The sequence below is a fragment of the Argiope bruennichi genome, chromosome 10, assembly GCF_947563725.1.
Source record: "Argiope bruennichi chromosome 10, qqArgBrue1.1, whole genome shotgun sequence".
NCBI classification, from domain to species: domain Eukaryota; kingdom Metazoa; phylum Arthropoda; class Arachnida; order Araneae; family Araneidae; genus Argiope; species Argiope bruennichi.
The window spans coordinates 108757432-108829520 of NC_079160.1; the positions used below are offsets into that span (position 1 = coordinate 108757432).

At 30.2% G+C, this 72089-nt stretch overlaps 3 protein-coding genes and 1 long non-coding RNA gene across 6 annotated transcripts in view; all 4 read right to left on the bottom strand.

Annotated features, from left to right (window-relative positions):
* Window positions 1-228, bottom strand: part of LOC129988383 (zinc finger protein OZF-like) — a 6198-nt gene extending 5970 nt beyond the window's left edge. For 2 of the 3 annotated variants that reach the window (XM_056096604.1, XM_056096603.1), the window contains exon 1: window positions 1-160. This exon is cut by the window's left edge. The gene's annotated coding sequence lies outside the window, so the exon portion shown is untranslated. The other variant, XM_056096605.1, reaches the window with a different exon arrangement.
* Window positions 229-31425: 31197 nt separating this feature from the next.
* On the bottom strand, window positions 31426-38322 carry LOC129989321 (oocyte zinc finger protein XlCOF15-like). Its single transcript, XM_056097776.1, has 2 exons — window positions 37974-38322; window positions 31426-35355 (listed from the first exon to the last, which is right to left on the bottom strand). Exon 2 carries the CDS (start codon window positions 35052-35054, stop codon window positions 34332-34334), a length of 723 nt encoding a protein of 240 aa, XP_055953751.1. The 5' UTR covers window positions 35055-35355; window positions 37974-38322; the 3' UTR covers window positions 31426-34331.
* A 6018-nt stretch (window positions 38323-44340) lies between these two features.
* On the bottom strand, window positions 44341-47626 carry LOC129987433 (gastrula zinc finger protein XlCGF7.1-like). Its single transcript, XM_056095417.1, has one exon. The coding sequence runs from the start codon at window positions 47398-47400 to the stop codon at window positions 46639-46641; it is 762 nt and encodes a 253-aa protein (XP_055951392.1). The 5' UTR covers window positions 47401-47626; the 3' UTR covers window positions 44341-46638.
* A 113-nt stretch (window positions 47627-47739) lies between these two features.
* Window positions 47740-51943, bottom strand: LOC129987421 (uncharacterized). The gene is made up of 2 exons (XR_008785581.1): window positions 51804-51943; window positions 47740-48035 (listed from the first exon to the last, which is right to left on the bottom strand). It is a non-coding gene; the product is annotated as an uncharacterized LOC129987421 (long non-coding RNA).
* Between the last annotated feature and the right edge of the window lie 20146 nt (window positions 51944-72089).

Sequence of the window (72089 nt, forward strand, 5' to 3'; positions counted from 1 at the left end):
GAATCCAGTTGTACGTAAAATAATACACTTCCAATTAAGCATAAATCATACAAACAATCCAAATCAGGTGGCTGATAAATCAAAATAAGCAGAATAAATAATCACTATTGATGAATAAAAACCGCATGCAAGATAAAAACAAAAACATCAACACACGTAACCCTACCACTTGCTAGCAGGCAATTCCTTCATGCGGTTAAGTGTAGCAAGATACCAAAAAGAAGCGTTGCCCCATTGGCTACTACAATATACTGATAATTTTCTAAAATTGGCTCACTTTCAGAAAGCGAACGGATTTCAATACGAATACCGCACTTGAAAGTAAGGAATTCAACTTCATAATTAATGAATATATATATTATATATTCTTCTAAAATTTAGGATTTAATACTTTTAAGAAATCTGTTTCATTTCAAATCAATAATTTTATTTAACATTTTATTCTTTAATTAATTTTTGTAGTATTTTTTTACTCAAATAATTTTTGCTCAATTTAAAATAATATCATTCATTTTTCAAATAGTTTTTATAATTTAAAATAATAATCTTAATATGAAAAAAACTGAATCTTGTTCGCTTAACATTGATGTTAATAAAAAAAAATTGTTTCTTACCAATAGTACATGAACAAATTTCGAATGCTTGCTAGACCATTGGGCGAAATTATTATAGAAAAAGGAAAATTAACAACGTTTCTGCTGAACAATAAAAGCAGTTAGTCTACAATTCCAAATAGTACATTATATTGTAAAATTACCAAAAACAATAATATATACTAAAAAGATGAATGTGTGTGTGCGTAGTGTTTGATCCTCTATAGCCCAGATCGTTTGACGTATAGTGAACGAATTTAGCACATATACGTTGGAGGGCGGGAATGTACACCTAGAAAGACTTTTTTAAAAAAAAAATTTAATTAGAACTGTAAATAATTAAAAATTAAGCTGCAATTAGAAATTTTCACTCTATAATTTCGGAAAATAATATAGCATAAAAATAAATTTTCCACCGATTTGATCAAACATCTTTATATATGTGTGTGTGTGTGTGTGTGTGTGTGTGTGTGTGGTTTTCTAATGATACAAATTTAATAATATTAGTAATTTTTTTAAAAATATTTATTCGACCGATTTCCAAAGGTAGATCACATTGTTCCCTGAAGTTGAAATCGTTTTCATTGTTTCATCAGCTATCTGATAGCACAATTTTTTCCATTGTTGAAAACTGAAGAACAAGGATTCTGTTTAGTATTTGTACAGTTTATGAGCTGTACAAGAAAAATGAAGTTACTATATCGTGAACGAGAATGTAGATGAACCAAATACTTCAGATTTTAATAGCGCAGTGATGTCATGGGACTGATGTTCATTAGAAAGGCTCATGAACATAATAAATACAGCAATACACACAATAATAAAAATAATGCGGCTATAAAAACTGATAATTTAGCGGAAACAGATATATGAAGTTATCTGTACACGCTTTAAAGAAAATTAAACATAATAAATTTTCCCAGCGAACCGGATGCCAAAACCGAATAGTTTCAAAGTGAAAGATCCACTAAACTGATCGAATTATGAAATTTTCAATATCATTTTCTTATATAAACGTGATATTTTAGACCATTACATCGACCGACTCAAAAAAAATACAGCAATCAGCACCCAGAATTTTTCCAAAACAGATTGCCTAAAATTATAAAAATGTTGATTGTTTTAAAATTGTAATTTTGAAAACTTTATAATTTCATTAAATTTGATGGCAAAAGATAGAAACTTTTTTTATTTATTTAAATACGGTAGTATCAAGAATATTTTGCAGAATATTATTCCTTAAGAACAAAGGATTGTATAAAATATTTACTTTTTTTAAATATATTTTTTGATCGAAACAAAATAAGATATTATTATTTACGTCACTTAAATCTATTTAAAAGCTAAACTAAAAACTAAATTTTATGATGAAATATTTGTAGAATAATTCTTTTAAATATTGCATAAATTCTGAAAATTGTTCTGTAGCGCACTTCAATGCCAAACAATTATGTTTCCTGTACTCATGTTTCCAAAAAATATGCTTGGTTTGAGTAAAATTGTTTTTATATTAAGTGAAGTTTAATCACTTCCGCTTTTCATATTTTACGGGAGCTTTTGGTAAATCAAAGAGATACATGGTGCAACGAATAGAGGGGTGTAAGGCTACTATAATAGTATGAGTTATATGACTACCAAAACTTGAAGCTTAAAATTATTTAATTGAAGAGGATATTAAGAGATGGAGATGCAAAATCCACAATTTTTTGAATAACAAATAATTTTGCTATTGTTATTTTTAAATATTTGTTCCAAATATCTGTTATTTCAATTATATTATTAATTAAAAACTATTGCTTAATATTAAATTTAAAATTTATAAATTGTAATTAATACTTAATTTACTAATTTAAGTAACGTGTGATTGAATTAATTTATCGATTTCAGCTTACTTCTTAAATTTGATTTTTTTTCAAAACTATTTATTTAATTTCTTTGTTGGACTAAACCATTTCCTGAAAAGTTTGAATTAAATATATATATCATTTCTTTAAATTGTTTTCTTTAATTCTATATTCAACCAATAGATGGCGCCAGCAGTAAACGAAATATATCCAAAGTCAAGTCACAAGCAATTAAAAAGAATTTGTATGGAATAGTGCATAATCAAATGAGAATATATCGGAAAGTCAAGCTTACTCTCATGAAGTGGAGCGGCGACTTCACACTTTACAGTGAAAACACCGCTCCGATAAATTTCAGTGATATGCAATTCAATGATTCGATAATTCCGAGAATAACCGGTCCGTTCACTTTTCAATCCATTCACAGATTTCTCCTTTTCTGTTTTGTTCGAGAGCTTCCGTTGGACAGATCGTATCGATTGTTACTTTCCAGGGAAATCACCGCTCCGGCGAATTTCAGTGATATCGTATCGATTGTTACTTTCCAGTGAAATCACCGCTCTGGCGAATTTCAGTGATATCGTATCGATTGTTACATTCTATCGTGATCCAAAACCTGTAATCGAAATATCACCAGTAAGATCGTATCAAGGATTTGAATCACACCCCTCTTTGAAAAGTAGTGATCACTGGTATTTGTGATTTTTTTGATATTGGTTACGTAATAACCGCTCGTAAATATTCATCATCCCTATTAAGAGATCAAGTAACATAAAATATTTCATTGAACATTTTAGTTAGAATTAATCTTGATAAACCAGTTGGTCACCAAAGATAGCTAGTGTATAATAATGTTGTAAAATATTGAATTAATGTTAAACTATATGACTTTTGTTTTATCAGTATTAAATTCCAATATTGTACAATATGGGAAAATGCAAATTCATTGAAAAAAAATGCAGGAAATACAAAATTATATTATGTAAATTATTAAAATCATATGCACATAAATTTGGAACTAAAATTAAAAGCGGTATTAGTAGGGGGACAATTGTACTCATGTTGGTAAATGCACCTCTCCCCTCACTGTCGGCGAGAGATTGAGAGTTTCGTCGTCAAATGTCTTCATTACTTCGAAACGGTTATGGACAGACAGACATTAACGAATATAATAATTTAAAAATCATTTTGACGTTAATATATTGTAAGGCATCGAAATATACAAATAACTTTTTAAGTCGGCAGAAAGACTACATTTGACGAAATAACGATAGATTGACAAATCAATGGCATATCACATTTTACAGATAATTTTCGATCAGTAGATTTAGCCATTGATGTCGACATCGTGAAGTCAACAAAATTTCAAATATCTGATTCAAATGTCGTTTATTCAGTTGATAAATTACACCACTTTTAACAATATAATAGACAAGATGACAGGCTAATAATATGTCCCATTTTGCTGATAATTTTGATCGGTCGACTAAGAACGCAGCACACGATGGATGTTGACGATGCTTGCATATTTTCAGACTCTTGATTGAAATGTCGTTCATTCAGCTTATATTTGGAACTATATTTGGAAGAAAAATCAAGAAGATGACAAATGAATAAAAAATCACATTTTTGCCGACTGCTCTTTGTCTTTCTGCTAAGATATCATTGTGATTTACGAAGAGCTAAGTTTTTATTTTCATCCCCTATTTCGATGAACAGTTGATAAAATTATTAGGAAAATTGAGGCATTTACATTATGCATAAATTTGGTGGTAAAATTGTTTTCCCTGATTTAAAATTCTCTGAATAGTTGGGAAAAAAATATCATTTTATTCACGGCAATGAATTTATAAGCTTTTATATTCCATTATGCTTACTTTATACTGATAATTTTTTGCTTAAAATCTGATAATGGTTAAAGAAGATTTAATAAAACATAGGTAACTATTGTTTGCAGTCGTATTGCAATATGCATATTAAGAAGAGTTGATTTGCTGCAACTAAATTATGTGAATGCACTATAAATCACTCGAGTGAATAAATTTTATAATTGTAAATTAGATTTATTTAACTATAATATAACTGTTTTTTGGAATCTAATTTATTAAACTCTAATTATTTCACTATTGAAATATTAGTGACTGCAATTGACGATTAAGGATGTATATACATATACGATAGGGTAGCTTTTAAGCGATACTAAAACATCTTCTGCAAGCGTGCACTAACTTGTAAATTAAATTAGTATCTAATTTTTTTTTTACATTCTACATTCAGTAATATAACTATTCAACCGGGAAAAATAGTGTTTGCTTCTTACTCATTTTTTCATTCTTCTTCTTCTTGACAAGAGTTATACAATACCAAGTTCATTTAAAATTTTGATAGACTTTGGATAAAAGTGTCTTCATAAAACGATGATTAAAATAGTTGTTCTTAGAATTTCCAGATATAATACTTTAAGAAAAAACCAATTCAGAAGAAAAAAATACCTATTTTTTTTGGGGGGGGGGCGGAGTTTAGGCATTCGCTTGCAATAGCTCAGAGGGGGAAAAGTACTTAATGATAAGAACACGTATCTAAAATGAAAAAGGGGGAGTCGAAATTCAAGATCCAATTATTTTTGAATAAAATACATTGGTTTTTGTTTATATATACATGTCATTATTCAAGATAAAATTATTTTTAAATAAAATGCATTGGTTTTTGTTTATATATACATATAATTAAGTACATGAGAAATCTAAGGTTTGAAAATTCATTTTTCATATTTTACTAAATATTGTCTGAAAGAATAAATTTGTACACATTTTACAAAAAAAATTTCTTCTGCTTCCTTAAAAAACAGTAACAACATTGTATCTTTTATGCATTCTATATTGTTCGTGTCCGAATAATTGTAAATTTTTGTTCGTTCCCTGGAGCTTATTCGTCTAAGACATCTGAATTCTTTCCTACTCATTGCTACAATCCTTTTTTGAAATTCTGTTATGTAGGTAACTACGCTAAAAAGATCGACTTTTGGAAAAATATAATATTTTTTATTAATTATTCTAATTTCCTGCAAAGTGTCTTTGATCAAACAATTTAAAGTAACTTTTTACGTTCATTTTAAATAGCCTATAAGAACACACACTCTTTTATTTAGTGTGTCATGTCATACAGGCATGATCGATATACAAAGTTGAATGCGTTTTATGTCAAGAATACTTTGACATTGATTATGCTAAAAGACCAAGAAGCATTCAGAATTAATATTTAAAAAAATCAAGGCAGCTGCTATCTTAGAAATGGGTTTCAAGAAATGGAAGAATCTATGTGAAATTATTTCATCATAAGTTCTTAGTTTGACGAGGATGGATTTTTTTATGTCCTTCAGGATTAATATGGCGTAAGGGTTTCCACGCTGTTCAATACACACTGTTACAGTCAAATATTATCTAAAATATTTTACAATATTGTAGCGCTACTGAGGTTAAATTGTATTGTATCGAACGCGCGTTGACAAAATTAAGGTACCAGAGCTGATTTGAAACAAAGTTTTCAGATAAAACGTTCAGATTATTCTTATTACTTCTTGTTCAAATTGAAGTGTGGCTGCATATACATGGTTAGCATTCAAGCACTCATACTTTAAGTAAGATTTAGCACTACTAAATTCTACTTTTGGAATCAAAAAAATCAACTCTATTAGTATAAGATATTGTCCGTATAAGATTGATCTCCACGATGTTATTCGACATTCTAAATGCCAGTCAATATCGTGAAGATATCGTAACAATGTTATTCGGAATTTTGTGCTAATATGGAATCCTATTATATATGAAATCCACCTCTCTTAGATACACTTCGTATGATGCTTTTTAACACCATGGTTAGTGACAATGATGGATTTAAGTTTTACATTTAGATATTTACAAATAACATCTTTTTCTCCGCCAATAGCTTCCTGTTCGTATACTCTACAACGCATACACACCGTGCCTTTTTTGGAATAATATTTTATACAGTTTAGTTCACCCCAGACGCTACAGCAGTAACTCATTTGCGGTTATAATAAATAATGAGAGAAAAAGATAGTTCAAAATAGATTTAAAAACTTGTGATTTAACAAGATAAAGAAAATACAAAAAAAATACAATATTTACCTTGAATGTTCTTGAATAAAATATAAAAACTAAAATTTGTATATAAAGTCTAATATAATTAGAAATAATGAATTAAAGCTTATCTAATTCCTATGAAGCTCATTTACTCAGTAAATGAAAGAAAAAAATACCATTAATTATGGTAATTCTAGATAAGATTTTTTGAAATTTTTATCAGATTAAAGGTGAAATCTCCTCTATAAGAAGATATGCAGTTTTTAGCCATAGAATAATTTTTGGACACTTTCAGGCCAGGATTTCTGCACAACAAAACTCATTGCCAGTTACATTAAAGTCAAAATACTGTTTATAAGCCTAAGAAATTACTTTTCAGCATTTTAAATAGAAAAAAAAGGAAACAAAATTATTTTGGCTATACAAAATACAGATTAATACAGACGCAAGCCTTTATTATAATATAGAGCAATTTTAAAATTTCAGTCATTTTCTTTATATAGAGAAAAAACATCTAAACTAAAACTGAATTCTTAAATGTGCAAGTAAAATAAAAAATTAAGTTAAAAACAGAGGACATGTTTTTGCTTAGATACGTGGCAAATAGCGATTTGGAAATATTGAAGCCCTTTAGTCGCTTTGCATTTTTCTTATAAATTAAGTAAATTGGCAAAAATTGTTTTTAAGTCACGGCTTTATTCCTTGCCATCATTTTCAGACAAATTTTTCTTCCTGAAATTCGAAAGACGAAATTTAGAAGATTCAATTATAACTTAGGATTTTTAAAGTTTTTTTTTTTTTTTGTTTGTTTGTTAAAAACTGCCTTTGCCTAAAAATAAGACTGACGTGTTCTCCACAACAAGGAGAGTATGATAGTCATTTGGAGTGTAAATATAAACAAATTGGATACCGAAATATGTTTGAGCAAGCATTTTATTAGGGAATTGATTTTTAGTTAATACTACAGCTTGTTATACAATTTAAATTACAAAAAATGAGGCCCTGAGAAAGGTGGGGAAGGTTAAAATTCCAGCAGCTCAATAAAGTACGAGCAGTTTTTCAGTTAATATTTCCATATCCAATTAATTAAAGAAAATTCGCTTGGAGCAAAGAGAAAACAGCATTTTGGTGGACAAGGAAGCACGTCTCCTAGATAAATTAACATTGTATGCAGATTTTATGGAGTTTAATAGCTTACATACTGGTCGCATGCCACAAATCTAATGAATAAAAATGAATTTTTTGTTCGTTTGTATTTTATGCGCAGCCATACTGTTTTTCCGATGGTGACAAAACTTTGCCAACTTATTGCTTGAAGCTAGAAAAATCCATGTTTTTCACAAGGCCAGTTGTATGTTGGAGGCTCACGAGTTGGACAGCCACGAAATTTATTTGAGTTTGCTGAAGACGAAAAAACAAAATTATTGTCTACTTTATAGTATATTTGAATAATAATGTAAAAAAAATAAAAATATATATAATAAATATTATTTCTGCTTCTCTTTTATACATCATTCAATTTCCTTGAATATATTCATTGTCGACAAGAAAATAAGTATCATTCATTCTATCATTCCTAATTAAACACGACAGCTATTTCAAATTTTGAACGATATTCCCAAAAATATTTCTTTTGTAGCAGCAGCGCCCGAATACCAACTAGTATTTAATAAAAGACAACTATATATTATCCAATTTCAATAAACAGTCATTAATGTCTTACGGTCACGGTAATTGTAGTAGAAGTCAGTTTGATTTATCTTTACGACTGGTCATTGCCAGGGTCAGCCATCTGGAGGGTGCAGCGGGTGCTATGCACCCGGGACCCGCGACTGAGGGGGGCCCGCCGTGATTAAGAATTAATATAGTGTTCTGAACAATAATAGCATTTACGCGTACTGAAAGTATACAAATTTGTTTTAACGTGGCTGGCTGAGCTTCGACTGACGCCGTTATTAGGCAATGATCACAGTGATTCCTATAAAAGGCGGGGGGTGAAAATGAAATTGATTTATAAATAAAGAAATCCCCTTCAGACATGTTAAGACAGAACGACGCGACTTCTGGCCGCCGCTAGCGCCCAGAAGTCGAGGCTGAGGCTAGATTCAAATGGACTTGTAAATCATCAGCTATATACTTTTTTCTACATCTAATGTAATATGTTTCATGCGTGCTTCTATTATGTATGTTTATATTAAGTTGCTCAAATAAAAAGTAAAACGAAGATAAATTAAACGTTCAACTCCTAGCAATGCACATTGCATTACTGCTTCACCAGCCACAACCGGAATGAAAATAATTAAGGAAGAAGTTTAAATGTAGCAGTCGGCGGATTTGGATATATACTAAGTTCATAGTATATATTGTAGTCTTGTGTAAGTGTGCAAAATATTGTTAATATAAGGCAAATAGATTTACAATCACTTCTGACCACCCCACTTCTGACATATGTGTGCGTTTATTTTAAGACCGGGATAGCCTGGTTGGTAGAGCGTCGGATTCGCGTCCCTTAGGTTGCGAGTTCGAATCCCGCCGGCCGAAGATTACCCGCGTGCTTGGTGGCTGACGCGCGTTAAATCTGTCGTGGTCACAAAGTCCTCCAAGTCGAGAGTATTACCACTAGGGGTACTGGATCAGGGATGATCGTTCTCTGATTCAGGTCTAAATTACGATCTGTGAATTAATGAATGAAAAAAAAACGGTTGTGACGTGTGTGTAGCTAAGTCGTCCTCTTGTCCCTAGATGGCGCTAGTATAGAAACAAGAGGCGCTCCCCTGAGGCTTAAATCGGCTGTCTTCGAACAGCGGGCATGTCCATGGCAAGTGCCATAAGAAGCAACAACAACAATCACTTACCTCGCCTACTAGGTAATAGCTTATAGTATAGCATATAATAATTTGATAGCTCATTCTATAAACTGCTTAATTCTGTTCGATATCATGTCCACACCAACCTCTGGTTATCAAGAAAGAAATTTATCAGAAAAGAAAAAAGAAGAAAAGCTAAACTTCAAGAAGTCATAAGTAGATTACTTTTCTTGGCTTCGAAGTAATTCTGGCAAATAAATTGCTTCAATTTCAAAAATTGCAATTTAAACTTCAACTGCGGAAGAAAGTTCCGCGCAAAGTACATAGTCTAGCAATAAAAATGTTGAAACGGTGAAATTTTTTGAAAAACCGTGTGTTTATACAAATATGACCGAATCAGAAAATAATGACGATAACAAAATGACAATAACAAATACGACCAAGGGAGTATAAATGATCCTGGTTTATGGCCAAGTTATTATAACTGATAAATTTAGAATGTTTTGTATTAAAGCAGACCTGGATAACACAAGGGATTTTTTGCTAAAAATGCTGAAGGTAGATAATTTTCCACTACGTACTACTTTAAAAAAATGCCAAATGGTGAAACCCAACTTCGCAATGGTTTTATTTAAAAGTGCAAGACTCCGTGTTTTGTTTTTGTTATATACTTTGTTTGTTATATATTTCCAAAAGAAGAAGAGATGACCAAACTACACGATTTATAGGTGGCTATAATAACTGGAGAAAGCTGTCAACTGTTATGGAAGATCATGAGCGTTCTAGTTGTCACATTAATTAGTTTATTGCGTGGGAAGAATTACTAAAATTGCTAAATTTACGTTCAACTATTGGTAAAACAAATCAAGTTAAATGGTTCTATTTTTCTAATCTTCCACTTCGAGGAAATCGCGAAATAAAAGGATAGCCTAATAATGGAAATTTTTTATGTTTGATCGAATTATTAAGTAAATACGACCCTGTGCTAACGGATCGTATAAACGAAATAATAAATTCGATAAAGAGAATTGTACATAATTTAGTACATAGTTCAGAAGAAAAAATTATCTCTGCATTAGGAAAAGAAGTCCTTAACAAAATTAAACATGATATAAAAGCATTCATGTAACATAATATTCAAAAGGATTGTATTCCTGATATTCCCGATAAGGAACAAACTTCAATAATTATTAGGTATGTAAAATTTGAAGAGAAAAGGTTAACTATAAACGAGTCATTTATAGGGTTTATTTAAGTAACTGATATGACTGGAGAAGGAATAGCAAAAGCTCCATTGAAAAGATTTACTGACCTTGATTTTGATATTATGAATTGTAGAGGAAAAGCATATGACAACCGTAGTTGTATGAAAGAGAAATATAAAGGAGTGCAATCTAGAATAATTCCTCTAAATCTGCATGCAAATTATGTTTCTTGCCTATCACATACCTTTAATTTATTAATTTGTGATGCATCTTCCAGCAGTATATGTAGTAAAAATACTTTTTGGAATATTGCAACGTTTATATTGCTTGTTTTCTGCGATGGGAAAACTATGGAAAATTCTGCAAAGCATTTAAGCATTACTCTTAAACCATTATGTGACACTCGTTGGGAAGACAAAATAGAATAGGTGAAAAGAGTGTATACGCAATTTGAACAAACATGTAATTCCCTAGAATAATTTATTGATATTTAAATGATGTAAGTAACAATAATACAGCGGTATCCGAAGTTAAAAGTTTATTAGGTGCAAGAAATGTGATTTATTTTATGTTTAATTGTATTGTTTGCAATATTTTCCAAAGTTAACACTATAAATAAACTATTTCAAGCAGAAACAATTGTTCTTGACTCGGCTTTCAATTTAGTCACTAAAATTGAAACTGAAATCCAAAATTTAAAAACAAACTTTAACACATTTTTCGACGAAGCAAAGGTGCCAGCTCATTGTAGTGATTGGATTTTGAAGCGTTTGGAAATAAACGTTCATAGATGGCGCTAGGCAACTAGCGCGGGTGTAATTAAAAGAGTGATGCCATTCGAGTGTTTGCTCTTGGTGGAGAAGAAGTTACTGAGCAGAGTAACTCGAACGAATCTGCAATAAATTTGTTAAGTTTCCTATTTGCCTATTTTTTCAAAGCACTCACGAACCAGCCACTACATTTGGCGCAGTCGACCAGATTGAGAATCGAGTGCTATTTTTGACGAACTTGAAATCGAACTTTATTCGATAAAGGTGTGCTTTCGGTATCGATATGGCCTTCCTAGGCAGTGCGAAAAAGGAAGATTTGAAGTTGTTGGCGGAAGAGCTGGGTGAAACTGTTTCATTAGAGATGAAAATTGTGGACTTAAAAAAATTAATTACTGAAAGTAAAAATTACGAGGAAGAGTTTGTGAAGAAACAAATGATAGTTATCATAGAGGATAGAAAAGAGCGAGAAGATCAAAAACGAAAGCAAGAAGAACGAGAATTCGAAGAAAGAAAAATTAAAGAAAAGTGGGGATTGCAGGAGAAAAAGGCACAAGAAGAACGAGAATTCGAACTTGAGAAACTGAAGCTGCAATATTCCAGTGTACCCGTGGATGTCGAATTACCAACTCCCAAGATAGAACTCAGGCACGTGATGCAAAAATTCGATGAAAAGAACAGTGATATCAGTTTATATTTGCTGTTGTTCGAGAGACAAGCCGAGTGGGCTCAAATAAAACGAGAAGATTAAGTGTCGCATCTATTAGGATTATTGCCAACGGATATAACCCAACTCATCGCTCGAGAGCCAATCGAGAAAGTTAAGGACTATGACCACATCAAGAGTTTATTAGTGAAACGATTTAAACTCACCCCGGAAAAATTCAGGCAGAAGTTTATGACTCATTTTAAAAGACCGGAGACTACCTGGTGCGATTTTACTTACGAACTTAAAAATTATTTTGAGCAATGGATTCAAGGATTGGAAATAACTACTTTTGAAAGTTTGTCGGGTTTAATCATAACAGAACAGATAAAGCGAAAAGTACCTACGGATATTAAAGAACATTTTATTGATGTTTGGTCACAATTCACGAATCCAAACGAAACTGCAAGCAAATTAGATGATTATGAAAATGTACGATCAAACAATATGAGGAAAAAGAAAGAACTATATCAAGAGAATAACTTTTCTAAACATCAAACCTACGACGAAAGAGAAGAGAGACATTTTTCGGAACGGAAATATGTACCCCCGCATCAACGAGAATTCAGAAACAAAAACTTTCATAAAAACGAAACTACAAATTCAAGAAAAGTAACAAGAGACTGTTACGTTTGTGGATTGTCTGATTTTGCTAGACTGTCCAAATAGACATAAAAATTCGCAGTTGAGAGAATCTGCGGCAGAAAAAAAAACGGGAAGACATTTTAACCGCGGAAATTCAGTCGGAATTAATTAATGGTGAAAAAAGCTTAAATATCAACCCTTTACAATACGTTGATATTTGTGTGGACAATAGAGAACTGAAAACCCTAGTTGACTCAGGTGCTATGATACCAGTTTTAAATTCTAAATATGTGTCAAGTGAACAAAAAGAAAAAGGAAAGATCATTTTAAAAAGTGCATTTGGAGAAAGGATTAACGCTACTCTTTCAAGTTTTCAAATATCATTAAAAGATAAAAACAACGAAGGATTTTCCAGGCCTATTGAGATAGTTGCAGCTGTCACGGATAGAATTCAAGAGCAATTCATCATCCCCCTCTGTATTAAATTTATTGGGAGAAAGCATAAACCACAGCCGCACCCAAAACTTGTCTGGATTAGAGGCGCCGATGGAAGAGAGCTTTGATGGATTTATGATTTGTTGTGGAATTAGTCAGAGCGAAGAACAACCGAGCGGAAATGAAAGCGATTCTTTAGATAAGAAAACAAAATTAATGCGTTGAAAGAAGAACAAAGAAAATGCGATATTTTGCAGTCAGTAAGAAAAAAAATGTATCGCTTGGAAAAGGAAACTTTTTTATGAATGATGAATTAATATTCCACCGGGATAAAATATTAGGCGAAAAAGTGAGTCAGTTGGTTTTGCCTAAAAATAAGAGACAGCAAGTTCTTAAATTAGCACATGAATCAATTTTCGGATGCCATATGGGATTAAAAAAGACTAGTGAAATAATTAAATACAGTTTTTATTGGCCAAATATGACAGATGATATCAAAAACTTTTGTAAATCCTGTAAAGAATGCCAGTTGAGGAGTCCGGAAAAAATGATTGATAAAATTCCTATTACTCTTGTTCTCCGTCCGGAATTGCCATTTGGGATAGTAAATATAGACCTAATAGGACCCATTGAACCCACTTCTGCTCGTCGGCATAAGTATGTAATATGTCTAATGGACCAGCATTCTCGATGGCCGGAGGCTATCCCTCTTCGTTCGTTAACGGCTAAAGCTACGTGTGATGCTTTATTGGAGATATTCATGCGGACTGGAATACCCAATGTTATTGCAAGTGATAATGGAACGAACTTTATTTCTAAGTTAACCCAGGAATTCATGAAAAGATTAGGTTGTGCTCCCAGATTTACGACGCCTAACCATCCAGCTGGGAATGGCCTTATAGAAAGATATAATAGGGTGTTCAAAAATTCACTCCATCACATTATCAGAACTGATCCGAGTAATTGGGATAAATACATTTTGTATATGCTTTTTGCGTACAGGGAAGTTCCTAACTGTACGACGGTGTTTCGCCATTCAAGTTGATGTATGGACGTGAAGCACGAGGGCCTCTCAGTGTTCTAAAATCGAGCTGGTGTGGTGATATTGCCATTCCGTTAAACATGGAGAAATCAGTTGTGGATTATTTACAGGAGCAAAAAATAAACTTAGAAAGAGCTGCAGAGGAAGCATCTCTCATCGCTTCTGGTAAACAGCAGGCATATGCAGAATATTTTAACCGCCGAACCGCTTCTAAGGAATTTAAGCCAGGTGACCAAGTTTATTTATTAATACCTGATTCATCGAACAAATTGTATGCCCGTTGGACTGGTCCTGGAGAAGTTATCGAGCATTGCCCTCCACATTCATATAAAGTAAAACTTAGCGATGGAAAAATTCGGCATTGTCATGCGAATAAAATTCGGAAATACTATCCAAGAATTAATGCTGTATGCATGATCTTTGAAGATGATGCAGACTTTGGAGAAGTTTATTCATCCCCCAGTTATAAAAATGTATGTTACTGGAAAGAGATATTTGATCAAGTGGATTTGCGACATCTTTCTGAGGAAGTGAAACATCAAATCCTGAACTTATTGCGGAATCATCATTCAATATTTACCGGACAATTTAGAGTTGCAAAGGTTGGTCATCACAAGATAAAATTAGAGGACGATAAAGAAAGGAAAAAACCTTACGTGTACAGGATTCCTGAAGCGTTGAAACCTCAAATAGACTCCCAAATCGAAGAACTCCTAAAACTAGATCTAATCGAAGAGAGCTCAGCTGACATTGCTTATCCTATAGTCTGTGTAAACAAGAAGGATGGGTCTATCATTATATGCGTGGATTATCGAGCTTTGAATGCAGTGACTAAAACCGACGATTTCCCCATGGAAGACGCAACGGAATTAATATATTCCATAGGACAGGCAAATGTGATTAGTGTGTTAGATCTTTTGAAGGGGTACTATTCGCTTCCCATGGAAGAAGATTCGCGGGATTATACATCTTTTAAGACCCATAGAGCACAATATCGTTTTAAGGTAATGCCTTTTGGGCTGAAAAATGCAGCTGCAACTTTTCAAAGGGAAATGAACAAAGCATTGTCACCATACAGAGAATTTTGCCGTGCTTATATTGATGACATTGCTATATTCTCCAATGATATTCCCTCTCACTTGAAACATCTTCATTTGGTGCTGGATAGATTGGAAGAGCTTCAATTCACTGTTAATCTTTCAAAGTGTGCTTTTGCGAAATCTGAAATTTCATACCTGGGACATATAATTGGCTCAGGAAAGCATCAAGCTGATCCAGCTAAGTTGGAAACGATCTCTCGTTTGCCCGTACCTGAAACCAAGAAACAACTACGTAGTGCTCTTGGCCTGTTCAACTATTATAGTGATTATATTGCGAATTTCGCCGAGATTGCCTTTCCATTAACGGAACTAACTAAGAAAAAAAGCCCTGATGTGTTGCCATGGTGTGAAATGCATAGTGTTGCTTTTGAAAAAGTAAAATCAGCATTGCTACACGCTCCTACTCTACACACCCCGAATATGAACAAACCCTTTGTGATTCATTGTGATGCCTCGTCAATCGGGATTGGCTCGTGTTTATCACAGACTGTTGATGGGAAAATGTGCCATATCGCTTATGCAAGTCAAAAATTAAACAAAAGCCGACAATCTTGGTCGACAATCGAACGGGAAGCATTTGCTATAGTTTGGAGCTTGAAAAAGTTTGAAACCCTTGTGTTTGGATCCGAGATCCACATTTTTACCGATCATAACCCCCTTCCTTATCTGACCAAGTGCGCTCCTCAGTCATCTCGACTACAAAGGTGGGTATTTGCCTTGCAGAGATTCAACATAACATTTGATTACACAAGCACTAAATTTATGTCGATAGATCTCACATTATTAAAAAATCACAACACAAGAATAAATTTGGACTCTTTTTCCTTTTATTCTGGTCATCATTGCTTAGCAGGCGCAGCCTTGCTACCGCACACACACTCGCTAACGCTACACTGAAGTGTTTTTCCCTTTGCCGCAAGAGGGCAGCACAGTGACAGGTCGGAACATACCGCCCGCCTTGACATAATGTTGTCAACACACACACACAAGGAAAAACTATGAAATATCACAATTCAATGCACAATGCTGAATAAAAACATACAAATTCAGATTTTAAACACTACACATTACAAGGTAATAACATTAATCACACAATAAAGAACACTAATATTAGATTACACATCAATAGGTAAAATACAAATTTTTGAAATGGCTCTTTTATAAACTCCAGATTGAGTTTTAACTTTTACAACTCTGACCCTTTTATCTTCACCCAGATAACACTCAATTATTCTACCTAATGCCCATTTTTGAGGGGGTAGGTTTTCATCTTTAAGAAGCACTAACTCATTGATTTTTACATTATCTTTTTCTACCTTCCACTTGGACAAAGCTAGAGAATAGAAAATATTTAATAAAGTAAGTAATATGCATAACAAAATAAATATATTTTTCTATAAATTACTAACAGATATTAATCTCATATTCAATTTTCACATGAGTTTGATATAAATAGCTGCATTAATTTAAATCACAATTTCTTATGCAATACTATGAAGCAGTTTAACAGTTAATATATAAAAATTTCACAAAATTGCTGTAACAAAATAATTTCCATAAAACAGCAGTTCTATCACATTACCATAATGGTGAAACAGAATCGAAAGGTACAATTTTCATCAATCCATAATAATATTAAATCTTTCATCCGATGACATACTTTTGCCAAGAACAGGTTTATTTTTATTTAAACACCTTAACTCTTCTGAAAATTCCCTACTCTGGATTTCCTTTATTATGAAGGTTTCAGCCTTCCTAATTTCCTCTGTTGTCAAGGGACCCAGACTCCTTTCAGTTGGACTTCTCAAGTTGTGGAGAAATCTGAAAACATAACTTATTACATGCAATATTTTAGTATAACTATTACTACAATTAAGAATATCAGTAACACATGAATTGTTCAATGTAGTAACTAAAACACTTTCACAGTCAACTTTTTTGAGTTCACAGTCTACATCGTCCTTTATCACAGAGTCAGAGATTTCTCTGCATGGATATTCACTGTTTTTTAGAAAGGCAGGGCCTTCCCACCACAAGTTACTCTCGAGCATTTTGGACGGATTTACACCACGACTGATAAGATCAGCTGGATTATCTACTGACGAAACATGTCTCCACTGCTCCTGACACGAAAGGTCTTGAAGTGTGGCTACACGGTTTGTCACGAAGGTTTTTAACTGGGACGTCTCTTTTTTAATCCATGACAGCACAATCATACTATCGCTCCAGTAATAGGTATTGGACACTTTCAATCGAAGAGCCGACTGGATACGCTGCATCAATTTCACCAGCAGCACAGCAGCGCAGAGCTCCAATCTCGGGATTGTGAGCTTCTTCAGTGGAGCCACTCTGGATTTACTGGCCACCATCTTGACAACAACCTCACCAGCAGGTGTTTGGGATTTGCAGTACACAACAGCTCCAAAGGCAGCTTCAGAAGCGTCGCTGAAACCATGAAGCTCTATAGCTTCGACGTCGGAAAATGGAAGAATACATCTGCTCACCTTGATGTTGTTAATGCACTGTAACTCGGTTGAAAACTTCTCCCATTCACTATGATTTTCAGGAGGAAGCTGATCATCCCATTGAAGATTTAGAAGCCACAATTTTTGTAGAAAGATTTTCGCTAGTGAAATCACAGGACCAAGGAGGCCCAGAGGGTCAAACAACTTGGCTATTGTGGATAGAACTGTTCGTTTAGTATGAACATCCGTTGAAGTTATGGACACCTTAAAACGAAAACAGTCATTAGTATGGTCCCACGTGACACCTAAAGTTTTGTTATCACAGTCTGCAAAGTCGTAGTTGCATCCAGAAGTGGTAGACAACTGAGGATGATTGCCTCGCCATTTATGCAAGTTCATGCCAGCTCGTTTTAACATGGAAGTGAGCTGCTGTTGCATCTCTATGCATACGGGTAAAGTCTTAGCACCAGATAGCACATCGTCCACATAAAAATCTTTCTCAACAACGGGTGCTGCAAGGGGAAAATTGTGTCCCTCATCCCTTGCAATTTGAATTAGCGTTCGAGTAGCTAAAAATGGGGCACTAGTAGTACCGTAAGTAATTGTCGACAGTTCAAACGTTTTCACTGAACCATACTCACTGTCCTTCCAAAGTATTCTTTGTAGGTTCCGCTGACTAGGATGAATGTAAATCATCCTATACATTTTCTCAATGTCCGCAATAAATGCATATGGATGTTTGCGGAATCGCATCATAATTGAAATTAAGTCCTCCTGCACAATTCCCCCATTAAATTGTAAGCTATTGAATGATGTTCCATTCGTGGTTGCACTAGAGGCATTAAATACTACACGAAGCTTAGTGGTCATTTTCTCTGGTCTATATACTCCATGATGGGGCATGTAATACACTGTTTCTGGTTCTGTCTCATGCGTCACGTCTCTCATATGTCCCAACTTTTCATACTCATTAATAAATTCTTCATACAATTTTAAATAAGTTTTATCACTAGATAGTTTACTCCAAAGTGAATTTAATCTTTTTAATGCTATACTTTTAGACTCGCCTAAACAACTAGGTTCCTCTTTAAGTGGGATTGTGACTACATATTTTCCACTAGGCTCTCTATAATGAGTTTTAACAAAATGTTCCTCAGCGATTTTTGCCTCATGGGATTTAGAGGTCTCTAACTCAACAGTTTCTAGTTCCCAGAATTTTTTCATGGTATTGTTTAAATCTTCATCAATAATTAACCCACAATGAATTTTTGGGGAATCAAATTCCATTACACTACCGCAAGCCAAAAGTCCAAAAACACTATTTTGAAAAAACAACTCTGCATTTGATGAGTAGATCTTTTCTGGCCTCAACAAATGATAGAACGATTTAGCACCTAGGAGACAATCAACTTTTTGGGGTACCATAAAATTATCAGCCAAATTAATATTAGAAGGAATTTGTTCTTTAACACTTAAATATTTAATTGGGGTTAACTCAGTGATTTTATCTACAACAAGAAACTCAAAATTTTGCTTAAAGCTCTTATCAGCATTTGAAATTTCAGCTTTAATAAATTTGGTAACAGTCATTGAGGAATTATTTAAACATGAAATTGTTACATTTATTTTTTCTTGTTTTAACCCTAATCTGTTTGCACACTCCGAAGTCATAATATCGGACTGACTTCCTACATCCAGTAACCCTCTAACACATTGCAGATTCCCAAATTTATCTCGAATATAAAATTTAGCCGTGCTTAACAATACAGTTCTCATTTGTTTATTTTCAACCGTACTCGTAGCTGAAAATGTCGATTGCACATTTTCATTAGTTGCGCAAGAAGTTGGATAAAAGGAATTAACTTCCGGGTTTAAAGTTGAACTTTCCCCTTTATTAACTATGGTACTAGTTTCGGTTTTACCACTCCCACTGAGATGATCAAACTCTCTGGGATAATGAAGTAACCTATGATGAGGTTTATTACAAAAGCAATTTCTTGCAGAACACTTTTTCACATTGCACATTGGTGAGAGGCATTTAAAACATAAGTTTTGGGATTTCACAAATGCAACTCTATCACTAACAGAAAGTTTTTGAAATTCCTGACATTTAAATATTGAGTGGTTGTTCTGGCACATAACGCATTTAGAATTAGTATTCGATAAGAACACTTTAGAAACATTTCTATTACGATTCTCAAAATTTCCTTTACCGAAATTCCTTTGCTCATTTTTATTCGTAACGATTGCGCGGGAAAACTCAGTTTTGGTTCCGGTTTTAGAAGCCACAAATAAATCACATTCTCTACTTAATTCCTGCACATTAAAAACAGATTCTCCTTGTTTAATACTGATATGACTTTTTAAATCTTGAGGAAGAGTGCTAAAAATCTGATCAGAAACCATTAACTCACACAATTTAGAAAAATCATTCACATTACGAAGTTGAATGTAATACTCAAAAACAGATCTAACTCTTGAAGCAAATTGCACATAATTTTCTGTTGGCAATTTTACTGCACTTTTAAATTGTTTTAGACATTCTTGATAAGTTGGTTGAAATTGTTTTAAGACAATAGATTTAATTTTTTCATAGTCACTCAACTCTTCTTCTTTGATATAAACCATTAAATTGCCAATTCTATCCCCTAAAAGATTTAACAGAATTTCCGCTTTAAATTTATCACTAACTCCTTTTGTTTTGAAAGCTTTTTCGAGCGAATTGAAAAAGAGATTAAAACATTCAGCATTTTTGGGAACAGGAATCGTCAAAACTTTGATACTCTTAATTAAATTCTCTAAACTAAAACTCTGTTCATTATCGCTAAGCTCACACGATGAGGATTTGAGCTTTAAAAGCTCTATTTCTTTCTCTACACGCAAAAGCGAAAGCCTTTCAATCTCCAATTTTTGTTCTAATACACGCCTTTCGTTTTCGGCTTGATCCGAATTTTTACTTCTTTCGTCTGAAATCTCTTTAATTAAATTTTTCACAACCTCAATTCTTTGCTTATAAATGTCACTATTCTCAATTATACTTATCAAATCTACAACTTTAGCGGAAGATGCAAATTTAATATTTAATTCCGTACACAAACTCTTTAATTCGTCTTTCTTCAAACTAGACAAAGACATAACGAAAATTTAAGTAATTGAACACTTACCCACAATAATTATCCTTGAGAATTGGGACGAGAGAATACGCGAAAACACAGAGAACAGAAACAAAAAACACCACTCAAGCACAAGTTTCGTTTCCTAAGCCTACGCTAATCCACTTCGCATATTTTCACACACAAAAAAAACGTAATCCATCGCTGATCGCTATTTCCACTCCGGCTCGACGGACCATATGATTACACAAGCACTAAATTTATGTCGATAGCTCTCACATTATTAAAAAATCACAATACAAGAATAAATTTGGACTCTTTTTCCTTTTATTCTGGTCATCATTGCTTAGCAGGCGCAGCCTTGCTACCGCACACACACTCGCTAACGCTACACTGAAGTGTTTTTCCCTTTGCCGCAAGAGGGCAGCACAGTGACAGGTCGGAACAACATTAAAACATTGCCCTGGTTCTAAAATGCCACATGCTGATGCTCTGTCACGTTTATTACCAAAATAGACTGAAAAACATTTTTTAGTACTAATATCATTTTTCTGTTTTATATATCAATATGGGATTAGTGACTATAAAATAATAATAATTTATGCTTGATATTATGTATATTTGTTTTAATGTTTTTTTTTGTTTTGTTTATCATTTTCTTAATATGTTGAATAATTGGTATTCTCAAGTTTGGTTAAGAGTATAATGTGCAAAACTATTTGAAATAGGAATATAACGTTTTCTAGTGTTTGTTATAAATTTTCATTCAGCAGTTTTGGTTATATTTGAAATATCATTTGAGTAATGTTTATCAAGTGAAATACTTTCTTAATTATGTATTAATATTTACTAATTGATTATATTCATTATAAACTTGTGTTTGTTAGTTGATAAGTGATTATATACATTATTAAGTATATATTAATGTATATTAACTGATAAGTGAGTTTCTTATTATCAAGATGGTATTTATATTCAATTGTGCATTTCTTATTTTACCTCATTGCTTTCTTAAATGTTTGTTAGTAATTATTTATTCATTCGAATTAACTTTGCATTTGTGTTTATTTTTATTTGGATAATTTGATGTTATTAGATACGTTTTAAAATCCAATTCATAATTATAATTCAGAGGTATGTTTATGTTTTCATATAAACACTACTCTTACGTTGGGGGTGTAGTGATTGGATTTTGAAGCGTTAGGAAATAAACGTTCATAGATGGCGCTAGGCAACTAGCGCGAGTGTAATTAAAAGTGTGATGTCATTCGAGTGTTTGCTCTTGGAGGAGAAGGAGTTACTGAGCAGAGTAACTCGAACGAATCTGCAATAAATTTGTTAAATTTTCTATTTGCCTATTTTTTCAAAGCACTCACGAACCAGCCACGACACATAATTTGAACATTTTCCTGAAAAAGGAATTCGAAAAAGGAAAAGATTATGTTCCGAGGTTATAAAAAAATACCCGGTAGTGGAATTTAGATGTTATTTTTTTAACACTGTAATTGAAACTGTTATTGTACAATAGAAGATGGGTTCAAAAGTATACGAAATGGTATTTTTGATTTCAAATTAATCACTGATATAACAGCTTTAGAAAAATATGAATTAGAGAAATGTTCCAAAAACTTTGTAAAGTTTTATAACACAGATGTAGATGAAAACTTAATCCAAGAAATTTGTTTGTTACAGGATTTTATTTTGAATGAAAGAGATGTAAATAACGCACAAGACATATTGCAATGCATACTACATAATAATTATAATGAGTTATTTATTTCTAAATGTATTAATTGTAAGCTGAGCGCTCTTTCAGCAAAATTAAAAAAAAAAAAGAATTATCTTCGGTCATGCATGCATTCAGAACGCTTAAATGCACTTGCTGTATGAAGCGTCGAAAAAAAATTGTAATTTTTCTGAAATAATTAATGTATTAGCAACAAAAAAAACCGCATTAAATAAATATGCATTAATAATATATGTTCAGATTTTTTTTTTTTTTTTTTTTTTACAAAAAATTAGGGCCTCAAATGATTTCTTGCACCCAGACCCCTTTGAAAAAAGGGTCGGCTGTGACCATAAGCCCTTTAATCTACTTTGTCATAACCGGCTATAAATATATAGCGACGAATTATGTAATGAATTTGTAAATTTTTGTTACTATAATTTTTCAAATTCAAGCCATTGTAAGATTCTTCCATCAGATTTATGATTGTGAACAGTACTAATTTTCTGTATGTGTGAGTTCTACAACAATTCTTTGTCAAATACATATTTTAAATTCTTTTTTATTTTTTAGGATAAAAAATATATAATTCTTACGTATATCTAAAAAACATTGCAGTTGTTGCTACCATAAGTACAAATTCTGCATGTTCTGAATATGGTGCTTGTAATGAAATTTTGGGGCATTAAAACTAAAAATCAAAAATTAGGTGTATAGTTTTATCAAATTAAATAAAAAACTCATTATTTGTTTCATATTTGAGTAGCCTCTTAGCCGATGCAGTTCCAAAGAACTGCACCGTTGCCCAGGGAACACCACGTGGAGGTGGGCTACTTTTGTTCCCCGCCCACCCACCCTCCATCGCTGCAACCGAAGACAGTTCAGATCTGAAAACTGCATCGGGCAGCCAGCGACAGTTTTGATGTTAAACTGCGTCATTCTGCGACCGGTATCTCACTGGAATATCCAAGGCTAAGCAGAACTGGTAGATTGCAAAGGATTCTACAACTGGCACTCCGACAGGAGCCATCCGTGCAGGCAAACCCAGAGCAGAACACAGCTTGTAGACCGTATAGGATTCTACAACAGGGATATCAGACTTCTGGATTGCAGATGGAGCCAGTTTCGCTGGAAGTTCTAAAGCCTGACAAATCCTAAATACCGTGTAGGAGTGAACCACTGGGACGGATTCTACTCTAGTCACAGGTGGATCAGATGGTGTATCAACATCTTGATCCAAATCGGGATCGAAAAACAGATCTCCGATTGAGGGCAGGTGAGGAAACATGTAACATTTCAACAGTTCCCAGATCGTCCATAGGACGATCCATCCAATGATGGCCGTAGCCTCATTGAAATGTTCACAAAACGCACCAAGCATAGCTTAGCAAAAAAAGTCGCACAACGATCAGTTGCAAAAAGAGAAATGATTCTTAACAGAACAGCAGAAGGTGGATTCATTGTTTCATCTATTATATTGTTTGTATTTTGTGCGTTTGTTTAACATTAAACAGTAATATTTCTGCTAACAACAATAATAAGAGTGATTGTTGAAACCTTCTGCATCCAATGACAACTGAAACATAACCATTGATTATTACTAAGTTAACAATGGAATAAATCTAATAATCAAGCATAGAATACTAGAGGGGGGCAAAGAGGGGAGTTAATATTTAATTAAATTATGTGGGTTTTAATTTCTATATTTTTTCGAATATTAATTAGATTTTTTCATGAGGGATTTTAAACGAATACTATCGATCGAGATTGAAATTGATTAAAATTTGTAAAAAATGTGTTGAGGAAAATTTGTGAACAAATTTTCTTTTCTTATTATATTAAGAAATTAGTTTATGCCCTGTGCTGTATTTGAGGTAAATTGCCATTTCTTATAAGTGTAATGATTAGTTAAACAAAAAAAGTGGAAAATAAAAGAAAAGTGAAAAAAAAAATGAAGAAACGCGCAAAAATATGCTGAGAGATAAAATTCAATGCAGAAAATGAGAGAGAAACTAATGCAGAAAAAAACATCAATTTAAGAAGTACCAATTTTCAAAATCCCTTACATGAGCGTTTAGTGCTTCGTAGAATAATGAAGAAAACCGAATATGCATTTTGGACGCTCATTTATCAAGCAAATGAAACTCAAAATTCTATACCAAACTATTTTAATGATAAGATCAATTATTAGATTAAATCGCTGTTACTACGTTTACACGCTTGTGAACGAACAGATCGACAGACTGTCAATCCAAATTTAAAATACTTTATATATTAAGTCACCGGCATGCTGGCCTAGGGGTAGCGCGTCTTCCCCGTGATATGGGCATTTCGGGTTCGAATCCTGGTAGGGCATGGTTGTTCTTCCCCTTGTGATCTATCTGTGAGGTGTGTGAAAGAGTCCCCTTGTAAAAAGGGGTTGTGCAAGTGAGTGTCATCGTCACATGAGCTGGAAGTCAGACTACTGCCTTCGGATGTTCAGGGGTCTTTACCCTCAGAAGCTACTGGACTCCATTTTCCGTTGTAACGCGGACACGACTTCATCAGATGTTAATAATGCTCAAAATTTGGAAAGTGAAATGCAACCATTCATTTATTAAAATTTAATAATATGGAATGTATTAAATACAATTAGTATTTTGTAGCTCTTTTTCATTTTCTGTTAAACTAATCTTTAATTAGAAATCTGTTTTATACATGAAGAACTTAATATTTTGAAAAATGATATAAATAATTTATATACCTTCTTCCTACATTTATCCTTGAAGCTTTATACATAATTTCAGTCTTAAACCCTTAGAAACCACAAAGACGCCAGAAAAATTGAAATTTATTCTAAGTGAGAGATTAAGAGCTATTGAAGGTGTTTGCGTAGCTGTCGTCAGGCTTTGTCACAGGATACAAAATATGAATTAGAGAAATGTTCCAAAAATGTTATAAAAGATTTATAAGAGATGAAGATGAAAACTTAATCAAAGAAATTTGTTTGTATTTGTTTGATTTGATTTTGAATGAAAGAGATGTAAATAACGTACAATACATATTGCAATGCATACTAAACAATAATTATAATAAGTTATTTCTAAATGTATTAATTGTATTAAAACCTTTCTTTACGTTGCCAGTGCTGAGCGCTTTTTCAGCAAATTAAAATTAAAAAAGAATTCTCTTCGGTCAAGGATGTGTTCAGAACGCTTAAATGCACTTGAGTATTAAGCATCGAAAAAGAAAGTGCAAAAAATTGTAATTTTTCTGAAGTAATTGATGTATTAGCAAAATAAATAAATAAATAAAATCACGCATTAAATAAATATACATTAATAATATTTGTTCAGATTTGTATTTTTTTTTTTTTTTTTTTGCTTTACAAAAAAATTAGGGTTTTTCTTACTTCTTTTACCCAGGCCCCTTTGAAGAGAAGGCCGGCTCTGTTCATTGCCGTTCGTAAAGACAAAATCTCCGCCTATTGCACGAGTAGACATTACTGAATAATATCATGAAAAATCTGAAGTGTCATGCTTCTTCGGTAACAGGCATGGAGTTTTGTTTGAAAACTCAGGATCGTGTTATCCTAAAGCAATACTCTAGCCCTTAGTAATATTCAATAACATTTTTTCCTAGTCCCTAGGTTTCGTCAGATGAATATGATTCCTAGACAAACGAAATACTTAACAAGCTTAACTTAACATGCTCACTGAACCAGAATAGCAGGCCGGAACATATCTTGTTGGTATTATAGATCATACTCTACTAATTCTATCGCTTCGATACCTCAAAGACCAACAAATGTTCACTGCATCGTTTTCTTAGTTACTTGTGACAGTAAGAAAAATAGCAGTACTTTTGTCACCCGAGCACGGCCTGAAGGGCCATCTTCAGTTTCCATCCTCTAGGAACCAATGTTATAAACTAAATACGACATTCCGAGCGATTCCTGGATATTTCCGTTTGCATCGATCACATCTTCCCAATTCTATTCCTTTGAAACTGTAGAAACCAACAAATATCGGAAAAAGTTCACTGCATCGTTTTCCTAGTTACTTTTGACAGTTAGTGAAAAACACCGGTAATATTTTTGCAACCCGAGGACGGCCCGAAGGGTTATCTTTGGTTTCCATCCTCTAGGAACCAATGTTATAAACTAAATACGACATTCCGAGCGATTCCTGGATATTTCCGTTTGCATCGATCACATCTTCCCAATTCTATTCCTTTGAAACTGTAGAAACCAACAAATATCGGAAAAAGTTCACTGCATCGTTTTCCTAGTTACTTTTGACAGTTAGTGAAAAACACCGGTAATATTTTTGCAACCCGAGGACGGCCCGAAGGGTTATCTTTGGTTTCCATCCTCTAGGAACCAATGTTATAAACTAAATACGACATTCCGAGCGATTCCTGGATATTTCCGTTTGCATCGATCACATCTTCCCAATTCTATTCCTTTGAAACTGTAGAAACCAACAAATATCGGAAAAAGTTCACTGCATCGTTTTCCTAGTTACTTTTGACAGTTAGTGAAAAACACCGGTAATATTTTTGCAACCCGAGGACGGCCCGAAGGGTTATCTTTGGTTTCCATCCTCTAGGAACCAATGTTATAAACTAAATACGACATTCCGAGCGATTCCTGGATATTTCCGTTTGCATCGATCACATCTTCCCAATTCTATTCCTTTGAAACTGTAGAAACCAACAAATATCGGAAAAAGTTCACTGCATCGTTTTCCTAGTTACTTTTGACAGTTAGTGAAAAACACCGGTAATATTTTTGCAACCCGAGGACGGCCCGAAGGGTTATCTTTGGTTTCCATCCTCTAGGAACCAATGTTATAAACTAAATACGACATTCCGAGCGATTCCTGGATATTTCCGTTTGCATCGATCACATCTTCCCAATTCTATTCCTTTGAAACTGTAGAAACCAACAAATATCGGAAAAAGTTCACTGCATCGTTTTCCTAGTTACTTTTGACAGTTAGTGAAAAACACCGGTAATATTTTTGCAACCCGAGGACGGCCCGAAGGGTTATCTTTGGTTTCCATCCTCTAGGAACCAATGTTATAAACTAAATATGACATTCCGAGCGATTCCTAATTCTCTGAATATTTCCAATTGCATCCACACACATTCTGATCAAGTGATTTTTCTGTTACTTAAAAAAAGCAAAAACAGTTATTGTAGGTCTTCTGTATCATAAGTACTCGTCTTTGATAATCTAATCTAAGCAAAGTATAAAACTGCCTGGGGTGACCCAGTTTTAAAGCGAGAAGCCTAATGTTTTCTTTTAAGTATTTTCGATTTAATGTAATTTTGTATTTACTTTTGATTTATATGGACCGTGCATTTGATATTATACAAATTAAGACAATTATTGTCTGAAGTTCCAATAATTATTTATTTGATTTTTTCCCATGGTTTCATAACTGCTCGCAGATTTTTTTTTCAGTTGGTCACTTGATTTACAAGTCAAAAAATTTGGCAAACTTTGAATCCAAGTACTTAGATTATCTTACAAATGAGTTTTGTGATAATTTTCTCCTTAATATTCATTTCAAAATTACTTTCAAATTTAAGTATTTTTTCACTCGAAGCGATGAAATGAACTTTTCTGAAGGTGACTATCAATTAAATTTTTTGTTATTTCTTCACGTCATATATTCGCTTACCTAAAAAATGTAGATACAAAGATGATTAAAAAAAATTAAACACAATTGTGAAGATTAGGGCTGAGAAAGGAGACATTCGAAACTGGCATTGCCAAAGGGCCCCTATAAGGCTTAATCCGGCTCTGCTTATTCGCTGATTTTTAACTATACATCACAGTAGAAACACATTCCATCAGATGCTTTCTCTATTATAAGGACAATCTACACAATATAGAGGCTTATTTTAGATCTAAACATAAGCATTTTGTTTCAAATTATCTATCTATTATTTAACAGACTATTTCATTAACTTTTTGCTCTAATGCACTCTTATTTTGAAATTTTCTATACCTCCTTTGAATTCGTATAACAAATTGACCTATAACATGAAATTTGAATACCATATTTCAATCTATGAAATTGCAAACACAGTGTAATGAAATCGTTCCTTAAAACGATAAATATCCGAAGAAGGAAATATTTACTCGGAATTACTGCAATAATTATGATGTAACTGATTTTGTATTCTTAAATTAAATGTCAAAACTGTCGGCAATTTTTAATGTAGAAAACATGAAATTTTTTTTCTCCTCTTAAATTTTTTTTGTCTTTTTTCTTCTGAAATCAATTTTATGAATCATTTTTGTAAAAAAAAAAAAAAAAAAAAACATTATTAGCAAGTTATTAAGAAAAAACAGTAGTTGTCCTTATAAAAGACAGCTACTCTGACATTGGATATAAAATCCTAGGCGAATTGAGAATTTCCCCTTTCATTGTTGATTTTTGATACATCCGTAAAATTAATAAAAATATTCACAATCAAATCATGGTATAAATGAAACATCTTTCCGCCAAAATTAAATTTAAAAACTTAAAAGTTTTTGCAGAACATTGTAAAATATGGTATTATTAATGCTGAATTAAATGTTAATTATTTTTATTAAAAAAATACTTTTATAATAATGGCTAATGTTGTTTATGGATATTCGAATATAAGGATACATGGTTATACTTTCATGACATTGCAATTTGGAAATATAGTTATAATATGCAGTGTAGAAGACTTATACAGATTAATTATTTACAGTATGTTTGTTTTTTCATGGTATTATTATTGATTATGATAAAAGAAATCAACATTTAGTGAATTCGAACTTTTCATGCTTGAGAGGGAAAAAAAAAGACATCCAAATGCTTTTTTTTTTTTTTTTTTTTTTTTTTTACGTTTTTAATATTATGAGGTAGAGGTTTAGTTTTAGTTATATTAACGTCCCATTTTAAAGCAACACTAGGGCAATTTTGGGATGGACCTCGTAATTTTGAACCGCTATCAGATGACGAGGACGACACTGAGCTGGCCAAACCACACCACACCAGGGGGAGGACTATGAGGGTGAGTGGTCGAGAAAAAATAAAAACAAATTAAAATGCCAATTCCATGCAAGATTTGGCGATATGGATTCTGTACATGCTTAATCCATTTGAGTAAAAAATATTGAAATTTTTATGGTTTTTGAACAGAACATCGAAATGTCATTTCTGAATCATCTTTTTTTTTCCCCCTTGCTAAACATCTGCAGTCAATTAATTCGGAAAAAGAAAGGTTCCCCGATTTCATTATTCCTTTTAATTTTCCCCAAAAGAGAAAACATCCAGAAGATAAGCTATTACACCATTTTGAGGTTACGCAAAACTAAATATGAAATCGAACAATTTACTTTAAACTAAATCATTAAGTGAAAACGATAATCATTGTTGACGTAAAGGATGGCTGTTTTGGTATTAGATGGAAAACCCTAGTTGAATTGGAAAACTTTTGCTACCCGTTAGGATATTTAATATAAACAAGATCAATGATAATCAAAAATGACATATTATTTTATTTCTTAAATGAAATATATACTGACTATTGTGTCCGTTTTAAGCCCCAAAGAGATAATCATAAAAATATTTTAAGGCTATAACTAACCTGATCTAATATCATCCAGCACTCATTTTAAGAATCTGCCAGCATATCAAATTAATAAATCATTATATTCGACTCTCAATTTACCCTTTTTTCATTCTAAATTTTCTTCCTTTAATTTATTAATGTATATTGAGAATTTTATGAGTAATATTTTTTTTCTTAAAAAATTCCTCATTTAGAATAAAAATGTCAGCTTCAAATTTAGAATAAAACTATTGCAGATGAAAATGAATAACTAAAGATTAAACTATTCTAAAACAACAATCTTCAAAAGAAAGGCCATGTCATTTCAAATTGCTTCTTTGCACCCCTTTAGAATGGTACAATAAATACTTATATCAGCATAGTATTACAAAAACTACTCTATATATCTACATCCACTGAAGATAAGAAAGATTCAAATCAATTTTGCTTAGTGAACGCTGATAAGAAGAAAAATGGAATACTGAAAATAAAAAACACATCTACATTATTTATTTTCCATAAATGTATATACATTTTCCTTCGTTGCATTGTTTGAATTTTAATATTGTGAATGTTGTTTATTCTAAAGATGATGGAGTCACAATAAAAATTCTATTTAGCAAAAAAAAAAAAAAACTAAGAAAAACAATCTAAAAATGAGTACAGCAAGAGAGAAGATCAATTTTAAGTTAAATTCGAGAGTAAATATACACCTGTAATATGTAAAACTCACACAAAATGGCATGCAATTACTAAATGAACAATAGGTAATGCCAATAAATAAATGTTAATGATTATAACTAAATTTTAATAATAATTGTATACATTAGCAGTAATTTTAATAAATAAAAATAATGCAATTTATGTATAAATAAATAATTTTAAAAACAAATTATTAGATCCTTTTAAAACACGGGAAAAATTATTCATTTTTGATTAATCACTTTGTACAACCGTAAAATCTTCTAGTGAATTAAGGCCTTAAATACTTATTCACTTACTATCATTAAAGATAAAGGATTAAAACATTAAGCTAACAAAAATAATTGAGAAATAAAAGATATATTTTTACTACTTTTAATTTTAACTTTGAATGAACCTACATAAATCTGAGCTAAAGCAACACTTTAGCATTATATTTATAGGAAATTCAAGAAGGGGGGGATTCAAAATACCAACGATTTTGAATTAGAAATCATGTACAGTTATAATAATAATAATAATAATAAAAAGAAAATGGTGCATAAATAAGCATAAAACAAAATTACACACATTTTTATCAAATTAGAAATAAATATTAAGTTCAAATGCAAAAAAGGAAAAAAAAAAAAAAAAAAAAAAGAAATGATGAATCCAGCCTGAAGACTTTCACAAGGGTCACCCTCAGACAGGTGACCCTTGAGTACACATTTTTATTTTTATTTTCTTTTTGACACTTAAGAAATCTCAGAAAAAGTAATATAAGAAAATTTCATAGATTGCTACAATTTTGAATTCCAAAAGACAATATTTCTTATGATTCAGCAAAGAATTCTTTTTGTTAATACTTGTAATTTTGTCTTGAATAGAGTAATAAGTCTCTGATACAATAATTATAGTAACATACAATATTTACACTGATTAAAAAAAAGAATTTATCACATTAATTCATAAATAATTTATAGATAATTTTACAGTTAAAACATAGTATATAAACAAAACCATAATAATAAATAACATAAACATTTAATAAATAACAGCATTTTTCACACAGATACTCTCTTTATACTTCAAGAACCATGAAGAAAGGAACATCAAAATCTATTAAATATATATATATATTGCAACATTAGGTCAAAGAAAAATTTACAATATTGCAGATGGGAGGGAACTTAAAACAATTCTGATCTTGTAGTCGCATATTGTCAGTTGTGTTGTTCAGATTTAGCAAAACTCTGTTAGAAATCAATCAAGTTTCATTCTTTCCCTCATTAAACGATCTCCTACAAAAATCAGGTTGATTATTTTATTTCCTGTTCTATTTCTTTATCTATATAAGATGGGTAAATTATTCAGTACCAAGGAAAAACTAGAATAGCAATTCCATGGCCGTCCAAACTGAGACAATAAACCATTTCTTCTAATCATCTGGGTGAAAGATGGAAAGCAATTTACAATTTCTTGGCAATATTCCCATTATAAGAAAAAAATTGAGTTTATCTCTAAATCAATAACTAACAGTTTTTTATTAAAACAATTTTATGATAAGAAATTACTCATATTAAAATTAAAGTAAGTAATTTACTAAAATATGATAATAAGAAACATTTATCTATATGCCTATAATAAAAGATACAAAAATAAGTTTTTATTTAACATTTTTTTTTCTCATACTTTTTAAAAATATGGATCGCTAATTTGAGATTAAAAACTCAAATGAATAAAACTTTTTGAAAAAAGCATTACAGTGAGAAATGATTCACAAGTAAAAGCCACCAACTGAAACAATTAAGCAATTTCATGTGTATATAAACAATAAGAAAAATGTACACCGTGATTAAGTCAACTAAGTTCGCCATAACAGAATGAAATACATTTCATTTTCTATCACAAATATATAATAGCACTTTTAATTTAATCTATTATGAGCTGCAGAACAACTTTTCTGTACTTATCTCTTAATGAAAATTATGGTTATGTTACCCCAATTAGTGCCAAAGCTGCTCTTTTTATTTATATAATTAAGCATATATGAAACAAAAGTTGTTACCTTTAAATAGTTAAACTGTAATGATATGGAAAACACATTTAAAGAATATGATTGCAGATATAAAGACTATAATACTACTATTTGAAAAACACATCTACATATGGCAAGTTAGCTAATTTTATCAATGGATTGTATCTGGTAGATGAAAGCATTGGGGAAATAATGGTAAGGGAGAAGGTGCATCAGTTCATGAATTAAAAATAATAGATCGAATTATAAAAAAATGATAGCGAGTTTATAAATAGAACTATTTCTTAGCAAAATTTGATTTATTGTTGATTGTCACAAGGATAAATTTCACAAATTACATTTAAATGCATGATGATAAGCCTAAAAAAATGTAGATAAAAGTACATTGCTTACAATAAACATTTATATAAATAATGAACCATTTGTCACAATTTTTGGCTCTCTTTTAAAGAGTGTGGAACCATCAGATAATCAAATTAATCTTTTTTTCATTGTTGTTGAAACTTTATGAACTAGTCTTGAGGGAGAGGGGGAGATTTTCCCCCACCCCCCCCAAAAAATCTAAGAATTAGAAAAAAAAAAAAAAAAAATCCTTTTCACACTGTGAATCTTTCATCTTGTTTATATTAAAGATAATTGAATAAATCTTTTCGAAATAAAATAATAGCCTTCAAAGCTTAACCTTAAAAGAGTGATCGTAAAAAACAAAATATACGGAGCTAAACAAATATGCACAGAAAACATAAATACTTCAATAGCCTAAGTGGTATGATGCAGAATTTCTTTACAATAAAATGTAAAGTATTTTTATTTTGTTTTCAAGGTTTAAGTTTCTACCTTCTATGAAAATAATTTATTGACAGTTATAGTAAAGATAAATTCTACAAATAATATGAAATCCCCGAATCTGATAAATATATAACAATCGAATTGAAGCCCATATACTGTAAAGAGCATATAATAAGAATTAGCAAAACATCTAAATATTGGTATAGTAAAATTATCAACATAAAACATTTTATCATATTTTCTAATGGGAACAAAAGATTTCAAAGCATTTTCATAAAAAATGTCATGAAAAAAACAAAAAAAAAAAAAACAAAAAACAAAAAAAAAACCAATTTTTTTTATAAATACTTAAGTTGAATTTTTACAACTTGAAATGTATATGCTTACAAAACCACTCCATTTTATGTTAATAAATTAAGAGCACAGAAAACAAAACATGCAAGTTAATACATAGCAATGCACACCACATAAAAAGAATTTTTATAGTAAATATGTCATTTCAAATGAGCTAATGCATTATTGAAAACAGAATTTTATTTCTATCAGTAAATTTTATGGTAGATTAATTTTTGCTTCAAGAAATTCTCACAACTGCAGAAAAGATAACATGCAGTTTAGTTATTTTTTAAAGAAAGTTTATATATATATTTCTAGCAAAATGTTTATAATTCTCAGGAAAAGAAACTACTGCTTCACAACTACACATCACAGGGTTTCATTCATATTAATAAGAAATTGTCACTATTTATGTTACAAGGAAATATTCTTATCTCTATGGGTTCGGCGGTGTTTATTTAAATTGCATTTCTGAGAAAATGATTTGCCACACAAATCACAAACAAAAGGTTTTTCATTCATATGAGTAAGACAATGTCTACCAAGACTACCTTTACGAGAGAATGCTTTGTTACACAACTCACATGAATAAATTTTTTCATTTGTGTGTGTAATTAAATGAGAATTTAAATAACTTCTATGAGAAAAATATTTTCCACACACATTGCAAACAAGTGTCTTCTCATCTGAATGTATATGATGATGTTTATTTAAATGACTCTTTTGGGAAAATCCTTTGCCACATATTTCACACTTAAAAGGCTTTTCATTTGTATGAGTAAGATAATGTGTACGTAAACAATCCTTGCGAGTAAATCCTTTGGAACATACATTGCATATAAATGATTTTACATTGCTGTGAGTAAGATAATGGGTATCAAAATGGCTCTTCCTTAAAAAAGACTTTCCACAAAGATCACACACAAAAGGATTTTGATTTGAATGAATTTTATAATGCTTGTTAAATTTAGACAAGGTTGAAAATGATTTGCTGCAGATATTGCATGCAATAGGTTTATTTTTGTGTAGAATACGATATGGATAAATTAGGCTCTCATTCTTTGCAAGTTCTGTTTCACAATTTTCCTCTAGATTAAGAGGGTAAATCATATCAAGTGTACTTGAATTATCACTCATCTTGCTATAAAGAAATTAATACTAGAATATATAAAATATAGCATCTATCTTTTATCTCCAACATTGAATTCCAGTTCTCCAGTACATATTAGCACATATTTGATTTTCACAACAAAAAAAAGACTTTAATGATATTCAGTATGAAATAAACAGTTGCAATATTTTTTAAAAACTTCTTTTAAACATGCATTATTGTATTAATGAAAAATAATTTATTTTCATTTTCCCCCCCGTCAAAAATTGTTTCAAATCCTTCAAACAATGATGATAATTTTCTTAGAAACTGACATCTCCACGTCTTCTGAAAGAGAAAAGTTTATTCTTAGCATTATTATAAATATTCACATTCTTTAATTGTGGCATAAAATAAAAATAAAAAAGAAAGAAAATTATTAATTATATAAGATATTTTTCAGAAGAAACAATATTAATATACAATATATCAAGGTAGAAAATTCTTTTTGAATAATAATATATGATTAATCAAGGTAAAATTCTTAACAGTGAATCACATTAAAAATGTTCCATACTTTTTAAATAAAAATTAGAATTTAAATAAGAAGTAGACAGATATTGAAACAGATTTTAAATGTTCTTATGACTTGGATACATTTTGTTTACAATTATTGTCGGCAGTGTTTCACTATGATTAAAAAAACTAAATTTCTTAATTTACATTCTAGTTTTCAATTATCATTTGTATCATGCATAATATGCAAGATTCTTTGAAATACTTTAATTTTTTAAATGGTACTTTTCTGTCCTAAAATCCATATATTTAAAATGTACTTGACTGATGTCAAACTAATCTAAAAATAACATTTAATCTTAAGTTTGTTATCATGTGTTTCACTCCTTATGTATATATTTAAAATAATTGGCAAAACCAAATAACCATTTTCCCAAATACAATCCTTCTACTTTTTTTCAACAATATTTATTTCATGTGAAAATCTAGATACATCGTCAAAACTTCCTACCCTTAATTACCACCCTTTTTTTAGGGGGGGGGGGGGTCAAAAACTTTACATCATAACCCTCCCGAGAGAAAACACCACTTTTTAAGATTAAAAAAGTAATTTAGGAATCAAGGTAAGCAAACCAAGATTGTTAAACTGCAAAATTATTATGATATTTTTACAGTAACAATAGCAGCTAAAATAAGATCAGTTATATTAACTAACTGTTCTAGAAAACAACTGCTAAAACAAGATACATTATCTAAAATTCAGCAAGGAAAAGCTTGGAAAAAGTCATTATCACAATAAATTTTTTCAAATAACACAAAATATTATATAATATTATAAAAATCAAATGAAATAGCTTTCTGCAACCAAAACTGGTTTTTGGCTATTCCACTGGATAAAATGAATTTCTCACTTTTGATATTGTGTTTTTGAATCAATTTTTCTATTTGGTTATGAAATCTTTAATGAAATTGAGATATAAATATGAAAGAAAAGCAGGTAATTTTACAGTAATACAACAAGCAAAATTAACAATTTTAGTTGAATGCTTAAAATTGTTACCTTGTAAAATATGCAATTAATATCTAAAATGATATCCTGCTTTAAATTTTATTTTAAAATATAACAAAAATTAAATATTAATTTAATTTAACAGATTTCAATATAAAAAGAAGTCTTTCCAAATATGTCTTTTTTATCTATCAATCCATCAATAAAAGTTGAATTCATCATAATTTTTGTAGACATACATACCCATACAGGAATTAAACATTCATAATGCAGAATAATATAAATACTAATGTATAATAATACAGAGAAGCTAAGAATTAGACTTTTGCCTAAAATAATCTTGATCATCACTAAAAAAAATTAAATCCACCTTCATCATTGAATGATTGTAGAAATCAAGTCACATTGCAAATAATACACAATTTAGAACAAATACAATTCTTGTTTCTTGATATTTTACTGAAATAAATAATTTCTTTCACACTAGAAAACTATTAAAATATATTTTTCAGAGGACTTATTGAATAGTTTCTAAAACAAAACTCTTTTCTTAATAGGAAGTAGGAAATAGAAGTAGATGTAGGAAAAGTAAATTAAGCAAACATTTCTCTTTTCTTTCTTTTTTTAAATTCTCAAATTTAAACTTTATACCAGAAGCTTTAATATTCTAATTTTATTGCTAACTTTACCTAACTAATATTTTTTAGGGATTTTTTTAAATGTATCTATGGCTACATTATTTATTTGGTAATTTTATGAAGAAACTTAATTCCTCAAATATTTGAATGACTGTTTTTGACACATCTATATTGGCTATAGTTTTAAAACTCATTTTAATACACAAATATTTCAATTTTGCTCTTTTTTTTGCTCAAAAATCAATTATTTATAACTTAAGATTTATTAATACAGATTCATATTAGAAAAATAGTGATTTGAATAATATTTTTAAGGAAAGTAGCAACTTCCATGCATAAGTTATGCTCATAAGATTCTCAATATTATTTTAATTATTATATTATAAGGTTTTAACATGATTTTATAGAGTTTAAAAAAGAAAGGTGAGTAGAGTACACTCAATTTTGAGATCCACTGAATGTATGATATTATTTTTAATTACATTGTCTTTCTTACCTTTGAACATTATTAGATTGTTTTTCGCATCTATGAGTTTTAAAATAACATTGATTGCAATTTGCTTTTTTTAAAGATTTATTGGTAAAGATATATTAACGTATACGTATTGTTCCATTTAACATTTTTAAACAAATTCCTGTCATTTCAAAGAATCATGTTTTCATCTAAAAAAACTACTTTAAAAAAATGTCAATAAATAAATAAAGCAATTTGAATAACGAGCAAAATTTAATATCAATTTAGGTCACATAAGCACCATATTTTATCATTGAGATAAAAAAGCAAGGAGGAAAAGGGTACTTACAAAAGTACTAAAATATACCCTTTTCCCGATGAAAAGTTTCGGGAATGCTTCCGACGTCGCGGATGGTCAGAATGTTGCCAGTTTGTTTACTTTTCGTATCGCCAAACTTGCCTAATGTTAATCGCTTCATAGCTCTCTTTGGTAAACCTTGCGCGGTGCAATATGCGCAGTAATGCATTTCTTATACCACAATATATCTAGCGCAGAAAGTAAGAACTAATTTTTAAAGCGCAAGGAAGGTAAGCAAGCAAGGTAAGGTTTTTAAGCGCAAGCAAGGTAAGTGTAGGAACCACTTACTTTTAACAAATCAAAGGGCGGTATCAATAACACATGCTAAGAAACAAATATGCACCCGAAATCAGTGAGTTATCGCTCATTTTGTTTACTATTTGGCGATTATCTCTTGGCGATCATCCACGATATCGGAAGTATCCCTTAGCTTCCGGTTTAATTAAGCAGTCTACCATGTGGACAAAATGCAATAAAAATAAAATTGAGAATTGGGCTGAAAGTTATTCCTTTTTATCATTTAAAATTAAACCTGCATATAAATTTGGCCTCAGAAATTTCCCTCTGTATAATTTATGTTCAGCAAATAAGTTTGATTGAAGAAGACATAAATCAATTCCGAGGGAAAATCGAAGGACATTTTTGCATGCGAATGAAATTAGAAGGACTGTGGATTAATTTTTAGTTTTGTTACTCCCCCCCCCCCAATTACCTTCTTTGCATAGCAATTAAGATCCTTTATCTGCGAAGAATAGAAACATTTTATAAGATTTTTAAGATCTTTTTTTCCGATTTTAATGGAGAGCATAATATGGGAATTTCAACTATGAAGTCTTCAATCAGTGACATGCCAATATAAAAGGGCACCTACCGCAAACAATTAAAATTGCGCCCTCCCCCCGCTCTCTCTTTATATTATACGTATGTGTGTTTGTCTGTTTAAACATCTTTTAGCAGTCGCTTGTCCAAACAGAAGAAACTTTTGAACTTCATAAATTTTGAATTATTTCTCCACGCGCGCCATAATTTACGTACAAAGCGATTAGCACTGCGTCAGTTTGCATCGCGATATAAAAGTAGAAGAATAAGAGACCAATATTTTTCGCTTCACTGCTTTTATTATGAGATTTTGATAGGAATTTCTTTGACATGTGTATCTTAGGAAAGGGAAATTTAGGTATCTTTAAAAGAATGTTGCAAGCATTAGGGATTTTTATCCCTTCACTCGGAGCGTGAGAAAATGCTGAAACCAGCAGTTTTAAGAGCGCTTGTAAAATTAATTAAATAAAAAAGTGGAAATGGATCAGGAAATAAAAGAACACTTTAGATTGAAGTTTATATGGTTTAATTTAGGATAAAAATTAGGAAATTAATTAGGATTTAAATTAGTTAGTTTAAGAGATATCATTTTATCTTTATCTCCCTCTCTCTCTACATATATATATATATATATATATATATATATATATATATATATAATACTTTCGAATCCTGTCGGCTTTTTAATATGTAACATTATTTGTTGTGAAGCAGGATGCAGTTGTGACCAGCAGTGAAGAGACATTTTAACATTTTTAAATTCTTTTTAATATCCATCGGGAAAGCATAATTATTTACAAGCAGAGACGCGGACAAGGCGTCCGCCACAGCGCAGTACAAAAGCCAGAGTGGGGAAGAAGGGGCCGAAATAAATTATCCCTCGCCTTATATAACCTTAGATTTTGATAGGGAAAATATCTCTTCACAGTGCCAATATATTAATAAGATACTGATAGGGATTTCTGACGCATGTCGATCACATGTAAGGGAAACACAGGGATCTTTTAAGAAAGAATTTGCTTGATCAGCGGTATGTTATCTCTTCACGCGTAGTGTGGGAAAGTTAGATTTTAGCTGATTCAACAATTTAACAAAGCTTTTCTTGAATTAATTAAGTAGAAAAGTGGAATTGGATCACGAAATAAGAGAATATTTTTAGAATGAAGTTACTATGGGCTAAATTAAGATAAATTCTTGGAAATTAATTAAATTGAAATTGAGAGTTTAAAATATCATTACATATATATATATATATGTAGAGAGAGAGGGAGATAGAGATAAAATGATATCTCTTAAATATATCTTTAGATATCATTATATATATATATATATATATATATATATATATATATATATATATATATATATATATATATATATATATAATGATATCTAAAGATATATAAAATGCAGTTAAATCTAAATAATGATATATAAAATGTTTTGCATTTGATTCCTATCAAGTACGAAACATTTTATATATAATTTTTTAAATATTATAAATAACTTCACAATAACCGTTATATCGGACCAGTCTTTGGATAAATAAAATAAAATGTATCATAAAAATATTTCAAAAACAAATTTTATAAAATTAGTTAAAAATTTTATGGTAAACTTACACAAAGAATTTTCTCCTTCCTAATTTTAATAATTTAAATTAGAACCAAATAAAAATTGAGATAGTTTGTTGTATGAAACTTTTAATATATTAAAGAAATACAAATAAAAAATTATTTATATTTATATCCTTCATAAAAAAAATCGTACGTCTGCCTGTGACACGATAACTCAAAAAGACTTAGATGAATGAAATTTGGTGTATGGTCTTGACACGGAATTTTTATATTTCTATCAAATTGTGAGCGAAAGGGTTCAGAGGAAGTTTGTCTGTCCGTTAGTTCGAAAATATTTTAGCACGATAGTTACAAAACGAAGAAAGATAAATGGATAAAATTTGTTACACAGATTTAACATCTAAAATGTAGATACTCGCTAAATTTGGAACTAAATCTGCCAAGAGGTTGGCTGTCTGTCGGTCTGTACTTTCATAAGCATGTAAACGCGATAACTCAAAAACACAATGACTTAAATATATGAAACTCATTATGTGATTTTGTACCGGCAATTGAAGTTCTGTGTCAGATTTTTGTTCCAATTTGTTGGAAACAAAACATCTAAAAGTTAAATTCTATCTTCGAGTATCTATTGCTAGGGATTAATCGCCAAGCAGCACACGAGAGATTCAGCAAACTTGCTAAATTCGCACCATAGATTAATATTTCGAACTTTCACCAATGCCATGCAAAGTTTTCGCGGCATTATTCTATGCAGAATGAGAGGGATAACACCTTTATTAAAGACAGTATGACAAAAAGTTTTTGGGAGACAATTCTCCCATGATTTATATTATGATAAACAGATTCCTTACATTATTATTGTTGAACAATATTTCTGCTACATTTTTCTATTTATAGTGAATGCCTGTCTCTCTGTACTAGTTGCAATCATTTTTGCATATTCCATGACTTTGTTGTGCATAATTATTTACTAAATTAAAGTATTTTTACAATTATTATTATTGTTCAGTGGTTTATTAAGATATTGTGCATAAAAACATGAGTATTGATTACTAACTTCAGAATTTTCGTAGTTAGAGTAGTTTTTTATTTTAGCATATATTGTTTAAAAGCATATTGTATTTAAAATTTTTGTATTTTGAGTATGGATTATCTTGGCTTTCATTCGGAAGTGCTAGTGGCCAATATTTGTAAACCCATGAGGTCATGTCAAAAGCAACTTATACAAACCTATCAGTAGACATGTATTTAGAGAAGGAGAGACAGCAGAAGATTTTAACATTTCTTTGGTGACTGACTCATCCCGCATTGAGTAATTGATTACTAATGACAATCATACGTGTGACTCTTATTAAAAAGCGTTCTTAAAAAAGTGATAACGAGTGGAGTGGTTAACCTATGTGGTGACAATATAGGTTGCGCAGACACTTTTCAGAGAGATGGAGTTGGTTTCTAATTGAGATGATTTCACTTTAGGTCCGAAACTTAATGCGACAGTGTTTTCTAATAAAAAAACTTAGAAATTTTATTTTTGATTTGATTTCTAAATTTATATAGCTCATTAAAAAGCACTGTGACTATTTTACTTGTACATTTTGTTATTGAATATTTATCCTACATTCAATAGGCAGCATGAATATAAATTAAATTAAAATTAAAGTAGTATAATTAAAATAGTATAATTAAAATTTGCTTCTAATATAGCACAATATGTAAGTCAACCAACTGACTCTCCGACTCGCCACACGGATTTAAACCATAAGCTGAATGATTGGACCGCCGCACGTCACCGGCCACGGTACAACCCTACCCGAAGGAAATACGTCCATCATCGATGGGAGAAGTCAGATCTCTTACGTATTTGTGTACCCTCCAGGGTGGCGAGATCCAATCACCATGCCGGAAGCATCTCATCCTCATTTCGAGGTGCCCCCCGGGGTTAACACAATATGTAATATGTTAATTAATCTTAGAGTATCAAGGAGGGAAAAAATTACAGCTTTAATGGATTAATACCAACAAAAAGTTTTGCAACCGATCGAATTTGTAAATTCTTACTATTTTTCTGCATATTAAATTACTTTTATAATATATGTTGGAAATAAATTATCCAAAATGTGATTTTGTTAATGAAGATATTAACAACGCATCGTTACTGTAAATAACCAGGAGCTCTAAATAATAATACGTTATGTAACATGTGATCGACAATCGAAAGCAAATTTAGTATTTTAAATACAACGTTATTTTCAACAGTCAATTAAAGATCCATATAGGCAAATTGTATATTGATACAATAATAATTAATACAAAATATCAACTTGTTCATAAATTATAATTATTTAAAATCTCCAAATGCGTGCTTATCACTTGCCGAAGGTAATTTAAAAAAATTCTGCATTGTACTACATAATAAAATACCATGTTCATTACCTTTTTTTTTATCCTAAGCAGCATTAGAATGAAATAATATTCGTTTTGTGATAACTTAAAGAAACTAGTAATAAACATGCAAATGCAACTGTATTATGCTGCATTGTACCACTTTGCATTGTACTGTGCAAAGAGCTTTAATCTGCCAGTGAATAAGATAATTCACGGATAATCCAATGATAGATATTCAGTATCAGATATGGATAATATATCCAATATCTAATCAATGGATAATTCATGAATTTCCAGTATCTGATAGTTAACTGTAATACACAAATGGAGCTCACTTTCCACTCTAAAATCTGATTGCAGAACATTTACATTTATTTTACAGTATTTACTTTTAAAAAGAAATATGCACAATTATCAATAAATCAAGATGAATATTCTAAAAAAGTGCTTAAAACTTATAAAATTAAGAAAATTCTTTTTTTAATATGATATACCACAACAAATAGAATTAAAAAATGCAACCATTGATTATTATCTGGAACAGAATTTAGTATAATGATGACTTTATGCAAAGAATTTTAAACAGGAAAAACAAACAAAAATTAACGCAACAAGTCATTAAAAAGATGATTTTATTACAAAAATGACAGATATGCATCCACATAACATACGTACTCGCAAACAGATTTCCACAATAAAATAAACATATTTAATAATATCTATCATGTTCCCAAAAAACAGAATACCAAATAACATATATCATAGACCAAAAAATATATAACATTTCGAATAAATATGACATAAAGAATAAATATAATATATCAAGATTTAATGATTTTAATAAATTAATACATTTACTACCATCAGAATTAAAAATGTCAATATTTTTAATATTTTCACCAAAAGTCTATCATGATGGAATTCTGGGAAGAACATGGTTACAATTATGTAGTATCCTACTATACTCTTTTAGTAAATACAAACAAAAAGTTACAACTTATGATCAGTTCCACACAACGAGTAAAGATCATCCATCGAGTTTATATTACCAGTTTATATAAAAAAATGCTCAAGATATTGGGTGTAGACATTATCAGTACAGTCATATAAAAACATAAGTGAATCCTGTAAATGGTGCATATTCTAATTTCTTACAATTGATGAATAATAATTTAAAATGTCAAGACAATTTTTTTGAAATTTGATAAATGAAATTCCAATATTGTTTATCCAATATTATCCAAAAATTGAATTTCTAATATTATTTTCCAATATTATCCAAAAACTGAATTTCCAATATTATTTGTCCAACATTATCCAAAAATTGAATTTCCAATATTATTTTATTTTAACATCGAATAATATTTGTAGGTATTATTACAAGATAATCTATAATTTGTAATGCTACACAACCAATTTATTTTTAAAAAATTATCAATCTGATTAAGAATTAAATATATAAAGTACAACAAGTTCCTTTAACAAAAAAAGCAATAAATGTAAAAGAGATAAAATAATAGTTCATTTATGCCAAAAATAAAATATTGCCTAATTTCTAGAAAATCTTCTCAATCTACTGTTTAATTAATTTTTCATTATTTATGGTTACAGTTAGTTTTCATTAAATGACTTATATAGTGTAAAAAATATTAAAAAATTCTCCATTTTAATTTAATAAAACATATTCCATGGTTAAATTTATAAAAAAATTCGATTAAAAAGATTAATTTAAAAAACAAATTTAAAAGCAGGAAACTATTTACACCAATTCCATAATTAAAACATACGATTGCTTATCATATTTCTGTGAATAGGGAACATAATTCATAACAAACAGAATAAATTACAATATATCTGTAATGAACTTGCATTAAGCTTTCAGTATGATTTCATATTAAAATGTTAATCAGATAGATAACCGTAAAATAATTAAAAGGAAATACTTTTATTTACAATTTTCTGCAGCAAAATACAAATGCTTATTAATTTATTAAATACAATATAATATATACATTTTAATATTAATAAGTTAATTGATAGTACATTAAAATATAAGTTAATTCAGATATGCATTTTTAATAAGTTGCTCTCTATGAAATAAAACACGAGTAATTAAGTCATAAATATCCAACCAGATGTTTTATAGAAAAGGAAATATATCAAATGTCAAAAAAGGGTTTAAGCTGGTGTTATGTTTCTATCTACCGGAGTACGATGATCTGCTGGTGTACTGTCAAAAGTTCTGTGTGTCTCTTAAACTAAAAGATACAGCCATTCATTTGGGAAGAAATGCTGAATTATTAGGATGGAACAAAGATTTGTAATTAAATTTACCTCAAAACTTGGTAAAATTACCTTAAGAAAGTATTAGTTGATGAAGCATGCTTACGATGAACTTTATATAAGAAGATAAAACGTTTTCCAAAGATACATTTTTTTTTTTTTATAGATGAGACATTCTAGAACACGATAAAAGTACTGATTATCTAACTTATCTAGAAAACATGAGATTACTGAACAAATGTGGGGTTTCAGTTTAAATCAGTAGACATAGTCTCGCATAATCTCTAATATATTCTTCTTCTTTTCCAACTTAAAATTGTGGACCTTGTTAAGGGTCACGAATGCCTTGCATGGCTTTGGCGAACAATAGTTGCGAAATATTGATATTTGATATTGGAAGGCGTTTTTCCAACTGATTGCAACTGAAATTTGAAACCGAACTACAGTTGGTGTCGCAAGCTCATATACCGAATTTCACTGATTTATGTCACTGCCGTTACGCGTATGCGACAATACAGAAAGACAGGAGGTCAATTTTTTTGGCAGATTTATTTCAAAATCTGACACGAATTTACATTTTAAGTGCTAAACCTAAGCACTAAATTTTATCTATTTAGCTCTTTATGTTTTGTATTTATCGAGTTCGCTTGTATTTCAACAACCAGACAGACAGACTTCCACTGAATGGATTTTTTTTTTTTTTCGGAATCTCCGATGGAATGGAAAATTTGGTCTAAGTTCTATATACCAAATTTTATTCTTCCAACTCAAAGAGTTTCTGAGTTATCGTGTTCACAGACAGACAGACATAACGCCAAAAGTGTGTTTTCCACACTCAGAGAGGTCTGTGACTTGCAGAATTGTAAAAATCTAGAACTCGAATTTTTTGAAGATTAAATTTTTTCCCATACTTCATACACGAGAAAGTAAAAAATATTGTTCACAAATGAGAATGATGGAGAAATCATTAAATATTAACAACAACAAAATAAATAGACATTAGAACTACCCTAAATAAAGATGGGGGAGGGGGAGGAATCAGCAGTAAATCTATTCCGCAACTTTGATTTATTTCGAATATCTTTAAGACACTGAAATGTTTTTTTCAACTGTACTTTGAGTAATACTCACATATCATAACTGTTTATATTAATGATTAATGTTTAAACCTATTCCAAACAAAACAAATTATTGAGAAATGTGACACTAGTATTATCATGTTTAACCATTTCACAGATGCCGTATTTCTATTTAATATGTATTCTTCACAAGAAGTTGGCGCGGAAACGTTTTCATACTACTGGAAATAAAACAATTGTATAACACGAAGCTGACAGCTTACTGAAATATTTGAAATGAAATGAATTAATGGTGGTAGTTTGCAAATCTAAGATTTCAAATGTTACGTTTTGTGCAAAGGATTTAAAAAAAAATTCAAAATTACAATTTTATCAATAAAAGTCATTTCAAATGCTCTTTTAAAAGAAAATGAATTAGCAACACTACAGGTATACACAAGTGTTTTTGATGGTGTGTGTCAAAAGAAGCCACCCAAAGAAAACAATTTTTTTTAACTACATAAATCACATTCAAACGCCTGCATCTGTAAAATTCACATTCAGATGTATTCGTAAATGCCTTTTCATATTCGATCTTTCAGAAAATGCTTTATTGCAGACGGCACATGGAAACGGTTTCAGATTCGTGTGAGTCAGCAAATGTGATTTTAAATGAGATTTATGAGAAAACGCTTTGTTACAAATATTGCAAGCGTGCGGCTTCTCTTTCGTATGCATTCGTAAATGCACCTGAAAAGATGTCTTGTGGGAAAATGATTGACTACAAATGTGACATGCGTACGGTTTCTCTTTCGTATGTGTACGTAAATGATTTCTTAAAATTGACTTTTGAGAAAATGTCTTATCGCATAAATCACATGCAAATGGCTTCTCTTTCGTGTGTATCCGTAAATGTCTCTTTAAACTCGCCCTTTGAGAAAACGTATTATTACATATGTCACATATAAACGGTTTCTCTTTCGTATGTGTTCGCAAATGTGAATTTAAATTTGACTTTTCCGAAAATGCTTTATTACAAATATGGCATACAAATGGTTTCTCCATGGTATGTATTCGTAAATGATTCTTTAAACTCGATATGTGAGAAAATGTTTTATTACACATGTTACAAGCTAGTGATTTCTCTTTCATATGTGTCCGTATATGCGTTTTTAAACTCTGCATATGAGCAAACGTTTTATTACAAGCATTGCATGAAAATGGTTTCTCTTTCGTATGCGTTCGTAAATGTAACTTTAAATGCGAATTTTCAGAAAATGCCATATTACACATGCCACAAGCAAATGGTTTCTTTTACACATAGATTCGTAAATGTACTAATTAGTTTTAGAGCTGAAAAACCATTTCACTATATAAGTCCGAACCACATATTTTCTCTATTTTGAAAGCAATAATAAGAGATATTTTTGAAATAATTCACTCAGAAAAAAAATTAGTTCATTAGTTACAAGTATACAGAATCTCTTCAGTTTGCAAATAAAATTTCAAATGCTGTTAATCTTTTTTTTTTTTTTTTTTTTTTAGTATATTATCACATATGATTTCTTTGGAGTACGAATAAAAAAAATCTTTCAATTTTTTTTTACTTAGAAATATGCTTTACTAGGTGAGTCATAAGCAAAAAATTTTTTATATGTTCGTTATGATATATGAAAAAAATATATCAATAAACAATAAAGAACATAGCGCAAATCAAAAATGTTAAACACATCTACAATTCTCTTCCCTTTTTTCAGCGATGGCTTTCATCAAAAGTATGCCATATGCTGGAGGCTTTAATTTAGGGGGTTTAGAGGTTGCCTTGTCTTCTTACTGTTGCCGGTTCCTGTCAGAAATTTCCGATGGCAGATGACATTGTTTCCTTTCTTAATCACCCATTCCTCAAAGTCACAATGAGAATTCGAAATCTAAACAAATAAAATAATGTAATGTTATTCTCTAAAACTTTTGTAATTTTTGAAAAAAGAAAACCGTCAACTTATCCAAAGGTAAAATTATTAAAGATACTTAAATATAAGCGCACAGAATAGAAAAGTACTTAATAATAAGCTCTTAAATACTAAATATAAGCACTGAGTAATAATAAAATTAATTCTCTCATATGGAACGATTGTTCCAACTGTGGAAAGGTCACATATCAGAAAAGAAAACAAATTAGAAAATATTTCGGCAATTATTTAATGCAGATACTGTAAAGTTTTATATTTGACAAGCGAAATGTTCTCTTCTTAACAATACGAAAGATCCTTCCCAATTAAATCTCTTCATATTCAGATATACAGAAAAATCCACTTGAGAGAAGACATGTATTTACTCAGATGGATTCAATAAAATCGTTATATATTTCGTAAAGCATTTTACTTTTCTATATGTAAATAATAATTACGTAAATTTTAATTATTATTCTGGAGTAATGTTATTCCATAGCATGTTAGTACTCAGTGATGGACTTGGGGGGGGGGGGTTGGATCTTAGTCAATGTATATTATAAGGCCCCTTTTTCAAAAACTGGTGAATTTGGTTTCACTTTTCAACAAATTTAATCAACGTGTTAATGATTTTTCTTTATTTTAACAATTCTGTGAAAATATGCATCTTTTATTTATTTATTTATTTAATTAATATGCATATCATAGGGATCTTGTAGGTTTAATGGGGCCTGTTATTAATAGACCAAAAATACTTTGACACCGAGAAAATCAACAGAGATGATGAACTTTCTACACAAATTGGTAAAGAATGCCATCGTTTACTTCTAAATTTAAAACATATTGAAAATATTTCTATTAGTGGATATATTTTAAGATGACCCGAAATTTATCGTTTTGCTTGGACACTTCTACCACAACATATTAGAGCAGCAATTTATATGTGGAGCTACAATCCCAACATCTAAAATGCTTGAGAGTAAATAAAAAGTTTTTAAAGATCATTCAGGTTTCTCGCTCAGAATTGTATCTCTGTTTATTACTTCATAAGTAGTACATAAAATAATCATCTTTTAGAAAATGTAAATTGACAAAGAGTTAATAAATAGCAATCCATTGTAGCGATCGCTTGGATAACTTCATCAACTTTGGTAATAAATAATGTTTTGAAAAGTCAGATTGTCACTTTGGATGATCAATAGAAACATATTTCGTCTAATGAAAACCTTTCTGATATAATATCTCGTTGTATTGATTCAGTAGATCGATTTCTATAGGAGCGAGTCTTGATTTTTGTACCAGTGTAGGCAAAATTGATTCCATCGAAGAACTATAGTTGACTGGGTATAAATATTTATTAATAACTTAGCCCCTATTTTTGAACAGTGACTTCATCAGCAAAATTTTTTTCTTGAGAAGCAATTTTCATAATAATAATAAAAAAGAATTCTTTAGTTTCCAATTCAGATTATCAGACAAAGAAATCTTTATGACACATTTAAGTAATGTGTAATGGGATCATCATCTTCCAGGTACTTATTTCAGAAAGAATTCTAGCTTAGAGACATTTCAAAAAGAAAGTATATCATTTACCCCTTTTCCAAATCCAATGCATGGGTTTTACTATTATATTTATCTTGACGTGTTCTTATTGGATTTAATGGCATAATAGTAATGGCAAATGTGTTTGGGGATAAACAGAGCAACTAGATTATTTTATACAGATTTGCTCACTTTTCTCAGCCATTCCCCTTCATTTTTATTGCATGTATGAATAAATGGAAAAAGTAATTTTTTGCTACTGATGATGTCTTCTAAGTCATTTTCCCATTTGTCGACAATAGAGTTTTGTATCCATGAACTAGTATCATTATTTACCACAATATCAATTATATTACCACCTACTTTTTGCTTTCTATTTGTTAAATGTATTTTGTCAAACATATTAGTAAAGAGACGTATTTAATTTTTACAATATTATTTAATTCATAAAGTTTGCAAAGTTGCTTTCAAATTTTGTTTAAAATTTATATACCACGGATTTAAGGTTTTATATTGCATAAGAGAGCTTTTACTTCAACATAATTACTAATTGCTGCTAATTTTATACTCAGATAGTTTTTAATAATGCAAGAAAATATTAAAAGACACAATTAGAAGCAGACTTCTCACTAGGCAATTAATTAAGTCTTTGGGACTGAGAAGGCTGCAGGCAAGTCAAAGAAAATAATGTTATTATCTTGGTAATATGTTATTAGATTGTGAAAAATACAAATTTTATTAATTATATTAAAATGTTATTAATGCTTAACCAAGTATATTTGATCAGGCTCTAATCTGCCTTCGTCATGTTGATTTGGTTATTATAACAGTTATAAATATCAAGCATCTGCTATAATGTTTGATAGTCATGAGATAATAGATAAAGATATATATTTTTACAAAATTATTAAAATAACAAATAATTTAAAATAAATATTAACATATTGATTAAATAAAAAAAAATGTAGAACTAGTTTATGTGAGAGTTTATTAAAAGAGAGGCCTTATAATTAAGCACTGCCCAGAATAGCAAAATACCTAAATTATCCATTGGGGACCATTCACATACCAAATATTACTTTGCATGCACCTAACATCTCTATGCATGTTTTCAATGAATTGTAATATCACATTTTCTTTAAAATATGTAACAAATGGATTGCAAAACGTAAATCATACAAAATACATGCTAATTATTATATCAGCATAAAAATACAGCCAAACTGTTAAACATTAATATTAAAAGGTGCAATTAACAATTTTTCAATCATGTGAAGAAAAACAATTTGCACAAATTATTAACAATAATGTGTTTTGACTATCAAAACATCATTGATCTTTACAAAAAACAAATTAAATCTATTTATAAATACCCAATGACTTTCCTTTCAAAGAATTTTTTCATAAATAATATTAAACTATTCATTTTACTTGTAAAATTGTAAAACAAATGACTTTCCCATTACAAACTTTTCAAGTTGTAATTAATAAAATTGAATCTTTGTGCCCCTCTCCCCAATAGCAGAAAATACTCTAAATATAACTGAGCCATTTTTGTATTTATTATTTGGTATTCAGAATTCCAAACATCGTAGAGATATCATATAACATTTTGCTGAAATGGCAGTAAAAAATATATAATAAATGATATTTATCCAATTAATCCAAATTATCATCAAAGTTGAATATGAATTGATTTTTACACACAGCATAGAATAATCTGTTATTTCTGCTTTTAATAATTAGTAGAAAATAAAACAAAGACTAAAAAATCAGAACTATCTTTTAGGTTTATAACAACATAGTGAGCCCACCAAATTTGAAATTTTTAGAATAATAATTTGCCAAGATTGGTATTAGATTTAAAACAGCGAATTAGATTTTAACTTAACAGTCATATTTATAGCAGATGAAAGTCAACTATCAATGCAACAGACTGCTCTCAAACAACAACAACAATAAAAAAAACACACACACATTTGTTCCATATATTAAATACTAATCAAATAAAAAGAAAAAAAATGTATCTTTTCTAATGAAAAATATTAATTCATTTTATAGCCCCTATTTTGAATCTCGACAGAAGAAATAAATAATCAGATTACAATTTTATTTTATAACAGGTAATGCAGTTAAGCAGGCATATTTTAGATATAAAAAAGAATCCGTGAAAGTGAGGAAAAATATTAATTGATTAAAGCTTACTTAACAATATTCTGCTCTTTTAACTTTAGTATATATGTAAGGCTAAACTGAAGACAACAAGTATTTTATTGTCCAACTACCAAACATTTCTTGCAAAATTTTTCAAACAGCCAAATAAATATCTATGTTTACGTTCAGACAATTCTTCAAGAATTAGTTCCCAATATAAATCTGTGTATACAGATGTGAATACGATCTCAGATCTTGATTCGCAAACCGTTCAAGAATCCGGATTGAAGAATCAGGAATCCGGATAGAAGAATCAAGAAAAGAGAAGTCACGAGAAAAAGATGATTTAAACAATAATTTATTTTAAATAAATAAATGATAATTAGTATTAAAATCATGCGTAAAAATATTAAATTAATTACTTTACATTACAGTCTTTACAAAATAATAAATCAATCTTCATACTCTCGAATCTTAATCAAACGATTCGCAAATTGAATTCACTTATCAGATGCAGATCCTTTGCACTTATCAGATGCATTTTGAGTATTCGGAGCTATCACGTTGTATAACAGTATATTATTGTAAACAAATTCGAACGTTTTATTTATTATTAAGATGGTTTTACGCTGTTTATATTCAAGTGATTGTAAACATACTCGAAGTCATGTCTGTTACCTACAATATCCGGTCTAAAGAAAATTGTTTTAAGATTAGAAATACGTATTCATGAAAAACAATAAAATTTTCTGGATAAAATAGATTCTATATATTATTCCAAGAGAACACAGGTTTGTTACAAAACAGGTAAAACTATCCGTAGTTACATTTATTACGATCTTATATTTTTATTTTGGGGCGTTTATTCCATGAATAATTGTATTTATTATGCAGTAAATTCCCTATTCTTTAAGTTTCCTAAATATTGACATATAAATCATAGAGAATTATATTTTATATAGTATATTATTATAGAATTTATGTATCATATAATTATAGAATTTATATCGTGTGGAATATAATGCAGAATTTATATTTTAAATATTTAATATTTTTAAAAAATATTTTATAGACTTTCCAATATTTTTTAACCTTAAATCTTCTAAATAAAAGACAAAAATGTACTTGGCACACTAGGTTTTTTACATGATATTGTAACACATTATATATTACAAATTTGCGTAAATTTGATTTCATTACAATTATACAAGACATCAAATGTGTTAAACAAATGGAATAACTGAGGTTTTAAAATTAATTCCATATGTATATTTTGAATCCTTGGGTAAGGAACACTTTTATATATTTTTCTGTACAAATGGACCAGGTAATACAAAACTTTAATGTTCATAAGATACTGTTCTGTTTATTCTCTATGGCAGAGTAGCTTCTTAAATTTTTATAAAATGTTTCTTTTAAATTACTATATCATAATACTCTATGCATTTAAAAGTGTGTTATTGAAATTTGTTTTGTTGTTATTGCTGTGGGAAATGCCAAGTGGATTGAGACATACTAATATTTAAATTAATGTAATTTTTCTAAATGTAACACTTTAAAATTGATATATGTCAAGCTTATTATTAAAAATTTTTATGAAAGGCCTATCTGAAAGCGATAAAATTTTTATGTATGAAAATTTTTTCTGTTAAATTTTGATCAAATGAGGTTCCAAAGTATCATAAGGTTGATTTCTCAAGCTCCATTTTCATAATATGAATCATGTTTCTTGAAACTTTGATGAATAATACTGGGCAGATAAGTTATTTACACTATCATATGTTGCCTACATTTATGTTTTTACTTGAATTTTGACAGTTACTCTCTTATCAAATCACTGATAGTTCTGAAGAGCTTTTATGACAATTCTTATCAGTCATTATTAAATAATATGAGAGGATTAACCAAAACATCATAATATTGATTTTTTTTTCTTTTTGCTATTTAATAAATTTGATAATATTAATAGCAGTGATACTTAAACCACTAAAACTGATAATAAGTCAAGATTTTTTGTTTTGCTTTTATTACATATTACATGCATTCTCACTGCATATATATTTTTCACATAATTGTCCTTAATAAAATGTAGATAAATTCTTATAAAAACATTATAAATAATGCAATTCAAACATTTTTAATTAATAGAACATTTTCTTAATAATTCTGAATGTAATCAATTTTTTTACCACTTTTTATTTTATTTTCTTGTATGCAAAACATTGAGAAAAATATTGTAATTGTCAAAAAGTTTGAACTTGAGATTGTGGCAAAATTCTCTTTTTTGTACCTCTCTAACTTCAGAAAACACTTGTCAGTTCATATGTGATAAATAATATATGAAATTTATTTTATGGTTTTTACTGCAAATTTGTAGATTTCTATTAAATTTTGCATAAAATCCATTTGGATTAAGTCTGTCTGTCTAGCTATTTCAATATAAGTTAATATGTTATCAACTAAACAAAGAGAGCTAGATGGATAAAATTTGGTACATAGATTTAACATCTATAATATATATACCTATAAAATTTTTAGCCAAATTCAACTAGAGGGCTACTCTTAGAAACATGTAAATGCAATAACTCAAAAATGCAATGTCTTAAATATATGAAATTTTATTATGTAATTTTGTGTGAACTACTGTATTTCTGTGTCAAATTTTTGTTTCATTCAGTTTGAAAAAATGCATCTTAAAGCTCAAATTTGATTTTCAGTTACTATTAACCATATGTAGGATATTATAATTAATTGCTAAAAATGACACAATAGAAATACTAAATTCACTCCAAAGGTTGATATTTTGTAACTATTCCAGCCCAGTGTCATGCAAGTCATTCTCTGGAATACATTTATTAATGACCTTTATTAGAAACTATGCAAGAAAATTTTGGCAGACCACTCTTGCTGGATTTTTGTAAAGTCAAAGAGAGTAAGAAAGAAAGAGTGAGAAAAACAATGTGTATTTTGTTATTGAAACTTTTTCGTTCAACCTGATAATTAAAATATTAGTAAAATATAAGTTTTTCATTTATGTTTAGCTGCACGAATTGTTCGGGACTTTAGGGATAAGTAGTAATGTATATAACAGAAATTTCAGGAAATACAAATTTTTTTGGTCATTGAAAAATACAATTACAATGGCTGACACACTAAATTCTGAGTATGTTTTTGAAAAAATTATGTTCTAGATAATGATAACAGGATTTTCTTGCTTTTATATTATAAGTATTGTATATACATAATTATATGTTTATAACAGGATAGAATTTTTTACACTTATTTGAAATGTCTTAATGCTTAGCATCCTTTCATTTCTTAATGAGAATAATTATATTAAATAAATATGATGTGATGATCTCAAACCAATTTATAAATTTATCTAAAATTAGGAAATTATATTATTTATTGCTAATTTGTATTAATATTATACTTGTATTCTCTATTCAATGTTTCTTTTTCCTTTCTTTCTTCCTTTTTTTCCCCCCATTTACCTGTGAATTTTAGTTGAGGAAATTTTTGGTTTGCAATGTAAAAGGAATTAAACAAATATTACTAAAATTTGTAACAGTGATATATAATAAGTAGCAATTACATTTGTACATTATAATAAATGCATCTAAAATTATAAATTTTCTTAGATATGCTTTATATAGTTTAAAGTTAAAATTGAAAGGTTCTTGTTAATTTGTATAAAACAAATTCAAAAATTAACAAAATTATTATTTTTTTCTCATGTAATTAATTACACTAATTTTATTATTAGTATATACAACTAAAATAATTTTTTTCCAAGTTCACTCTATCTCAAAAAGAAATCAATTTAATGTGAATAAAATCATTCTAAGAGGTAATAACTTATTTTTCATATACAAATCAAATTTTATTAATGAAAAAATATTTTTTATTTTTGAGTTTATTATATTGTTTTAAGGTATTTTTCAAATATTTATTGAATGCAGTATGATTAGTTCTGTTTGAAAAAAGTATGAGATGTCGCAACTTAAAAAATAAATCATAATAAATATTAAAATAACTCATTTTATTTTTTATTTTCTTTAAACTTCAAAGATAATTTGAAAAAAATATTGTTAATTATTTTGATTCAAAATGAGTATTAAATAGAAATTTAGCATTTTTAAATTATAAATATTTTATGGAGTTGAAGCCCAGACTCTTAGTGAACCAGTTTACTTCTACAAAACTGTAGGATCAATTGGAACTTCTAATTTGACCTGTATTACAACATTCTACATCAGTGACAGTTTTTTTTTTATTGGAATGATATATATTTTCTGCTAAAATATTTCAACTTTAATCAACTTTAAATCAAAGGAATGGCCCATTTAATATTAATTACTAACACTTTTGCCGGGTAAGATGTCCAAAAAGGTTTTATATTGTAAATCAAGTTGCACAATGTTAAAAGTTTGATGTCTAAGTTAATAATAATAATAAATAACATCTTTTTGCTGCTATTAATAATAATAAATAACATTACACAATTTCATTACTTTTAAATTAAGCATGAAATGATATTCAATATATTTCTAGCCTTTTATGTAATTTTATATATACATTTGAGGATTAAACTTTGCAAAATATCAATTTATTGAAAACCTATTGACATTAAGTTTTTTGAGGGCGATCAATTCAGAAATCAGTAGAATTGAATCTACTGATATCTTTCTGAATCTTAACGGTATTCAACAGGAGTTTTCATATAAAGTACCTTATCTGACTTTGAAATAATGAAATGAAAAATATGCTATATTTTGTTCATGTTTACTGTTAAAATTTATTTATTAAAAATTTTCATATTAATCAAAAATTTCATTTTCATATTCAGCTTGCATAATCCTGATATAATTCTGAAATATAATTGATTATTTGCTTATGATAATGAGTTTAGGTAATTAACCATCGCTTCAATAATTTGAAAAACATAAAAAGAGTAAATTCTTGAAAAAAAAAAAAAATCTTTTTATGTGCATAGCATTTTTTTGGCCACTAAAGCCAAGCATGATTTAAATGTTTTTATAGTGTAAATGAGTAGCATAAATTAGTTCTGAAGTTATTTTAAATCTAAAAATAAGGATAGTTGTCATTTTCTTATAAAATGTACAAGTAAAAATATTTTTAGTTTATAACATATGAAAATTCACTTTACAAACTGAAGTACACTTGTTTAATATTTTGTCACAAATCTTATTCTAAAACAAAAAATACATTATACACAGATAGAAAGAAAATTAGATAGAAAGAAAGATGCTTATACACAGATAGAAAGAAAATTAATATTCATAATCTGTAGAAATATAGGAAGACTGAGTAGTAAATAAATCAAACAATTATCAATTTAATCTTTTTAATGTATTATAAGATACATCATTTCATAGAATATGTAAGAAAATTTATAAAAATTAATCCTGATTTTAAAAAAAATTATAATAAATGATCTTTTACTTACAAAGTGCTTTCTATAATTATTTTGATAAACTTTTATATCAATTCAATTTATTGTAAGAACTTATTACATTTCAAGAAATCTTTCTTTTTTTTTCCTTTTTTTTTTTTTTTTTTAACAATCTAGCTTAAAGAGAATTGAGGTAATGAGAAAGAAGTTATAAAAATATAAAGGGGCACTAAAAATGCATTTTTTTTTTTTTTTCAGATTGTTCCTGAGCAAATAGATGAAAAAAGCCAAATGCAATGAAGAAACAAAATTTTCTTTGAAACGGATGACTATGTACAGTATTGATTATATACTAAAAAACGAAGCATCTCCTTAATGGAAATTATCAATGATATAATTGAATTTCTGTTTTTTGAAAATATATATATATTAGAAAAGTGAAATGGAAAATTCTGTCAAGACAAATGGAACACATTTGACTATGGATTTACCTTATGGTGTTGATGCAAATTTCAAAACTCAGAGAAAATTCACATGTGATTTATGTGGTAAAGCATTTTGTAGCTCAAATCATTTAATTAACCATTGTCGAACCCACACAAAAGAAAAACCGTTTTCTTGTGATGTATGTAATAAAGCATTTTCTGAAAAAGGCTCTTTAAACAAACATTTGCGCACTCATACGAAGGAAAGACCTTATTCTTGTTGTATATGTAAGAAGGAATTTTCTGATAAAGGTAATTTAACTATGCATTATCGTTGTCATACTAAAGAAAAGCCGTATTCATGTGAGATATGCAATAAAGCATTTTCTCAGAAATGTACTTTAATTCGACACATTCGCATTCATTCAAAAGAGAAAACCCTTGTTTCTAATAAGGCATTTTCTGAGAATAAGAACTTTCTTGAACATAGTTCTAAGCAAAAGAATGAGAATCCGATTGTTTGTGGTGTAAATGATAAAGAATTTTCATTACAAAATGATTTTGATAACCTCTTCCAAACTCATACAGAAGAAAAGGCGTGTTCTTCTGATATATGTAGTAAAACATTTTCTGAGAAAAAGGATTTAAAGAAGCATAAGAATGAGAAACCTTATTCTTGCTGTATATGCAAGAAAAAATTTCCAGATAAAGGTAATTTAAATAGACATTATCGTTGTCATACTGATGAAAAGCCCTATTCCTGTGATATATGCAATAGAGCATTTTCTCAGAAAAGTAATTTAATTCAACATATTCATATCCATTCGAAATAGAAAACTCTTTTTTCTGGTATGTACGATAAGTCATTTTCTGAGAATGTGAACTTGCTTTGACATTGTTCAAAACACATGAATAAGAAATCGAAGATTTGTTATGTAAATGCTGAAGAATTTCTATCACAACATCATTTAAAGAATAATTTTCTTAGTCAAAGGAATAAAAAATCGTTGTCTTGTAATATATGCGGTAAAGAATTTTCTCACATAAGTAGTTGAATTTACCATTATAAAACTCATACAGATGAAAAACCCTATTTTGTCATTTATACAGTAAAAAAGTTTTCACATAAAAGTCATTTTAAACAACATTTTCTGATTCATACGAATGATAAACTTTTTGCATGTGACAAATATAATAAGTCATTTGCTACAAGAAAGTATTTAAATAACATTATCATATTCATTCAAAAATAAAACTGTTTTCCTTATAATGTGCGTGGGAATGAATTATCTTTCATCTATGCAGTGAAATTTAAAATAAGTTCAATAAACTTTAAATTCTAATGTAATGTCTGTTATGGATTTATTGTTAACTGGCTATTTTGATTTGTATGTCGTTCCTGTTTTTATTGTTTTAAAAGAAGAAAAACAGGGGAATAAGTCATTTTTTTTTTTCCTTTGTTATATACTGGCCTCGGGTGGATCATAGCACAGCCCACCTCTTGGCGTCTTTCTGAATTCTCGCCTAACGAGTGGCGATAACGTCGCCAATGTGGCAACCTAGACGGATTTTTTTAAATTTATTTATTTTATTTTATTTTTTATTATATTTATTTTATTTTTATTTATTTTAATTTATTATTATTTATTTTTTATTTATTTATTATATTTATTTTTTATTATATTATTATTTCTGGCCTTCAAATATTGTTTTTTAATTGAAAAAAAATAATAATAACAAATATTCAATTAGTAGTCAACTTGGCGAAATTTCCAATAAGTCGCCAAGAGGTGGGCCCATCTAGGATTTTACCCTGACCTCCAAAAATTAAGGCACATTATGTTTTTCTAAAGTTCATCATTAAAAAAATGGCAGTAACATTAAAATTCACAGCTTAAAAGTATGTTCGTAACGAATTTTAAGAAAATTTATGCAAAAACCACTTTTATTTTAAAGAATTCAATACTTATATAGGAGAGAGGAAGAAAATGTACAAAAATCTAACTTTCGTAATTTCGTGTGTTAGTTTAGTGCATTATTGTTGATCTGCAGTTATTATTGGCAGTTTCATTGGCAATATCCAGAAGAGTAACATTGTCTAGAAATCGTTTGCCCGATTCTTTAAAGTTGCGGACGGTTGATAGATGGAAATGGAGTTATCGCAAGCTGATGTTGCTAGATGTCTCAGTGTGTCTCTTAGTTTGGCCAAACGACTATGAATCAGTTTCAATCCGAGGATTCTGTATTTGAAGACAGGTTTCAGGCCATTCACAATTTGCATCATCTATGAGAGATCATTATTTAGTTATTTCGGTGCGAAAAAGAAGAAATAATAGTGGAGATGTAATAGTGGAGAAACAAGAATCTCCACTATTACAATGCGAAGATGCCTTAAAAATACATCCCTGTATGCAAGATGACCGATTGTGTGTCTCCTCTTGGAACCAGGATACAAAAGTGCCCGTTTATGTTGGACAAGAAAACTCGTCCCCTGGAGCAATCAGCTGTGGACTTCTGTCCTCTTCACCAACGAGTCCAAACTCATACTGGAGTGTGATTCGGGTCGTCAGATGATTAGGAGGGAACAACACACCAATGTTGATAAACTAATATAATTAATCCAACGTTGAAAGCTATAGTTCAGAGGTGGAGGAAGAATGATTTGAACAGAGATATCTCTGGTGGTCACACTGACCTGCATATGTTCCATGAAAGAACTTTGAGCGGTGTGAGATATCGAGATGAGACCCTTGATCCATATCTCCGCCCAGATACCGCTGCTATTGGTATGGTTTTCTTCTGATGGGCTACAATGCGCGACGGCAGAGAGCTCGGCTTATTGAGGACTGTTTTGAGAATCACAGTATGTAGTGAATGGAATGACCGCTTGATCTCTAGATTTCATTCAAATAGAACATCTTTAAGACTACTTTGAGTGACAATTTGCAGTCTTAAATCCTCCTCCAAGGTCGCAAGAAGAACTAAAACAAGTAATTCTCTGGTCTAGTCTTCATTTCACATTTCGGTGTCCAACAACTTAATTCTCAGCATGGAAAGTTGATGCCGCCAATGCATTGCAGCTAGGATAAACATTTTTGTACTGTTTCCACGACATTTTCCCACATAAAACTGATGTACCTACTGTTTTCTTCAAGAATGGATTTCTGTGCCAGTAGTACATTTTTTAAAATTGTAATTCACGTTTACATTGAACTTAAGAAAATTTTCTATGTTGCATTCATTACAAACTGTTTAGTATACAGTTCTTTCAAATTTCTTGTTTCTGTATCCATTCATTCTCAAATTAGACACTTTAAATTTTAGAGGCCAGTATAATTTATTCTGTTTTAAAGTTGTGGGATTTTGCCTCCAATCCATTGCAGGTCAATTATAGAGACACAAGGATTATATATAAAATTAATGTTGTATATAACTCTTGTGTACATGTATAACAAAACGACTTATTTTGTGTAGACGGTTATTTCAAAAGTATAGCATTTTAAAAAATTAAAATTTTAACTGTTTCGTTAACATAACTAACATAAACCTTTTTTTATGCATTTTTGCAATTTACAATGTCGATTCATCTCCAAAAGGTAAAAGTATTTTTAATATTATGGTAAATTGTCACAACTTTGTCTTTTTTGTTTTTTGTAATAGACAGTTTTTGTAATATTTTACGACTGATACAAATTGCATTTTCGAATTAAGCTTTCGTATGCGAGTCTGTATAATTAGCATTACTTTTTGTAGTCATTTTCATCTACCAAAATGGGTACGAATAACCCGTGTTCTTCAATTCTCATGAAAACATTTAATTAATTTTTTGTGATCTTCTTACCCTTAACTTGGGAGATGAAAATTTAGGACTTACCTGGGGAGGTGCGGTTTACGAGTCCGGATTTCATTTACACTCAAATTAAATTTTCTAATGAATGTATTAGTATGAAAAACTGCCAATATATTTTCTAGATATTTTTCTTAATATATAGATATGTTTTAGAAATTTTTCAAAATATATTATCATTGAAAAATTAAATGCATTGGAACATACATTTTTTTCTCAAATTACATGTTACAATAAATAATATTCTTGAAAAAACATTTTACTTTTTAATTCATATTTATTTTTACAGTATATGAAGGTATTTAGAAGACAATATAATGTAAAATTCAAAAATTATATGAAAGAAAAATGAAAATGGGTAAAATTGGCTCTTTTTTTTTATCGGCTTGTGTGACTTTCATATCACGGTTTTCTAGGGCATTTTAAACAAACAGGTTAAGAACTAGTTTAAAAATAAACCTATAAATTCTTTTTATATATCTCTTGGTATATTAATATATTTTATAAATTTTTCAAAATACATTATCGCTAGAAAAATTAATTATGTTTGAACATAAATATAAAAATCAGTTGAATGTGAACTTTCATCGAAACACTCTGCTGTACAATTATCCTTATTACTAAAATCACTTTCTGCTTCATTTAAAAGTGTGGATTACTGCTTCATAATAGGATCAATAAATTGGATGATATTTCGGGGCCCAAGTTTTAGCGGCATCTGCTAAGCCTTGTTTATCACTGGGACACTAACAGGAAGGTGCGGTCTTCGAGACCACGCTTAAAGAAATAACTGAATTATTTTTTAAAGTATCAGCTGAAATCGGTTGAAAAAGTGCACGTGTATTGAAGGTCACAAAACAGAAAGCTAAAGGGTCAATCCATTCAATTGAGCTAAAAATAGAATAGGAGTGACCGAAAATCCATCGCTAACGGTCTCACCGACCGCACTTCCCCAATTAAGGGCTAAATGCCCTCTCTTTCAAAGCACACAATCTACTGCTGTTTGCGAAAATCATTCGTTAGATTGTCTTTGCAAAATGTCTCAAATAATTATTTATATTTAATAGTACTGATTTAAAGATGGATGGATGAATTTGGAGAATTGGCGTATATTTTCTTAATTCCCAAATTTTTCTTCTTTTAGTACATTTTAATGACCTCTTCAATTGGTAGAAAAGTTCTTTTATTTGTTGTTTTATGTTAACCAGGATAAGGCACTTCGGTCAGCCATCTTGGAGGTAGAGCTCATTTTAACGCGGGGAAGACGTGTAAACATACCCACTTTTGTAAATGAGACAACCCTAAATGCGCGCTAAATGGCGAATGTTTATTCTTTATCACTTACTTTGTTTTATCGTCTGCTGTCGTACTTTTCGTTCTTCTAGCTAGTTATTAATAAATAATATTTATTTAATTTCTAAAGCTGCTTTCTTCAATGCAAACAACTGCTGTCTTCGTAGCAAAATGTCTTTAAAAGGGCGAACTATTCACTCGAAAGAGAGAAATATAATAAATAATGTTACTAAATTTTGTGAAGATGAGGCTAGAGGTGGAAAACTTTTGTTTCCCCTTTCCCAAACCCAAAAATGTGCTGTATCAGCTATTGGGGTTTCACTTAGAACAATTAAGTGAATTAAAAAGGAAGATTTTTCTATAAATGGACAGTTATCTATGCTGGGGAAACATCAAAAGCGTCATGGGGCTCGAAATGCAATATTGGACAGTTTTGATCTGTGTATTCTTCGAAACATTTTGAATGAGTTTTATGCAAACAAAATTCCATCTTTATCTCGATTGCTTCCCGTGGTGAAGGAAAGGATAAATTTTCCATGGAAAAGAGAAACTTTATGGAAATACCTTCATATTGCAGGTTTTCAGTACAAACGTTGCAGAAACCAGAGACCGATCTTAATTGAAAAATCGCACATTGTAGCTTGGAGATTTCGTTTTCTTTGAGAAATGAAAAAATTCCGAGAAGCAAAAAGGAACATTGTTTATATAGATGAAACGTGGTTGTACAGCAATCTTTCCTTTGAAAAATGTTGGTGAGATGAAAAAATTGGCGCTGCCATCAAAGATAGCTCATGTCATCGTCTGATTGTGGTTCATGCTGGATCAGAATCTGGTTTCGTTCCAAATGCCGGATTAATATTTAAAGCTGTATCTGCAACTGGAGATTATCACAGGTAGATGAACTATGAAAATTTTTAAAAAATGGATAGTTGAGAAGCTGCTGCTTAATATTCCAACGAATTCGGTAATAGTTATGGATAATGCAGCTTATCATACAAAAATGCTGGATCCTATACCCACAAAAAACCATAAAATGTGTTCCTGGTTGGAAAAAAAGCAAATCCCATATGATAAAAAAATGCGAAACGTTGAGTTACTTGAGCTGATTGCTGCAAATACAAGTGGCGAAAAAAATATTCCATTGGCGAAATTCTAAAACAACAAGGACATGATGTTTTGAGATTTTCCCCATATCACTGTGACTTAAACCCAATAGAATTAATCTGGGCTGATATTAAATGTTACGTGCGTGAGAGAAATGTGACTACCGACATGAGTTTGCAGCGTCTTGAAAGTCTTGCATCGGAACCCATCACAAATATTGGAAATATGAGATGGGAAAAACATTGCAAACATATCGAGCACATTGAAAAAAGTCTTGGGAAACTGACGGCATTGTCGAAGAAGTCGTGGAAAACATTTCTTTTAACATCAATTCGTATTCTGATACTGAGAGCAATTTTAGTGATGATGATAGTTATGACGATGAACCTTAATTCTAATTCCTACAGTTTTTATTTCCTTTGTTAATGTCTTGATTGTTTTTAATTAGAAATATGTGAATAAAATGTAATCAGTTCAAGCAGTATGAATAAATGCCTAGTTCATGTTTTATTTATTAACAAGTTCTAGATATTACAAAGGTAATGCAATTTTTTTAAATACTATTTCTATTCATGAAATAATTTAAATCAGGATTCTTCATTATAACTAGATTCTGAAATATGTCTCAGTCCAAAAAATAATAACAGTAACGCATTTATCAAATTCAAGAAAAATATATTTTAAACCAAATTTATATTTTTGTAACTTTTAATAAATTTTATAAATAGAAATGTCAACCTCAGCAACAAAATTTCAGTGTTAACAAAATACTAAGTATTGTATATTATTTTAAAACTTTACTTGAACTATCTATTTTTAATAGTGCACAGATTAAACATGGAATAATAAATTGCTTTACAAAAAATACTAGCATTGATACAATTGATGTCTATCTCTTTTTAGAAATTTTGCTTGATAATTTGGTATACAATAATTAAAAAAATTTAAAAATATTTTCCAATTTTAAAAGAAGTGGTTAGTGTTATTCCTATATACATTACTGACAAAATATGGCAAGCTAATATGAAATAAGTATCTTTATGGCACTTCATTTAGCACAAATTTAAATTTAATCAGTGAATGTCAGTGTTACTTAAATATTAACATTTTGCTCTCAGCATGAAATTTTTTGATATGAACATTTAAAATTCATATTCTTTGCTTGTATTAAGAGATTTGAGTGCTGAATAAATACAATAAGAAGTTTGCATCTGAAACACAAAAAAATTCCTTGGCAACTGATTGACATTTTATACATAATATTAAAATGACACCAGTGTACTTTCCCATTTATTATATTTCATTTCTCAAATATCAGGCTTCATTTAACTTATTTTCATTCGGTTTTTAAAATTTTATTTAAAAAATTAATTCTGATTAATGTGCTTGATTTCAAAACTAAAATATTTCAGAGTTAAAAAAAAAAAAAAAAAAACCTTGGTTTTATTGATTTTAATTTTATTTTTATGTTCTTGAAAGAAAAGAAAAAAAGACTTGGACAGACATACGAGTTGTCAAGATCTAATGGTGTAGAAAAATAGAAAAGCTTTAAAAAAAAATTAGATGGATTTGGTCTATTTCAAATCATTGAGGAGAAAAAGAACATTAAAGTTTATAGCAAAATAAAAACAACAAAAGAAAGCATTTTAAACCTAAGTGTCAAATAGAATAAAACTAACAATAAATTTATTTCATTTGCTTCCCTTTTGTAAAAACATTAACAAACATTAATTACATTTTACCAAATCATATTGAATTCTTTGCATTAGGATTCCTAGAAATGACATTCAGTAACAAATTCATTAACTTTTACTTTATTCTACATATCACGTAACCATTCTTTATTCTAGCAATTTTGTGACACTATATTTAAAATTAATTTTCATTTCAGAAAATTCTCTTTCTGAATTAGTTTTACTTCTCATATAGGTTGCAATCTTGTTAGACTGTTACCAGGTTTTAAATTATTATTATTATTGAAAAATTATCTAAAAACTATCTGGGAATTTCAATAATACCATTGTTTTCAGCTAGAAAAAGACAATAAATTAAGGGTAAAATCTCTTAAAAGATGTACATTTTGTGTGGTGTGTTGAATGTCTGTCAATAACCCATGGAATTCGTCAATTGTCTCACTGAAATGATAATATAAAAAAGGGTAAAAGCTAACGATCGCCAATTGGCAACCTTTCTTGATCACTTTCTTCTTCCGAAATCATCAAAATAGTATCGTCTGATCCCACGTGGCGAGTGCGGAGCCAAGTGCCAACTTCTGGTGAACGTACTGTACTTGAAATGCTGCAACATCTCCTACTCCTCCTTAAAAAATAATGTGCTTTCACTGCTGTTGTACCGGCGTCCTGACCTAGGGGTAGCGCGTCTTCCCCGTGATCTGGATGTCCCGGATTTGAGTCCTGGTTCGAGCATGGTTGTTTTCTACCTTGTGTTCTATCCGTCAGGTGTGTGAATGAGCCCTCCCTGTAAAAAGGGGTTGCACATGTGTGTGTGTCATTTTCATATGAACTAAAGTCAGACTTCTGGCCTGGGTTGCTCAGGGGTCCTTACCCTTAGAAGCTACTGCACCCCTCTTTCCCCGATCTCTTGGACTTGGTTGGAATTGAAGTTCAACAAAGGGAGATAAGCAACAACATCAACTGTTGTTGTCTTCATAAAATGGAAATGGAGCAATTTCACAGGTTATTGTGTGTAAGAGTTAAAAAATTCAACATCCGCACTTACTTACTATCTATGTATTTACTGATATTCTGCCATACTATCATCCATATGATTTGGTAAAACTAAATCCACATCAAGCAAATTTAATAAATGAAAATGTTGTATTATTTATGGATCATAAAGAAAGATGAGATTCTCTTCATACCACAAGTATCATGTAAAAAAAAACAGTCTTTTTCAATAAAAATATTTTTTTAAGATGTGGTAAGTGGATTCTTTGCCTTGTGGGAACGTTTATTTGAATGTAAATTCTGCATGAATCTGGATAAAACATTCTTTGCATTAAGCAAAGATTATTTTTTGTATTTGGTGTGCATCTTTTATATGAATTTGAATTCCCTTTCTATGAAGGAGGGGAGGGGGGGGGTAAAGCATCGATTATTTGGCTTTCCCCATTAGCTTTCGGAAAACATGAACATGTTAGATGGAATAAACTATATTGCATTTCATTAATTTGAATTGGGATTTTCCTTCAGTAAAGCGATGTCCCATTGAATTCCATTATAAATTAAACAATTATCAACTTTCCTTTAATATTTTAATAATTCAGTGAGCATTAAGAATTTCAAAGAAATAACACTGCTAACAAACTTTTCCCACTGATTGTAGAAAATAATTAATCTAATATTTCTTCGACTTGATCCGGTCCATCAAATATATTTTTGCCGGCGTCCTGGCATAGAGGTAGCGTGTCTTCCTAGTGATCTGGACGTCCTGGGTTCGAGTTCCGGTTCGGGCATGGTTGTTCTTCCTCTGTTCTGTAAGATGTGTAAACGTGCTCTCCTGTGAAAAGGGGTTGTGCAAGCGAATGAGTGATGCATGAGTGGCAAAGTCATACTCTTGGCCCTAGTTGGTGCTACTAAAACAAGAGAAACACCCTATCGGCTTAAATCGCTGTCTCCGTAAGAGCGGACTTGTCCATGGAAATAAAACGTGCCATAAGAAACAACACAACAAATATATTTTTAATGTTCTTTATTTTCTTCTGTAATAGCCATTTTTACAAACTTCCTTTCTTTATATTAAAAGGCGCGTTATGATAAGCACCATATCTTAGTGATCATATTATGACTTGTGTTAAATGGCGAACATTTTATTGAATCCAGGAAAGTAATTTTACTTCAAAGTTTTAAGTTAAGTTAATTTCTTTGCAAAGTTTATAAATCCTACGAAACTCGAATTCATTCTTATCTATATTTTTTCTATGTTGTTATCTATCTATATATACAGGGTGGTTATAATTAAAGTTACCCTGTTTAGACCTACGTAGTGTCCGCTCTTGTGGAAGGATGTCGAAGAAACTTGATACTTAGGTTGTATGGATCATGGGGAATAGAAATCTGCAATAAAAAAAAATTAGTTTCAATTTCAACTGCCAGGTGAGAAGGCGGCGCATAAAAAGCAAAAAACACAATTTGGAACTTAAAAACTTTATTTAATTACAATATACGTTCAATGTACATTCCATTTACGTCAAGTACATGTTCAAAGCATGTTATGGCGTGTTCAACAGTGGCACGAAGGGTTTCTCGGTGAATTGCAGCAACATGACGTGTTATACGTGCTTTCAATTCATGTAGAGTCCGTATGCTTCCTCCATAGACACGATCTTTCAGGAATCCCCACAACCAGAAATAACAGGGATTCAAGTCCGGAAAATGCGGAGGCCAGGCAGTTGTAAAACTTCTTGAAATTACCCGTTGATCTTCAAAATAGGCACGAAGCAATGCCGTCACTGGTCGAGCAATGTGAGGTGGTGCACCATCTTGCATGAAGACAGTAGTCTCTAAACATTCTCGTTCTTGTAACGCAAGAATGACTTGCTGATGAAGAAGGTCGCGGTAACGGGCACCCGTAGCGGAACACCTTTCAGGGCCATAAGGAGTGTTCTCCTCAAAAAAAAAAAAAAAAAAAAAAAAAGACTAAGAATGAAATCAGCAGTAAAACCACACCATACAGTAACCTAATCAGGATGTAGAGACTGTTCATGCACATTATTAGGACTTGCAGTACACCATATGCGACAGTTCTGAGTATTAACTGTTCCGACTAGGGTAAAATGAGCCTCGTCCGACCACAAAATGTTCCAAGGCAATGAATTGTCAACAGGCTATTCTGGCTAAAAAATTCTAGCAAATTGATTTCGTTTCTCCGGGTCTGCAGGATTCAGCGCTTGTACATGATGGATGTGTATGGATACCACTTTACAATGGGTGGGTCGTAGAACTTTTTGTTCGGTAGACCAAGGGAGGAAGAAATCACGTGTCACCGCTTGAGTACTTGATGAAGAATATTACGAATCAGATGCTCTTTCGACACGCAAGAGTGACATCTTCGGCAGTTTCATTTGAAATCCGTTTCCATTCTCTTCCTTATACCACAACCAACTCTCCAGTCTTCAAATTTAATAATCATCTTTTTCAAAGCCTGCCTGGACATAGGCGCTTTTCGTAAGTCTTTCATGCTCCGATTATCTCGCAGTGCAGTTGACAAATTATGCTGTTCTGATAAAACAACTTTATCAGTAAAGCTCTTCCTTTCTTTATAACGACATGGCGAAGAATGATTTTGCGGCAGTGAGTACTGGATTTTTAAATTACTCTAAATTTGCATAACGGCCTTTATCCTACATGAAAACTGCCATCTATCTGCCGAAATTTGAACTAATTTTTTTTTATTGCAGATTTCTTTTCCCCTTTTTCCATATACAACTTAAATATCAAGTTTCTTCGACATCCTTCCACTAGAGCGGACACTACGTAGGTCTAAACAGGGTAACTTTAATTATAACCACCCTGTATATTAATTTACGATGTCTAATTATATACAATTGCAATTATGTATATGATTTAGATGGTATTTGAGGTATATGTAATCTTTATACAATTGAAAATATTCGCGAATATTCAAAAACTCAAATTTAAAAAAATTAATTTATACAAAACTTCTCATGTATTAACTTTTCTTCTAGAGCTAGGGAAGTTCAGCTCACTGTAATACCAATTTCTTTCTGGAACTTACTAATATTCGACTAGAATCTTTATATAAATTGCCCCATCTTTCTGGCTTTGGAATTATGAAAGAATAAAAAAATGTGCTGCGATTTGTACATATGCAGGCAAGCATTATCTGTCCTAAATATTCATATTTCCAAAATTATTCAGAACATTCATTTCGAATTTTAATATGACACTTTCATGGCATGCTGTCACATATTTGTAGAGTATGTATGATTTGGTTGAAAACTGTATGTTATAATCAAAAATGTATGTAGATTTTTTTTATATCTTTACGTTTTTCGCGAATATTTTGTGATATTTTTATGATTTTGGTGCTTAAAATTTTATTCCATTTGATATATTCCGTCCAAAATTTGACAGAAATCTACAGATATGATATTAGAACCTCATGACAAATTTCATTTCTTTAGTACAATCGTTTTCAAGTTATTGCATTCACAGCGAGAGATGGATAAAACTAAAACCAAACTGTTAGAATTCCAAAAATGTGTTTTCCGAACTTACGAAATGAAAACCCATTAAAATCTCGATAAGGAATTGCTTGACATTTACAATGCACATTTCGTATAAAAACTTTAATTTTTTTAAGCTAATTCAATTAAACATCATTATCAGAAAAAAGGAATCGCTGTAAATATTAATAAATGTAAAAAAAAAAAAAATCAACTAAATGATGGAATAGCATTTAACCCGATCTGATATGTTATGCATATTGTGGCTAATAAATATAGGAACAATGCAGAAAATAAAGATTAATTCTATTAGATGAAAAAATTTTTCCTCTTTATTTCTGATGTCGTCAATTTTCTATTGCAAATGCTGATATTTTACATGAAGCAAACATTTAGAATTCTTTCAAATGTGCAAGAAAAAAGAATAAATAGTTAAAGTGTTCTTCGATTGGGGTTTTTCTGTAGGTAAAATTTTTAAGCAAATGAAATGTCTTGGTTTTAATTCAAGATTTTATTTGCGGAACTATAAATCAGTTACTGGATACTAACAGCTGAAAAGATTGAACCTATGCTTAGTCAACCACTTTTAGTTTGTACAAAAATTTGCATTAAAAGAATTTGTGAAAAAAAATATGAAAAATTCCTAACATTCCACAAATAAAATGGCTGCTGAGGAGGATAGGTGCCGTAGAATTGCGCAGTTTTGCATGAGGGAAGAAAGATATTTACGGCTTTATTGTAAAATAAAGTTTGAAGGTTTGATTATTTCAAATGTATATTAATAGAATTACAAATACGTTATAAATTGCCAAAGTTATGATAGCAAACATCTTGACTGAACAAGATTTTTCAAGGAGAAGCCATTTTGCATTGAAAAATAATCTATTATGCAAAATTATATCGTATATTCAGCACGCTTTGAGAATATACCTGGACATATTTGAATGCCTTCAGAACAAGAATTTTACTATGGTTGCGGTTGCAGTGTGAAACAATGGAGGATAACATCAAAAATTCATCGATAAGGAGAAAAAAACCAATGCGGAATAAATATTACAAACATGACATTTTGACTACACATTTATTACCATATACTGGCATATTGTTTTCAAAAAAGAGATAGATAATTTAGAAAAATTCTGCTAAAATCCAAATCAACACTGGCTTGACTCTATGTCAGTTGGATTAAAATGATATGCTGATTAGGGATGACGAATATTTGCAGAGCGGTTATTACGTAACCAATATCAAAAAGTGACAAATACAAGTGATCAATACTTTTCAAAGAGGGGTGTGATTCAAATCCTTCACACGATCTTACTGATGATATTTCGATTACAAGTTTTGGATCACGATAGAAACTAACAATCGATACGATATCACTGAAATTTGCCGGAGCGGTGACGATACGATCTGTCCAATGGAAGCTCTCGAAAGAAATCGGTGATTGGATTGAAAAGTGAACGGACCGGTTATTGAAATTATCGTATCGTATCATTGAATTGCATATCACTGAAATTTATCGCAGCGGTGATTTCACCGGAAAGTGCGAGGCTTCACTGGAAAGTGCGAAGTCACCGATATTCGTATTTGATGATGCCCTATTCCATACAGATCATTTTTTATTGCTCGTGACATGATTGACTTTGATTACACGTACTCTGTTTACTGCTGGCGCCATCTATTGGTAGAATATAGGACTAAAGTAAACATTTTAAAGAAATGACATATATTTTTAACTCATCTTTTCCAGAAAATGGTTCACTCTAATAAATAAATTAAATAAATAGTTTTGAGAAAAAAAATAAAATTTAAGAAGTAAGCTGAAACAGATAAATTAATTCAATCACACGTTACTTAAATTAGTAAATTAAGTATTAATTACAATTAATAAATTTTATATTTAATATTAAGTAATAATTTTTAATTAATAATATGATTGAAATAACAGATATTTGGAACCCATATTTAAAAATAACAATAGCAATATTATTTGTTATTCAAAAAATCGTGGATTATGCATCTCTAATGCTGATCTATTCAA

Excerpts from the sequence above, each read along its gene's own strand:
- LOC129989321 (XM_056097776.1), bottom strand. The coding sequence starts at position 35,054 with ATGAGTGATAATTCAAGTACACTTGATATGATTTACCCTCTTAATCTA.
- LOC129987433 (XM_056095417.1), bottom strand. The coding sequence starts at position 47,400 with ATGTGTAATATGGCATTTTCTGAAAATTCGCATTTAAAGTTACATTTA.